This window comes from Salmo salar, chromosome 12 (assembly GCF_965601325.2).
Source record: "Salmo salar chromosome 12, fSalSal1, whole genome shotgun sequence".
Lineage (NCBI taxonomy): Eukaryota > Metazoa > Chordata > Actinopteri > Salmoniformes > Salmonidae > Salmo > Salmo salar.
In genome coordinates, this window is record NC_138302.1 from 13,003,173 (window position 1) to 13,075,084 (window position 71,912).

The 71,912-nt window shown below is 42.5% G+C and overlaps 4 protein-coding genes and 1 long non-coding RNA gene across 9 annotated transcripts in view; 3 read left to right on the plus strand and 2 right to left on the minus strand.

The window, feature by feature from the left end:
- Window positions 1–6,052: 6,052 nt before the first annotated feature.
- On the minus strand, window positions 6,053–15,309 carry LOC123725412 (uncharacterized). Of its 2 annotated transcripts, XM_082958581.1 has the most exons (4): window positions 15,231–15,309; window positions 13,985–14,489; window positions 10,086–10,287; window positions 6,053–8,137 (listed from the first exon to the last, which is right to left on the minus strand). In XM_082958581.1, the coding sequence occupies exons 2-3, from the start codon at window positions 14,481–14,483 to the stop codon at window positions 10,163–10,165; spliced, it is 624 nt and encodes a 207-aa protein (XP_082814707.1). In that variant the 5' UTR covers window positions 14,484–14,489; window positions 15,231–15,309; the 3' UTR covers window positions 6,053–8,137; window positions 10,086–10,162. The 2 variants fall into 2 exon arrangements, with proteins under 2 accessions (XP_082814707.1, XP_045546659.1); XM_045690703.2 differs by lacking the exon at window positions 10,086–10,287.
- An 8,966-nt stretch (window positions 15,310–24,275) lies between these two features.
- LOC106596218 (uncharacterized) lies at window positions 24,276–40,048 on the plus strand. Its single transcript, XM_045690706.2, has 5 exons — window positions 24,276–24,941; window positions 30,696–30,815; window positions 34,452–34,574; window positions 35,341–35,662; window positions 35,755–40,048. The coding sequence occupies exons 2-5, from the start codon at window positions 30,710–30,712 to the stop codon at window positions 36,470–36,472; spliced, it is 1,269 nt and encodes a 422-aa protein (XP_045546662.2). The 5' UTR covers window positions 24,276–24,941; window positions 30,696–30,709; the 3' UTR covers window positions 36,473–40,048.
- A 3,798-nt stretch (window positions 40,049–43,846) lies between these two features.
- Window positions 43,847–50,576, plus strand: LOC145859400 (uncharacterized). Its single transcript, XR_014379599.1, has 2 exons — window positions 43,847–50,054; window positions 50,266–50,576. It is a non-coding gene; the product is annotated as an uncharacterized LOC145859400 (long non-coding RNA).
- A 2,979-nt stretch (window positions 50,577–53,555) lies between these two features.
- On the plus strand, window positions 53,556–58,230 carry LOC123725413 (NACHT, LRR and PYD domains-containing protein 1b allele 3-like). Its single transcript, XM_082958583.1, has 8 exons — window positions 53,556–53,722; window positions 53,830–53,888; window positions 53,996–54,210; window positions 54,397–54,653; window positions 54,805–54,939; window positions 55,063–55,210; window positions 55,738–55,764; window positions 56,006–58,230. The coding sequence occupies exons 1-8, from the start codon at window positions 53,672–53,674 to the stop codon at window positions 56,320–56,322; spliced, it is 1,209 nt and encodes a 402-aa protein (XP_082814709.1). The 5' UTR covers window positions 53,556–53,671; the 3' UTR covers window positions 56,323–58,230.
- A 10,750-nt stretch (window positions 58,231–68,980) lies between these two features.
- LOC106564174 (pre-B-cell leukemia transcription factor 1) overlaps window positions 68,981–71,912 on the minus strand; it is a 36,794-nt gene continuing 33,862 nt past the window's right edge. Inside the window, exons 7-9 of one of the 4 annotated variants that reach the window (XM_082958585.1) lie at window positions 71,627–71,730; window positions 71,058–71,157; window positions 68,981–69,794 (exon numbers count right to left, since the gene is read on the minus strand). In XM_082958585.1, the coding sequence (XP_082814711.1) occupies window positions 69,790–69,794; window positions 71,058–71,157; window positions 71,627–71,730 (209 nt within the window). In that variant the 3' untranslated portion in view covers window positions 68,981–69,789. The remainder of the gene's footprint in view (window positions 69,795–71,057; window positions 71,158–71,626; window positions 71,731–71,912) is intronic. The other 3 variants (XM_082958584.1, XR_014379600.1, XM_082958586.1) reach the window with 3 other exon arrangements.

The window sequence follows — 71,912 nt, forward strand, 5'->3', positions numbered from 1 at the left end:
AATATTTTGTCTGAAATATTGATTATCAATGTCCAACGGGATGCCATTGGCGCCGGAGGAGATGGCTGCCGTTTTACGGTCTCCTAACCAATTGTGCTATTGTGTGTGTTTTTTCACGTTATTTGTAACTTATTTTGTACATAATGTTTCTGCCACCTTCTCTTATGACCGAAAATAGCTTCTAGATATCAGGACAGCAATTACTCACCTCGTACTGGACAAAGATTTTTTTCTTCAACGAGTCGGACGAGAAGGATTTACTTCAGACACCCGACAAGGCCCAAATCCCTGTGATTCGCATGAGAAAGATAGATATTGGAGATATCAGGGACATAGGTTGGGGTGCCTTGTAAGGATCCAACAGCAAGTGGGTAATCTGCCTCTTCCATCAGTCCTATTTGTCAACGTACAATCATTGGATAACAAAAGAGATGATCTACAATCACGTATATCCTACCTACGGGACATTAAAAACTGTTATATCTTATGTTTCACAGAGTTGTGACTGAACAGCGACATGAATAACATACAGCTAGGGGGGGGGTTTAAGCTGCATCGGCAAGATAGAACAGCCTCCTCCGGTAAGACAAGGGGTGGCAGTCTGTGTATATTTGTAAACAACAGCTGGTGCATGAATCTAATAGTAAGGAAGTCTTGAGGTTTTGCTCGCCTGAGGTAGAGTATCTCATGATAAGCTGTAGACCACACTATTCACCAAGAGAGTTCATCTATATTTTTCGTAGCTGTCTATTTACCAACAAAACCGATGCTGGCACTAAGACCGCACTCAACGAGCTGCATAAGGCCATAAGCAAACAGGAAAACGCTCATCCAGAGGCGGCGCAACTAGTGGCCGGGGATTTTAATGCAGGGAAACTTAAATCCATTTTACCTCATTTCTACCAGCATATTAAATGTGCAACCAGAGGGAGAGAAAAAAAACTCTAGACCACCTTTACTCCACACACAGAGATGCATAAAAAGCCCTCCATCGCCCTCCATTTGGAAAATCTGACCATAATTCTATCTTCCTGATTCCTGCTTACAAGCAAAAATTAAAGCAGGAAGCGCCAGCGACTCTGTCAATAAAGAAGTGGTCAGATGATCCAGATGCTAAGCTACAGGACTGTTTTGCTAGCACAGACTGGAATATGTTCCCGGGATTCTTCCCATGGCATTGGGGGGTACACCACATCAGTCATTGGCTTCATCAATAAGTTCATCGACGACGTCGTCCCCAGTGTCTGTGGTGCAGTCAACCTGTTCCGAATGAGTCTGTAATACCAACATGTTTCAAACAGACCACCGTAGTCCCTGTGCCCAAGAACACGAAGGTAATTTGCCTAAATGACTACCAACCCGTAGCACTCACATCTGTAGCCATAAAGTGCTTTGAAAGGCTGATCATGGCTCACATCAACACCATTATCCCAGAAACCCTAGACCCACTCCAATTTCCATACCGCCCCAATGGATCCACAGATGACGCAATCTCTATTGCACTCCACACTGCCCTTTCCCACCTGGACGAAAGGAACACCGACGTGGGAATGCTATTCATTGACTACAGCTCAGCGTTCAACACCATAGTGCCCTCAAAGCTCATCACTAAGCTAAGGACCTTAACAACACATCTGCCATGCTGATCCTCAACACGGGGATCCCTCAGGGGTGCATGCTCAGTCCCCTCCTGTACTCCCTGTTCACTCATGACTACATGGCCAGGCACGACTCCGACACCATTATTAAGTTTGCCGACGACACAACCGACAACGATGAGACAGCCTATAGGGAGGAGGTCACAGACCTGGCCATGTGGTGCCAGGATAACAGCCTTTCCATCAATGTGATCAAGACAAAGGAGATTATTGTGGACTACAGGAAAGGAGGACCGAGCACGCCCCCATTCTCATCGAAGGCTGTAGTGGAGCAGCTTCAAGTTCCTTGGTGTCCACATCATCAACAAACTATCATGGTCCAAACACACCAAGACAGTCGTGAAGAGGGCACGACAAAGCCTATTCCCCCTCAGGAGAGGGGCATGGGTCCTCAGATCCTCAAAAAGTTCTACAGCTGCACCATTGAGAGCATCCTGACTGGTTGCATCACTGCCTGGTATGGCAACTGCTCGGCCTCCGATCGCAAGGCACTACAGATAGTAGTGTGTATGGCCCAGTACATCACTGGGGCCAAGCTTCCTGCCATCCAGGACCTCTATACCAGGCAGTGTCAGAGGAAGGCCCTAAACATTGTCAAAGACTCAAGCCACCCTAGTAATAGACTGTTCTCTCTGCTACCTCACAGCAAGCGATACCGGAGCTCCAAGTCTAGGTCCAAAAGGCTTTTTAACAGCTTCTACACCCAAGCCATAAGACTCCTGAACAGGTAATCAAACGGCTACCCAGACTATTTGCATTGCCCCCCCTCAACCCTCTTTTACGCTGCTGCTACTCTGTTTATTATCTATGCATGGTCACTCCACCTACATGTACATATTACCTCAATTACCTCGACTAACCGGTACCCCCTGTATACAGCCTCGCTACTGTTATTTTACTGCTGCTCTTTAATTATGTTATTTTTAACTTAGCAATTTTTTACTTCAAATGTATTTTTCTTAAAACTGCATTGTTGGTTAGGGGCTTGTAAGTAAGCATTTCACTGTAAGATCTACACCTGTTATATTCGGCACATCTGACAAATAACATTTGATTTGAAAACCTTTTGCCGGTGCCCTGCTTCGAAAATCAAAGCTGTTCACTTCATGCGTCGAGAATTCCCAGAGCCACAATGCACACTCCTTTTGCTCTTTAGATACACACGATGTCAACACCATACCACTCCTGGTTACTATGACTACACGATATCAACACCATACCGTTCCTGGTTACTATGACAACACGATATCAACACCATACCACTCCTGGTTACTATGAATACACAATATCAACGATATCAACACCATACCACTCTTGGTTACTATGAATACACGATATCAACGATATCAACACCATACCACTATAACAGCTGTGCCTTCTTTGGGATAGGGAGCGGTATTTTGACGTCTGGATGAAAAGCGTACCCAAAGTAAACTGCCTGCTACTCAGGCCCAGAAGCTAGGAAATGCATATTATTAGTAGATTTGGATAGAAAACACTCTGAAGATTCTAAAACTGTTTGAATAATGTCTGTGACTATAACAGAACTGATTTGGCAGGCAAAACCCCGAGCACAATACATCCAGGGAAATTTTGTTTTGAGCTCTATCTGTTTTCCATTCGTTTTCTATGGCAATCCCTTTTTAATAGAAATATGCTTGCAGTTCCTATGGCTTCCACTAGATGTCAACAGTCTTTAGAAATTGGTTGATGTTTTTCCTTTGAGAAATGAAGAAGTAGCCCTTTCCTTTCTGAGTGTCAAGCCAAGTGTACTTTTTTGTTTGGTACGCGCGACCTGGAACTCACTCCACTTTCATTTTATCCACTATTGAACACAGTATATTCCGTCTTAAATTTGATTGATTATTTACGTTTTAAAATACCTAAAGTTGGATTAGGAAAGTTTTTTGAAATGTTTGGACCAAGTTTACAGGTAACTTATAAGATACTTTGTAGTCATGTTGGGCGAGTTGGAACCGGTGTATTTTCTGAATTAAACACGCCAAATAAATTGACATTTTGGGGATATAAAGAAGGAATTTATCGAACAAGAGGACCATTTGTGATGTTTCTGGGACATATTGGAGTGCCAACAGAAGATCTTCAAAGGTAAGGCATGAATTATATCGTTATTTCTGACTGTCGTGTCGCACCTCCCTGGTTGAAAAATGTTTGTCATGTTTGTCAGCACCACACATTAAGAAGAAAATAAATTCCATAAATTAATTAAAAACTTGACTGACCTTCATGTCATTTGAGCTGTTCTTGTCATAATATGGACTTGGGTCTTTTACCAAATAGAGTTATCTTCTGTATACCACCACCTACTTTGTCACAACACAACTGATTGGCTCAAATGCATTAAGAAGGAAAGAAATTCCATAAATTAATTAAACTTCTTAGGGATCAAATCCCTTTAGCGGGATCGATTTGACAACATCCAGTGAAACGGCAGCACGCCAAATTCAAATTAAATTACTATAAATATTTAACTTTCACGAAATCAGAAGTGTAATACATAAAAATAAAGCTTAACTTCTTGTTAATCCAGCCACCATGTCAGATTTCAAAAAGGCTTTACGGCGAAAGCAAACCATGCGATTATCTGAGGACAGCACCCCGCATGGTTTGCTTTCGCCGTAAAGCCTTTTTGAAATCTGACATGGTGGCTGGATTAACAAGAAGTTAAGCTTTATTTTTATGTATTACACTTCTGATTTCGTGAAAGATAAAAATATTTATAGTAATTTAATTTGAATTTGGCGCGCTGCCATTTCACCGGATGTTGTCAAATCGATCCCGCTAAAGGGATTTGATCCCTAAGAAGTTGTTAATTAATTTATGGAATTTCTTTGCTCCTTAATGCGTTTGAGCCAATCAGTTGTTTTGTGACAAAGTAGGCGGTGATATACAGAAGATAGTCCTATTTGGTAAAAGACCCAAGTCAATATTATGACAAGAACAGCTCAAATGAAATGAAGGTCAGTCAATATGGACATTTTTAAGAACTTTGAAAGTTTCTTCAAGTGCAGTCGCAAAACCATCAAGTGCTATAATGAATCTGGCTCTCATGAGGACAGCCACAGGAAGGAAAGACCCAGACTTACCTGTGCTACAGAGGATAAGTTCATTAGAGTTAACTGCACCTCAGACTGCAGCCCAATAAATGCTTCACAGAGTTCAAGTAACAGACACATCAACGGTTCAGAGGAGACTGTGTGAAATCAGAATGCTGTGGTAGCCATACTGGTTAAGCGTGCCTTGAATTCTAAATACATCACAGGCAAAGGACCCCACACAATCATCCTCTGTGCTTCACGGTGGGAATCACAGTGGGACTATCATGTTTTTCAACAGGACAATGACCCAAAACACATCTCCAGGCTGTGTAAGGGCTATTTGACCAAGAAGGAGAGTGATAGAGTGCTGCATCACATGACCTGGCCTCCACAATCACCCAACCTCAACCTAATTGAGATGGTTTGGGATGACTTGGACCGCAGAGTGAAGGAAAAGCAGCCAACAAGTGCTTAGCATATGTGGAAACTCCTTCAAGATGGTTGGAAAAGCAGTCCTCATGAAGCTGGTTGAGAGAATACAAAGAGTGTGCAAAGCTGTCGAGGCAAAGTGTGGCTACTTTGAAAAATCTCAAATATATTTGGAGTTGTTTAACACTTTTTTTGGTTACTACATGATTCCATATGTGTTATTTAACCGTTTTGATGTCTTCACTATTATTCTACAATGTATAAAATAGTACAAATAAAGAAATCCTTGAGTAGGTGTGTCTAAACTTTTGACTGGTACTGTATTCAACAAGCAAAGTGATCATGCTGTTTTTATGTGGCTGCTATGAAAGTGAACTGTTTAAGTGTGATCAGTGGTATGTTCATTCCACCCATTCTGTTGAAAAACCTTTCATAAACTTAAGCAAATGGAACAAAACAGGGATAAACTTACCTTTGTCTAACAGAAACTCTAATGTGCAACTGTTGGACTAATGACTAATGATTAAACCCTAGATCAGCTAGATGTAGGCAAGTGTGCAAGGCAGTATTGAATGTGTCACTGTCTGTCACCTTGATTACTCAAAATTATCTCAACCTGTGCACCTATGTTTTAAACTTTAATTCATAGGCCAGGTTGAAGCAACCTCATGTTGGGTATAGGGAAAATGTAAGTATCATGTAGTAGCCTAAACCTATCGATGTTACATTGATCTAGATGAATGGAATATGAATGACAGTCATCCAGTATGCTGTAATAGAAATAAGGCTCATACATTTTTTTAAATACATTCCTTCTCATCTTAAAACAGCACCAACCGCCACTGCCTTACTTACAGTATAGCCTATCTGTAAAGCACCAGAAATAATGACTCTTCAACAAGGATACTTACAATAGTTGTATTTATTTTCTGCCATTTAGAAGTTTTTGTTGTATACATTTTTCGTGACTAAATTCTATTATTGAATTTTTTTAAATAAGCGATTATAGAAATCCAACTAGAATATATGATGTCTGTAATTACTCAGGATTCTCTATGGACAGATATTAGCTATGGATTCCACAATGTCAACTTCACTGAGTTTTCTCTGCAGTGTTGCCTTTTTGGTGATTCCTCAAATAGGGATATGTTCACAATAAAGCGTTATCACACCAGCTTTATTTTAAGAACATCGTAAGGAATCTCTCCAGTGCGAGTTAGCTGGTGTTTCTTTAGGTCGCCTATGGGACTGAATCTTTTCCTCACACTGTGCCAGTGAAATGGTGGGTCTTCAAATTTGTTCACTGACTGGGAGCAGCTGCCACACTCCTTTGCAAGTATTTTTTTAACCCCCTTTAACTAACCAGGTAAGATATTATTAGTCATAATTATCTGGTGTTTTAAAAAAAAAATAAACTGGTGAAACTATCCCCACATTGATAGCAGAGTTAAGGCTTTTCCCCTATGTAAACAAACTGGTGTCTTTAGATCTAATTTACATTTACATTTTAGTCATTTAGCAGACGCTCTTATCCAGAGCGACTTACAGTAGTGAATGCATACATTTTTCTCTGTACTGGCCCCCCCGTGGGAATCGAACCCACAACCCTGGCGTTGCAAACACCTTGCTCTACCAACTGAGCTACATGGGACCATCTAATGACACAGCTTTTGTCCTGTGTGAATTCCAAAATGCTTTTTCAAATTTGCTGATTGACAAACTCTTCCCACACCGAGCAGTGGTATGGTTTCTCTCCTGTGTGAATTAAATGGACTTTAGGTAGTGTAAATGGCTGACACACTTCCCACAATGAGAGCATCGTTAAGGCTTCTCTACGGTGTGGGTTAGCTGGTGTCTCTTCAGGTTTCCTACCAGACTGAAACTCTTTCCACACTGAGAACAGTGGTAAGGTTTCTCCCCTGTGTGAGTTATCTGATGTTTCTTCAGAGTTGATGAATGATTGAAACTCTTACCACACTGGGAGCATTGGAACAGCTTTCCACCCATGTGAATTAGCTGGTGTTTCTTTAGGAAATATAAACTGGTGAAACTATCCCCACATTGAGAGCAGTGGTAAGGTTTCTCTCCTGTGTGAATTAACTGGTGTGTATTTAGGTTGGCTAACTGACTGAAACTCTTCCCACAATGAGAGCAGAGATAAGGCTTCTCTCCGGTGTGAGTTAGGTGGTGTTTCTTTAGGAAATATAAACTGGTGAAACTATCCCCACATTGAGAGCAAAAGTAAGGCTTCTCTCCTGTGTGAGTTAGTTGGTGTCTTTTCAGACTTGATAACTGACTGAAACTCTTTCCACATTGGGAGCAGTGGAATGGCTTCTCTCCTGTGTGAGTTCTCATGTGTGACTTTAATTCTCTTGGAGATCTGAAATCCTTCCCACACTGAGAGCAGTGGTATGGCTTCTCTCCTGTGTGAATTAACTGGTGTGTATTTCAGTTGGCTAACTGACTGAAACTCTTCCCACAATGAGAGCAGCGGTAAGACTTCTGTCCTGTGTGAGTTAGGTGGTGGTTTCTAAAAGTTGTTAACTGACTGAAACTCTTTCCACATTGGGAGCAGTGGTAAGGCTTCTCTCCTGTGAGTTCTCTGGTGCGTCTTTAGATGGTCCGAATGACTGCAACCCTTTCCACAAACAGTGCATTGGTATGGCTACTCTCCTGTGTGAGTTCTCTGGTGCGTCTTTAGTTTGCTTGGTGTTTCACATATCATCCCACATTGACCACACGGGTATGTCGGCAGCATTTTTTGAGTCTGTTTTGATTTGAGTTGAGTTGGGCAAATAAAGCTGCCTCTGCAATCTGAACAGGAGCGGGGCCTACAAGTGTGCCTTCTTAACTCCTCTGGCTCATAGAAACTAGTGAAGCAGTCCATGCAGTGGTGATGTTTCTGTCTTGAGTTCCTCCGTCTGTGTTGTTTATGGTTTCCTGATGCTGTGGAACTGGGCTCACTGTCTGAACCTGGGTTGGAGCTCTCTCCTGTGGGAATATGGACAGATATGGGGTTAGAATCAGGAACAGCATTGAAATGGTCTTTAACAGCCATTTTTATATCAATATCAAACCATTTATTGGGTAACAATTAAGTACTTTACTTGAATACACTGAACAAAAATCTAAACGCAAGAAGCAACAATTTCAAGGGGGCATGGATCAGAAAACCAGTCAGTATCTGGTGTGACCACCATTTGCCTCATGCAGAGCAACATCTCCTTCGCATAGAGTTGATTAGGATGTTGATTGTGGCCTGTGGAACATTGCCCCACTCCTCAATGGCTGTGCGAAGTTGCTGGATATTGGCAGAAACTGGAACACGCTGTTACACACGTCGACCCAGAACATCCCAAACATCTTCAATGGGTAACATGTCTGAGTATGCAGGCCATAGAAGAACTGGGACATTTTCAGTTTACAGGAATTGTGTACAGATCCTTGCGTCATGCATTATCATGCTGAAACATGAGGTGACGGCGGTGGATGAATGGCACGACAACGGGCCTCAGGATCTCGTCACGGTACCTCTGCATTCAAATTGCCATCGATAAAATGAAATCTTATTAATTATCCGTAGCTTACACCTGCCCATAACATAACCCCACCGCCATCATTACCACTTTGTTCACAACGTTATCAGCAAATTGCTCGCCCCCACACGACACCCTACACGCTTTCTGCCATCTGACCGGTCCAGTTGAAACCGGGATTCATCGGTGAAGAGCACACTTCTCCAGCGTGCTTATGGTAGAGAATTGAACATTAAATTATCTAGCAACAGCTCTGGTGGACATTCCTGCAGTCAGCATGACTACTGCTCCCTAAAAACTTGAGACATCTGTGGCATTGTGTTGCGTGACAAAACTGCACATTTTAGAGTGGCCTTTTATTGTCCCCAGTTCCGTGGGCACTAGTGTAATGATCATGCTGTTTAATCAGCTTCTTGATATGCCACACCTGTCAGGTGGATGGATTCTCTTTGCAAAGGAGAAATGCTCACTAACAGGTATATAAACAAATTTGTGCCCCAAATTTAAATAATCTTTTTGTGCATATGGAACATTTCTGGGATCTTTTATTTCAGCTCATGAAATATTGGACCAATACTTTACACGTTGCGTTTACATTTTTGTTCAGTGTAGATTTCCACTGAAACTGGGGGAAAAAAATAGCTTTTTGGCTAAAAAAAACAATTTTTCCGGCAAGACGTTTTCCACAATTTACCACATGGTGATATCACCATAGAAAGCCTAAACTCCCATCCACGCAAGTCTGCTGATTAGAAGGTCCTGTGTAAAACAGCAACTAACCAGAAAAAAAAAAAAATTCAATCACACTTTTACAGTGTTAGTTTCATCAGCTGTCGTACAAAATGATATAAAACACAGGAAAAAATGAATTTTGACTGCACTTGGACTTTAAAAGCTAGATTCCTTAATTAAACCAATAACAAAAACACCCCATCTCTGTTTTGGTAAAACTCTGAGGGATAGGCTTTGAGAAATGTAACCACTCTCAAATTATATAGACAGATCTGAAGATGCAAGGACTGACCATGCATGATATCAAAATTATAGTTTTAACCATGTTTAGAGGCTATAGAGTGTTTGGTTACATTTAACATTGTTTACAAATATTGGAGTAAAACAAGCTTGTATGTTGGGTTCTGATGGGGAGCGACTGTTGAACTACGCTCATGAGCCATTTCTAAGTTACATTCTTCAAGAATCAATGGGTATATATATCATTAATTTCAAAGTCTAAAAATGGATGTAGCAACTAAGGATTCTAGATTTACGAATTTGCCCAATGAAAATGTTAACTTCTGCTTTATCCCTGAAAGACACACACACAGGTTGGAGAGGTTGGAGCAGGGAAACTTCCATACTATGGCGCCCGTGGAGCAGTTGTTGTGGAGGGTTAAGTGCCTTACTCAAGGGCACACCAGTGGGTGATGACATCTAGGATTTGATATCAGATACCAGCAACCTTCCTGTTGCACAGCTCACTTCACGACCGAGTTTTGGAATCCCCTGGGGCTGCCAATGCACCAACTTCTCTGCAGGACCCGGAATTCAAACTGGCAATCCTTGGTCGCTGGCTCACCTCTCTAACCGTTAGGCTACCGGCCACCCCTTTAAACAAACACAACAGGGTTGTTCCAGGAAAAATGTGTCTTTTAAGTAGAAATTGTACACCAATAATGACTTTTTAAAGCTTGTTATATTAAATGACCACAGATAAGTGCAGATATGTAGCATTTTGTCATGTCCCTCCTGTGCACCTCAGTGGCATCTTGGAAGATTTTAACCCATCTAACACCAAAATGTATCAACATTTTCACCATCATTGTAAAGCCCTAGTGGTGATGTTGATGCTTATAGAAAGTCTTTTCTGAACATGATTATTTATTTCATGTGATTAGTGACTCATTTACCGTCCCTCATTTTAAGGTCAACCCTGTTACGCAAACTGAACTCTCGTTTTAAGATGGTGAAACTATTCATTTTGGAAAGAAGAGGAGGTGCAACCTAAAACAAAACGTATCATCATTGCAAAAGGAAAGGCATAACACTGGCACTTCCCATTGTGGGATTATTCTGATGAAGGCCAATGTAGGCTGAAACATTGATCTTTAACCTTGCTTAAATATAAACAAAGACACTATTCCTTCTAAATATTTTTTTTTCAACAGAAACATTGACCATCTAATAGTCGAATCATAGTGTTAAAGCAGGTGAGCTGGTTCTACTCTTTATGTTAAAGCAGGTGAGCTGGTTCTACTCTTTATGTTAAAGCAGGTGAGCTGGTTCTACTGTTTATGTTAAAGCAGGTGAGCTGGTTCTACTCTTTATGTTAAAGCAGGTGAGCTGGTTCTACTCTTTATGTTAAAGCAGGTGAGCTGGTTCTACTCTTTATGTTAAAGCAGGTGAGCTGGTTCTACTCTTTATGTTAAAGCAGGTGAGCTGGTTATACTCTTTATGTTAAAGCAGGTGAGCTGGTTCTACTCTTTATGTTAAAGCAGGTGAGCTGGTTCTACTCTTTATGTTAAAGCAGGTGAGCTGGTTCTACTCTTTATGTTAAAGCAGATGAGCTGGTTCTACTCTTTATGTTAAAGCAGGTGAGCTGGTTCTACTCTTTATGTTAAAGCAGGTGAGCTGGTTCTACTCTTTATGTTAAAGCAGGTGAGCTGGTTCTACTCTTTATGTTAAAGCAGGTGAGCTGGTTCTACTCTTTATGTTAAAGCAGATGAGCTGGTTCTACTCTTTATGTTAAAGCAGGTGAGCTGGTTCTACTCTATATGTTAAAGCAGGTGAGCTGGTTCTACTCTTTATGTTAAAGCAGGTGAGCTGGTTCTACTCTTTATGTTAAAGCAGATGAGCTGGTTCTACTCTTTATGTAAAAGCAGGTGAGCTGGTTCTACTCTTTATGTAAAAGCAGGTGAGCTGGTTCTACTCTTTATGTAAAAGCAGATGAGCTGGTTCTACTCTTTATGTAAAAGCAGGTGAGCTGGTTCTACTCTTTATGTTAAAGCAGGTGAGCTGGTTCTACTCTTTATGTTAAAGCAGGTGAGCTGGTTCTACTCTTTATGTTAAAGCAGGTGAGCTGGTTCTACTCTTTATGTTAAAGCAGGTGAGCTGGTTCTACTCTTTATGTTAAAGCAGATGAGCTGGTTCTACTCTATATGAAAAAGCAGGTGAGCTGGTTCTACTGTTTATGGCCATTTTTGTGGTGTTTTGTGGTGGAAAACAGTGGTTTAGAATAACACGTCAACCCCGTTACCCATACAGTGCCGTGAAAAATCAGAAAGGGGGCAAATAATTTTCTCTATTAATTGGGAGTAGGTCTGGACTTTGAATAGGCCACTCCAGAACTACAAATTTGACAGAGGGCTCTATTTTAACACACCTATTGCAATGGTAAATATTGTGCTATTTTCAGAACCGAAATGATGGACGCAGTAGCTTGTGGTGGCGTGAAAGAGCTGGGTTTTGATGAATAAACAAGTTGTGGGGGTTGGAGACTTGGCCCCTCACTGGCCAATCAGTAAGTGCTCCATGGCTAAATATGTGGTTCCTTCATGTTGTGTATTTACAGTTTTATTTATTGCGTTGTCATCAACTCCAATTCGTATATTAGTCCGTTTATAGCCTAGTTCATTAAATTGCTCGCCCCATATTTGCTAAATACATTGAACATGCTTGCAGTCAACATTATTCTTATTGCATTGTCTCAACATGGAAATACATTATTAAACATAGGCTATAGCATTAACACTGATATAGGGGCTAGGCCTACTGTAAATTCAGTCTGATGATGCCAAACAGTCAATAAGCAAGATTAAATTCACTAGGCTATTGATAAGGCCTAAAAAGACAGTGTATAATTCTAATCTAATTCTAATCAAAATAGGCTGCCTAAATACAGTTACAGGCACCATAAAATGTTCCCCGTGCCTTTAATACAGACAAGGCAACTTAGACTATGGAGGGTTTTACATATAAACTTTTGACAAGAGCTGGATAAAGGTCCAATATAAAGAGACAGGGGGAATGTCCACTCACCGTTATACTGCTGTAATGTTATGTTTTATAAACATCCTTCAACCGTCTAACAGATCAAATTTGCACTTTTCCATAAATAGGAATTGGAACCATGTACAATCTCACCATAAACCCATGGATGCTGAATCTTTCTAATAAGTTTGTTTTTCCGTTTAATTTGATTAAAACCCCATCTATTTGTTAAACCAACAACAATATTTCTAAATAGGATTGGGTCAGAAACATCAAGTCATAAATGGCTTCTCTGTGCACACGCCTAAATGTCTTTACACGCCTTTACACAATACTCGGCTGCTACCAATAGTTCATGGCATTATAGGAGGATGGAATAGTTTGGAGGAGCGCCCATGTCTTTGGTAATCGGAAAATAGGGCTGGATAGCTTTCTCAAAAACAAGGAAAATGAAGTATGCTGGTATGTGAATTGTGAATACTGAAAAAACATTAAGGCAAATATTTCAAGGCTCTCTCAGTAGACCATTTAAAAGCCCTTTATTATTAGGCTACTGGGCTAATGGCCAGGATAAAAAGACACCTATGTGATGCTGCTAAACCAGACAGGACTAAGGAGTAGGGTAGGCTGTGTTTCTATATACGAGATTCACCGACACAAAATGAACATCTCTCTACCATGGGCACTGTGTGTCAAGGTTGGATAGGCTGTGGTTCCACTCTCAAAATCAACTGCATTACCTAGAAGACCTGCTGTTTGTGGGTCTGAAACGTTCCTTTTGGCGCTGCATGAAACTGACATTTTTGCGTGTGTATTTAATGACACGCCTCAAATATTGCCACCCCTCCCACCTCAGCACAAGTGAGCTGATGTTAGACACGTACATTGCTGAACCTGGAGTTAGGGCTGGAAAATGCCAGTGCTCACGTTCTTACATGAGGAAATTCAAAACTAACGCGTGTTTGACACTTGGGCCTCTAATCTCCCGCTGAAAACAGGCCCAGAATGTTAAAGCCCCCATGCAGTATTTTTAAATCATCACTGTGTCTAATAAATCACTGCGTGTTTTTATTTCATGAAAATAACTTGAAATATATTTATTATCATTGATTTCCCTGAGCCTCCATTTGCCATTGAAATGCTCAGTCTGATCTTCTGTGCATGTTGATACATTTACATACACAGCCCTAATTGGCGGATAGAGCCTACTTCAATCCCTATATTAGGGATTGGTGTAAAGACTCAATAAAAGTTCTGGAATCCCCTGTGGCTGTCAATGCACCAACCTCTCTCCATCCTACACAACTGAACATACCTGGGTCAGTGTTACCATCTACTTCTTCCTCCTCTTCCCTGTTCTCCACTTCTGTGACTGCTCTCTCCTCCGCCTCCTCGGTGACTGCTCTCTGCTCCGCTGTGAATGCTCTCTCCTCCGCCTCCTCCACCTCCTCCTCTTTGAATGCGCGCTCCTCCTCCTCCTCTTTGAATGCGCGCTCCTCCTCCTCTTTAATCCCTATCTCCTCCTCCTCCTCCTTAATCCCTATCTCCTCCTCCTTAATCCCTATCTCCTCCTCCTTAATCCCTATCTCCTCCTCTTTGACTTCCCTTTCCTCCTCTTCCTCTTTGACTTCCCTTTCCTCCTCTTCCTCTTTGACTTCCCTTTCCTCCTCTTCCTCTTTGACTATCACATTGAGTTCCAGTGGTTGACTACAGTCCTCCAGCTTCACTAAGACCATCTCTGGACCCCACTGTGAGCTTATCTCTATCTGTCCTGGAAAGCCACAGTAAGAACCCGGGGACTTGGGTTCAGACATGGAAGGCTATAGTAGGATTCAAAAGAGGCACAATCGAAAACGTAAGGTGAGTTTCACAAAATACTGGAACAGCTAAGTTAATAAAGGAATATAACTAAATATTCCATCCACTTGGAATCTACTAATACATGTAGCTAGCTAGCATTGCTTTGGCGATTGTACAGCTTGCGTTAGCAATGTTAAACTAGTTGGTTTAGCTTTAGTACAATTCGTCAGTAAGCTGTCACCTTTCTCACTAGGATGAAACGATCTAGCTAGATAGACAAATTATCAGCAAGAAGTTTGTTTGAAATAATGCCAAACCAAAATTACATTTGATTTGTAATCTCTAAATTACCAGTTAGCTAATGATTAGATACTGAAATTAAATTAACTAGCTTGCTAGCTAGCCAGCCTTAGAAACAGCCTAGCTAACTAGCCATGCTAACTTACTAGCTAAGGGTTGCCAATAGATTTATGCCATCTTGAAGATGGACAATTCACACATCACACAGTTGACATTGCTGTCTTAATAACAAATAACGGTATCATTCACAAGAGCATATTTAAGAATTGCTTGGTATGATCGATCGATAGATAGAAACGTTAGTTAGCTTGAGTAGGCATTTTAATGGCCAGTGAGTACGCTAGCTAACGTTTGCTAAAATAGCTATTGTTTACACATCATTTGGTGGACTTGGACAAATAATCCGACTACTAATGTTTACATATGGAAACGTTACAGAATATTAGAAATCTAGATATTACCTTGGCAGCTGTTGTTGTTCTAGATTAACTCCTTCTTCTTTGGTGTTTAACGGCGGTTGGCATCCAATATAATGTTGCATTACCGCCACCAACTGGACTGGAGAATATAGCTATTATACTTTGTGATAGAAAAATACAAATTACCCTGCGAATTATTGTTCATGTCAATGTTTCGATGTTTTCCGTATCCATAGCCAGAATGATTTTGCAGTGCATGGTGATGGAAGAGGTTTCCTGTTATATTCATCATACCTTGGTTTTTGTGGTGAATGTGAATGAAATTTTTGGGCGGGATAATGGTTTTCATACACATACATTGTCCATAATGTAGAGGCCTATGGGATATTCATTGGCAAGGTAAGGAAGGAGGATGGTAAATTTGATATGCCTAAAATACCAATACCAATTAACATACCTTTTGAATTTTTTGGATTCACAGACTTCAAACTCTCTACACCTCTGAATATAACAGGAAACCTGTTCAATCACCGTGCACTGCAAAATCATTCTGGCTATATACAGAGAACATCAACACATTAACATCAACACGCCAGAGGATATACCCACTGGACTTGGGGCTCTGCTGGGAGTATACCTCATATTTCGATTATTTTTCAACCCTGTGTCCTTCCTATTGATCTCCTTTCTGTTTCCAGCAGTCTGAATAAAATTGTCACGTCTACCTCTCCCCTCCAGCGTCCGACGTCGCCGGAATAGTAACCATCTTCCTCTGTCGGTATTGTTCCTGTGTTCATGCTATATCGCCACTGTTACGCTGTCTTGTTTTCATGTTTGTTGTTTTATTAAACGTTTCACCTGCACCTACTTCTCGACTCACGCTTCATTGTAAAAAAAAAAAGAAAGCTAAACGTAAAACACACACATAAAAGGTTTAACAGAATAATGACAAAAACAGTCAGTCAGTATTAGGTAGATATGTACAGTGCCTTCAGAAAGTATTCATACCCCTTGACTTATTCCATATTTTGTTGTGTTACAGCCTGAATTAAAAATAGGTTAAATCGTTGTATTTCCAACCTATCTACACAATACCCCATAATAACCTACACAATACCCCATAATGACAAAGTGAAAACATGTTTTCAGAAATGTTTGCATATTAATTGGAAATGAAATACAGAAATATCTCATTTCCATAAGTATTTACACCCCTGAGTCAATACATGTTAGAATTACCTTTGATGGCGATTACAGCTTTGCACAACTGGATTGTACAATATTTGCCCATTATGCTTTTCAGAATTTTTCAAGTTTTGTCAAATTGGTTGTTGACCATTGCTAGACAGCCATTTTCAAGTCTTTCCATAGATTTTCAAGCAGAATTTAGTCAAAATTGCATCTAGGCCACTCACGAACATTCACTGTCTTCTTGGTAAACAACTCCAGTGTATATATGGCCTTGTGCTTTAGGTTATTGTCCTGCTGAAAGGTGAATTCATCTCCCAGTGTCTGGTGGAAAGCAGACTGAACCAGGTTTTCCTCTACGATTTTGCCTGTGCTTAGCTCCAACCCATTTCTTTATCCTAAAAAAGTCCTCAGTCCTTAACGATTACAATCACACCCATAACATGATGCAGCCACCACTATGCTTGAAAATTTGGAGTGGTCTTCAGTAACGTGTTGTAGTGGATTTGCCCCAAACGTAACACTTTGTATTCGGGACAAAAAGTGAATTGCTTTTGCCACATTTTTTGCAGTATTACTTTAGTGCTTTGTTGCAAACAGGATGCATGTTTTGGAATATTTTTTTAATTCTGTACAGGCTTCCTTCTTTTCACTTTGTCAGTTAGGTTAGTATTGTGGAGTAACTACAATGTTGTTGATCCATCCTCAGTTTTCTCCTATCATAGCCATTGAACTCAGTCACTGTTTTAAAGTCTACATTGATCTCATGATGAAATCCCTGAGTGGTTTCCTTCCTCTCCAGAAACGTTAGGAAGGACACCTGTATCTTAGTAGTGACTGGATGTATTGTTACACCTTCCAAAGTGTAGTTTATAACTTCACCATGTCAAATGGATATTCAATGTATGCTTTTTGTTTTGTTTTACCCATCTACCAATAGGAGACCTTCTTTGAGAAAACCTGGAAAACCTCCCTGATCTATGTGGTTGAATCTATGTTTGAAATTCACTGCTCGACTAAGGGACCTTACAGATAATTACTATATTAACTACAGTGGCTATAGTTTTTATTACTTAAATACAAAAAGTAATTTGTTATGGTACCTCCTTAAGGACTACTGTAATATTTATAGTATTGATTTATGCAGCTACAAACTGAACTGATTGTCTGGAAGAAAATACACTAATTCAAATGTGACACTCTTGGCATAATTAATACTCTTTAGTACATTTTCATATTAGAATACTGAAAAAGAACATCAGGTTTCACAGAATAATGTGCAGAGCCCGTGGTCTAGCCTTAACGCCCACATTGAGTCACGTGTACTCTACTCCCCACCTGAGACCGGGGATCAATCCCTGTGTCCTTCCTATTGATCTCCCACTTGCCTGTCTCCCCCTCTGTTTCCAGCTGTCTGAATAAAATGTTAAACTTAAAACATTTATAAAAAACATTTTTTTAAATAGAATAATGAAAAAAAACTGGCAGTCAATATTAGTTAGATATAAGGTTGACCAGTTTGGTAACGCCATTGTAAGATCAGTATTGGGCACTGCTGTCCTTTGCCTTTGATGTTCTTTCAGGCCTCTGTCCCATTTAAAACAATTCCCACACTAATCACAGCAGTATGCCTTGTCTCCTGTGTGTATTCTCAGATGACTCAAGAGTTCTCATTCCCACAATGAGAGCAGTGGTAAGGCTTCTCTCAGCGGTGTATTCTATCATGTTTCTTTAGGTCTCCTACCCGACTGAAACGTTTCCCACACTGGGAGCAGTGGTAAGGCTTCACTCCACTGTGTATTTTCTGATGTTGCTTTAGACTTCCTTCAACACTGAAGCTCTTCCCACATTGGGAGCAGTGGTAAAGCTTCTCTCCTGTGTGCATTTTCTGGTGTTTCTTCAGAAAATATAAACTAGTCAAACTATCCCCACATTGAGAGCAGTGGTAAGTCCTCTTAACTGTGTGAGTTAGCTGGTGTGTCTTCAGATTTGATGACTGACTGAAACTCTTCCCACACTGAGAGCAGTGGAAAGGCTTCTCTCCTGTGTGAGTTCTATGGTGTTTCTTCAGATCTGATGATTGAGTGAAAGCCTTGCCACACTGGGAGCAGTGGTAAGGCTTCACTCCACTGTGTATTCGCTGATGTTTCTTTAGATCTCCTTCCTGACTGAAACTCTTCCCACACTGAGAGCAGTAGTAATGTTTTTCTCCTGTGTGCGTTAGCTGGTGTGTCTTTAGTTTGCTTGGTGCCTGAAAACTCTTTCCACATTGACCACACGGGTAAGTTTTCTTTCTATTGAGAGTCTGTTCGTGTAATTTCAGGTGAGTTGGACAAATAAAACTGCCTCTGCAATCTGGGCAGGAGCGGGGCCTACAAGTGTGTCTTCTCAACTCCTCTGGCTCATAGAAACTAGTGAAGCAGTCCATGCAGTGGTGATGTTTCTGTCTTGAGTTCCTCTGTCTGTGTTGTTTATTGTTTCCTGATGCTTTGGAACTGGGCTCACTGTCTGAACCTGGGTTGGAGATCTCTCCTGTGGGAATATGAACAGATATGGGGTTAGAATCAGGAACAGAGCACTGAAAACTTGACTGGATGCAAGCAGAAGCACTACAATAGTTTTGGAATCCCCTTTGGCCGCCAAGGCACCAACCTCTCTCCATACTCCACACCTGAACTTACCTGGGTCAGTGATACTATCTACTTCCTCCTCTTCCTCTAGATCTGGAGCAGACACTTCCCTGTTCTCCTCTTCTTCTTTGACTAGTCTCTCCTCCTCCTCCTCCTCCTCCTCTTTAATGCTTATATCCTCCTCTTCTTTGATCTCTTCCTCCTGCTTTTCTCTCATTCCTCTCTCCTCCACCTCCTCTTTGACTGCTCTCTCCTCCACCTCCTCTTTGACTGCTCTCTCCTCCACCTCCTCTTTGACTGCTACTGCTCTCTCCTCCACCTCCTCTTTGACTGCTCTCTCCTCCACCTCCTCTTTGACTGCTCTCCCCTCCTCTTCTTTAACTTCCATCTTCTCCTCTTCTTTAACTTCCATCTTCTCCTCCTCTTCAGACGTGTTAGACCATGAGGTGGATCCGTAGCTAGTATGATCAAGAGGCCCAAACAGCAGAAGGTGAATCCCACATAGCTACATAGTACAAGCTACATTACAGAGTGGTTTTCTAAAGTCGCTTGCTAGTAGATAATGGGTAGAACCTACCGCACAACCAGAGCACATTTGTGAAGGTGCTGGAGGCAAAAGGCAAAACTGGAGAAACAGAAAAAAGTCTCGGCACAATTTAAAGTTGTTTGCTACCTCGCTATGTCGCGCAGCGGTCTAAGGCACTGCATTTCAGTGCTAAAGGTGTCATTACAGACCTTGGTTCAATTCCAGGCTGTATCACAACCGGCTGTGATTGGGAGATCCATGGGGCGGCGCACCATTGGCCCAGCATCGTCCGGGTTAGGGTTTGGCCGGGGTAGACCTTCATTGTAAATAAGAATTTGTTCTTAACTGACTTGCCTAGAGGTAACAGTTAAAGGTAACATTTCAAATGTGGTAGCTACCAGTACAAGCCACATTCCATGGAGTGGTTTGCTATGTGGTGGCTAGCTGATATATACACTCAGGGGCCAGTTTATTAGGTACACCGCCCAGTTCACAAAAAATGGTTAGCTCCTACAGACAGTGAGACACGTGGCCGTGGCTTGCTATATAAAGCAAGCTGACAGGTAAGGCAGCATTCAGTTACTGCTCAATTGAACGTTGCAATTGGCAAAATGAGTGACCTAAGCAACTTTGAGCGTGGTATGATCGCCAGTTCCAGTATCTCAGAAACGGCCGGCCTCCACGCTTTTCACGTACGACAGTATCATAATGGAGCAGTACAACGGTGTTGTCGCGATTCTAGTAAGTAAGTGTAACCGATGTGAAATTGCTAGTTAGTTAGCGGTGGTGCGCGCTAATAGCTTTTCAATCAGTAACGTCACTCGGTCTGAGATGTGAAGTAGGGTTTCCCCTTACGTTGCAAAAGCCGCGGATCTTGTGGAACGATGAGTAACGATGCTTCGTGGGTGTCAGTTGTTGATGTGTGCAAAGGTCACTGGTTCGAGCCCAGGTTGGGGCGAAGAGAGGGACGCAACCTACAATGTTACATAAGGAAGCCAAGGAAACAATACTAGATGACCCGGTACTAGATGGATGTACCTAATAAACTGTATATTGCATTAGTTATTGTTTGCTACCCAGCTATGTGATAGCTAGCTAGTACACGCTGCATTCCATAGTGTTTGCAAGCTATGTGGTAGCTAGCTAGTACAGTCGTAGCCAAAACTTTTGAGAATGACACAAATATTCATTTTCACAAATATTCATTTTCAAAGTCTGCTGCCTCAGTTTGTATGATGGCAATTTGCATATACTCCAGAATGTTATTAAGAGTGATCAGATGAATTGCAATTAATTGCAAAGTCCCTATTTGCCATGCAAATGAACTGAATCCCCCAAAAATATTTCCACTGCATTTCAGCCCTGCCACAAAAGGACCAGCTGACATCATGTCAGTGATTCTCTCGTTAACACAGGTGTGAGTGTTGACGAGGACAAGGCTGGAGATCACTCTGTCATGCTGATTGAGTTCGAATAACAGACTGGAAGCTTCAAAAGGAGGGTGGTGCTTGGAATCATTGTTCTTCCTCTGTCAGCCATGGTTACCTGCAAGGAAACACGTGCCGTCTTCTTTGCTTTGCACAAAAAGGGCTTCACAGGCAAGGATATTGCTGCCAGTAAGATTGCACCTAAATCAACCATTTATCGGATCATCAAGAACTTCAAGGTGAGCGGTTCAATTGTTGTGAAGAAGGCTTCAGGGTGCCCAAGAAAGTCCAGCAAGTGCCAGGACCGTCTCCTAAAGTTGATTCAGCTGCAGGATCGGGTCACCACCAGTACAGAGCTTGCTCAGGAATGGCAGCAGGCAGGTGTTAGTGCATCTGCATGCACAGTGAGGCGAAGACTTTTGGAGGATGGCCTGTCGTCAAGAAGGGCAGCAAAGAAGCCACTTCTCTCCAGGAAAAACATCAGGGACAGACTGATATTCTGCAAAAAGTACAGGGATTGGACTGCTGAGGACTGGGGTAAAGTCATTTCTGATGAATCCCCTTTCCGATTGTTTGGGGCATCTGGAAAAAAGCTTGTCCGGAGAAGACAAGGTGAGCGCTACCATCAGTCCTGTGTCATGCCAACAGTAAAGCATCCTGAGACCATTCATGTGTGGGGTTGGTTCTCAGCCAAGGGAGTGGGCTCACTCACAATTTTGCCTAAGAACACAGCCATGAATAAAGAATCGTACCAACACATCCTCCGAGAACAACTTCTCCCAACCATCCAGGAACAGTTTGGTGACGAACATTGCCTTTTCCAGCATGATGGAGCACCTCGCCATAAGGCAAAAGTGATAACTAAGTGGCTCGGGGAACAAAACATTGATATTTTGGGTCCATGGCCAGGAAACTCCCCAGACCTCAATCCCATTGAGAACTTGTGGTCAATCCTCAAGAGGCAGGTGGACAAACAAAAACCCACAAACTCTGACAAACTCCAAGCATTGATTATGCAAGAATTGGCTGCCATCTGTCAGAGTTTGTGGCCTAGGCTGCCATCTGTGGCCTAGAAGTTAATTGACAGCATGCCAGGGCGGATTGCAGAGGTCTTGAAAAAGAAGGGTCCACACTGCAAATATTGACTCTTTGCATGAACTTCATGTAATTGTCAATAAAAGCCTTTGACACTTATGAAATGCTTGTAATTATACTTCAGTATTCCATAGTAACATCTGACAAAAATGTCTAAAGACACTGAAGCAGCAAACTTTGTGGAAATTAATATTTGTGTCATTCTCAAAACTTTTGGCCACGGCTGTACACACTGCATTCCATAGTGTTTGCTAGCTATGTGATAGGCAGGGGTGAATGTATATTTCATTTATTTCCAGTATGGGACCTCCTATATGTACACACACTTGTGCATGCGCCAAAATAATGAATGGGACTAATCATATAATTACATATAGAATCCCTTTAATTCAATAGCATCTCTGTGGGCCTAGTCATATAATTACATATAGAATCCCTTTTTATTCAATAGCATCTCTCTGAGTCATAAAGATTTGTCATTTGACTTTATAAATGTATTACCTTTTATTGTGGCATAAACACAACCAGTCATGATGTTTTCATCTAATTGTCAAACAATCACTTCAAAAGGTCTGCTTTATTAGGCTACAGTCATGAATGGAAAGAGACTTCTGTTACACAAAACACCAGAAAGTGTAATGACATTTGACGATTGTCATTATGCCAGAATTTATGCGTCCACTGCTGTCCGCATGAGTCTCGTGTCGACCACTCATCTCTGCCTTGGTTAAATGTGATGAGGTCAGACGAGAACACTGACATTATGGAGTGTAGGCTACACCACCCGTTTAAGGCCATTGGCTCGTTGTTCATGCCTCTTTCAGGCAGTAGTGATAAATAGTGGTCTACTAGCCTACAGTTTGACATTTTGTTTTAGTTATTGTGAAAGGCTCATGTTTTACCGGTACGGCGTTACCCCACTATTTATTTTGCCGGGGACGTCGTACTGCCTTACTTCCCCCCCCTGGTGGTAGCTCAAGCTACGTTACATCGTTGTTTTCTAAATTTTTCTTTAGACCTTTGACAGCAAGGTGGCGATGCTCGACAGGGGACCTTGACAGCTGCATGGAATACTGGCTGGAGCAGTTCCGTCCTCTCAGGTCCCCAGATCTGTGTTTGGCTCTGAGTGAATTTGAATGACTGAGGATTACTTTTTTACTTTTTTGTTTTGTATGTTGTTTTTCAGATGTTTGAGGGGGTTAGTTTTAGTTTTTTTCCCTTTTCTATTTTGGATTTCCACCCTTTGTTTTCTGAGTCCAGTAGAGGGCAGGAATACAACTTTTCAGGTTGTAGTCCGCCTTAAAACCCCACCGAAGAAGAAGACAAAGATGAAGAAGACAAAGAATTGAGCAAGTATGGGTAGCTGCAGCCCAATCTGGGCAGATTTGTTGCCACTCAAGACCGTTTTGCGTGGCTGATTGGGCTGCACAACGAGTCAATAAGCCGTAGACTAGTGCACCGGTGCTCTATGGGACTCCCAATCACGGCCAGATGTGATACAGCCTGGATTCGAACCAGGGACTGTAGTGACACCTCTTGCACTGAGATCCTGCGCCACTCGGGAGCCCAAAAGGTCTGGGGGTAGAAGCTATTTGCCAGTCTGTTAGTTTTTGCCTTGACACTCCTGTAGCGCCAGTCTAGATAGTTAATATTGATAACCATCTTGTTGTCACCTTGATACATGTACATACATTCGACTCAATGATGAGGCCATGAATGGCAACAACACCGGGACACAGTGGCCTTCTCTCCTGCTTGACAAACACTACTGTCCGGCAATGGCGTGGGAAGTAGCTACCTAGTTTCAGGGTCATAGTCTGCACATGCATACAACTCGTGAAGCAGAGGGGTTGGATTAAATGCATTAGACACATTTCAGTTGTACAACTGACTAGGTATCCCCCTTTCCCTTTCCCTTACACCCATCATCAGTACAACATTTTTTTTTTTATAATTGCACATTTGCAATTGTTTGTATAAAAATAACAGTGACATGCGACTCGGACTCATCCTCTGGCTTCAAAACAGAAGTCTAAACTCTCGCTGTATATTAGGTCAATGTACAGTATTGCGTGGTAAGAAACGGAAGGGGAAAAAAACCGCTCAATCAAAACCGGAGCGCTTTCGACACACCCACTCGCCATATTGAGCGGCAGCTACCCCTTCTCGTATGTCGACCTTTTTTTTTGGAAGCATTGGTGCTTTCAGGACAACTGGGGGGGAAACGAGGTTAAATAATGACGTTAGTGAACTTCAGGTCGGAGCTCTAGAAAGATGCCCTAGTGTCCGACTTGGAATTCCGAATTGGATGACTGTTCAAAACGATTTTCCAAATCGGAGCGAATGTATTTTGACATTATAACGGTTATAACAAGATACTGGTGCAGCTCGCTAAAGTTAACTAGTTACAAAAAAAGCTACCTTTGGCTAGCAGCTAGCTAACTGCAGTAGGCCTAATGTTTACTGTGCGCCATGCAAGCTTTAGTCGCACATTATTCATCAACTCCTGAACTCACATTTAACGTTGAAAAGTCCTTGCTATTAATCGTTTGGGGGAGAAAAGGTTGAGCTCCAGTAGGACTGTAAACTTTCGTTCCGTACTAAAACCGGAAGTGACGTAATATTTGTGCTGCCATCAGGTAGGTGGCTAGCAACTCCGCATTTTCCAAGTTATAATAAATATATTTATATATGAGACGTGACTTGATACGTTGCTGATTTAAGGATTACTGCCACTACTAGAATGCGAGAATTTAAATAGCTAGAACTCTATGAAAAGGACAGTCACAGAGAGCGCAAGCTAACAGCAGTAATAGCATCGTTAGCATAGGTGGGTGGCTGTTTTGTTTGCTGCAGTGCTGTTAACGTCAGAAGCTGGCCTTTATTGGTGAGTGCTGAAATAGTGGCAACATGTTCACAGAAATAAACCGTGATATTTCCACCGTTGTCATCATGTCATTGCTAATTGTAGCCCTCTGTCTTGTATGTCTGTAAACATCAGATCTGTAATAACGTTAAACATTATGCCTCTGCCTACCAGCTATATTCTGTGAGTAACTGTTATCTCCTTTCTGTCACTAGTTATGTTTCCATGAACTTGTCCAGTGATTTGTCGACATTTTACAAAGTTCGCATAGAAAATAGATGCGACAGTTGCCTGGAAACCCGACATTGAATTCCCTAGAATTCTACGTCCATCCGAAATGAGCGTTTGAATCAGGAAAGTTTACTCTCACGAATGTTGAATACAATTATACACTGCTCAAAAAAATAAAGGGAACACTTAAACAACACAATGTAACTCCAAGTCAATCCAGGGGCGAAAATCTGATATCAACTTTGGAGGGGACAATTACATGAAATTTTCTCAAGAGCAATTCCTGACGGGGACACCAAAAGTAGTGCTGTAACACATAGCCTACATTGTAATATGGTAAATGTATATTGAGGAACCAAAGAAATAAGGTGTTTGCTGTACTCCTAACTACCGGTACCCAAAACTACACAACTAATCACAACACCATTGCCTTTAACAAATCTTAGTTAAGTCACCAGTTTAAGTTGAGAGTGGGGGTATCCATGGCATTTTCCAATTATGTTCCTATTTTACATGTCCAAAAAATTGAGAACCTTTCATAATGTTGCCAAACAAAGACTCAACAAACTTACCTGAGACTCCTTGTCTCTGCCAGTCTGTCCCTGCATATCTGTCCCCAACTCTGCTGTCTGTGTGCCATCTGTTGCCTGCTCTGCCTAATGACATCATTGTGAAACATTTCCATTAGAATTTCATTTCTTTATTATGAACATTTTATCAACTAGTCTTTGAGATATTAGGCTACTAGGGTTCTTACTATGCGTTTTGGTGTACTGAAATACTCTGATGTCCGTTTATTTTTCTGCCATTTTTCTACCTGGCTGGCTGGCTACACAGTGTGTAGGTTATTTACAGTAAGAGATGGGCTTCTATCATCTTATCTTTTATCATTCTATTTGGGCTTCGATCTAAAAGGTAGCTAGCAAATGTGAAACGGATTAAAATGACAAGAGTTGACAGCTGTATGAGTTCACCATTTACACAACATATGCTGCAACCTTTTGTAATTTTAATAGTTTGTTTCATATTGGCTGGCTTCCAACAATAGCTGAATTTGCAAAGCTAGCGAGCACCAATTCCGTTTCAGTGGTGTTTGCTATAATCTTTGCTACCCGGGTTAAATAAAGGTGAAATAAAATAAATAAATAAAAGTTCCCTTGCGACAATTTAGCTTTTGTAACGAGACCATTAAATATATTTAAGACAATGGTAGAAGAGAGTGTAGTTCTGTTCAGTTTGGACATCAGTTTATCGCTAACCTTATCACAGGAACTTTGAAGCACTAATTTACATCATCTGCATGCTGATCTTGGAATAAATTGACGATAGCAAAGATTCCATCTTTGACGAGGCCACATAAATGGAATAGGTACTTGCTAGCTTAATAGTTAATATTTGCGCGCTAGCTCTGCATATTCAGCTAGTGTGTGTGCGCGATTGACTGGATTAACCTCACGTCAGTTACGTTCATTGAGTGCCTTTCAGACAGTAGATACGACCCCTCTGTTACCTTGCCAACTAAGGAACTGGCAGTGGATCAAACCATTGAGGCAAAGGGTGGGGGGGGGTCGCAATCTTTTGAAACTTAAACGCGCTATTAAGTGTCTATAATCAGCACAATTGCTTTCATTGCGTATTATTAATATTATTTAAATTACATAGTTATGTTTCAGTGATATATTGGGGGGGACAAATCATATTTTCCCCAGGATGGGGGGGTCGTGTCCCCCCCGGGATTTCCGCCCCTGAGTCAATCACACTTCTGTGAAATCAAACTGTCCACTTAGGAAGCAACACTGATTGACAATACATTTCACATGCTGTTGTGCAAATGGAATAGACAACTGGTTGAAATTATAGGCAATTAGCAAGACACCCCCAATAAAGGACTGGTTCTGCAGGTGGGGACCACAGACCACTTCTCAGTTCCTATGCTTCCTGGCTGATGTTTTGGTCACTTTTGAATGCTGGCGGTGCTTTCACTCTAGTGGTAGCATGAGACGGAGTCTACAACCCACACAAGTGGCTCAGGTAGTGCAGCTCATCCAGGATGGCACATCAATGTGAGCTGTGGCAAGAAGGTTTGCTGTGTCTGTCAGCGTAGTGTCCAGAGCATGGAGGCGCTACCAGGAGACAGGCCAGTACATCAGGAGACGTGGAGGAGGCCGTAGGAGGGAAACAACCCAGCAGCAGGACCGCTACCTCCGCCTTTGTGCAAGGAAGAGCAGTAGAAGCACTGCCAGAGCCCTGCAAAATGACCTCCAGCAGGCCACAAATGTGCATGTGTCTGCTCAAACGGTCAGAAACAGACTCCATGAGGGCCCGACGTCCACAGGTGGGGGTTGTGCTTACAGCCCAACACCGTGCAGGACGTTTGGCATTTGCCAGAGAACACCAAGATTGGCAAATTCGCCACTGGCGCCCTGTGCTCTTCACAGATGAAAGCAGGTTCACACTGAGCACATGTGACAGAGTCTGGAGACTCCGTGGAGAACGTTCTGCTGCCTGCAACATCCTCCAGCATGACCGGTTCGGCGGTGGGTCAGTCATGGTGTTGGGTGGCATTTCTTTGGGGGGCCGCACAGCCCTCCGTGTGCTCGCCAGAGGTAGCCTGACTGCCATTAGGTACCGAGATGAGATCCTCAGACCCCTTGTGAGACCATATGCTGGTGCGGTTGGCCCTGGGTTCTTCCTAATGCAAGACAATGCTAGACCTCATGTGGCTGGAGTGTGTCAGCAGTTCCTGCAAGAGGAAGGCATTGATGCTATGGACTGGCCCGCCCGTTCCCCAGACCTGAATCCAATTCCGCACATCTGGGACATCATGTCTCGCTCCATCCACCAACGCCACGTTGCACCACAGACTGTCCAGGAGTTGGCGGATGCGTTAGTCCAGGTCTGGGAGGAAATCCCTCAGGAGACCATCCGCCACCTCATCAGGAGCATGCCCAGGTGTTGTAGGGAGGTCATACAGGCACGTGGAGGCCACACACACTACTGAGCCTCATTTTGACTTGTTTTAAGGACATTACATCAAAGTTGGATCAGCCTGTAGTGTGGTTTTCCACTTTAATTTTGAGTGTGACTCCAAATCCAGACCTCCATGTGTTGATAAATTGGATTTCCATAGATTATTTTTGTGTGATTTTGTTGTCAGCACATTCAACTATGTAAAGAAAAAAGTATTTAAGATGTAGGATGTGTTGTTTAAGTGTTCCCTTTATTTTTTTGAGCAGTATATTTTAAGGTAGGTCTACCGGTTGTCCGTGCAGTTGGTCCTATTGGCGGTAGGAATGTGAGACATATCGATAGGAAAGTATAATTACATAAAATATAATTGTATTCAACATTCTGGTCTATAGCGGGGCGGCAGGTAGCATAGCGTTTGACTAGTAACCGGAAGGTTGCAAGATCGAATCCCCGAGCTGACAAAGTAAAAATCTGTCGTTCTGCTCCTGAACAAGGCAGTTAATCCATTGTTCCTAGGCCGTCATTGAAAATAATAATTGGTTTTTAACTGACTTCCCTAGTAAAATAAAATGGAGGTCGTGAGAGGAAACGTTCCTGATTCAAAGGCTAATTTCTTGCTGACATAGAATTCTAACTAATTCAATGTTGGGTTTCCAGGCAAATGCGACAATTGCCTGTTATGGTGCGTTTCCATTCAACTATCTTGTCGAGAAAAACAGCTGGACATAATGACTAAACACTTTTTAACACTTTAGCTAAAACCTACAGTGTCGAATAAAAATGAAGTGGTTTAAGTGTTTCCATTTAAGCAAGTTGCGCATTAATAAGTTGTCGACAGCCCGTATACCCACCTATATGTTTCATGTCTCAGGTAGCCCGTGAAAGCCTGCATGGATAGAATGCAAGAATTGACTAATATTTGCCATATTCTAATAATTAATGTGCCAACATATCGCTATGGTCCATGCAGCTCTCTCTAACTCTAGGTAGCATTCTGCCTTCTCCCTACATGTTCCAGTGATTAGCTTCTCTAACAACTGGTTCGTGTGAACTACAGTCTCGACACTGTTTTAACGTTTAGAAACAACAACCACTGCTACTCTGTCATCTATGCATTGTCACTTTAGTAACTCTACATGTACTTACTACCTCAAATAACCACGCCCCTGCACATTGACTCTGTATCGGTACCGCCCTGTTTAGTCTTCCTGTTATTTCATGCTGCTCTTTAATTGTTACTTTTCTCTTATTCTTATCAGTATTTTTTTAAACTGCATTGTTGGTTACGGGCTTGTAAGTAAGCATTTCACCTGTTGTATTCGGTGCATGTGATTAATACGATTCGATAATCATCGCTCTCGAAACATATGGCCCTTTCATTAGCGAGAAAAACATACTTTAAATAAAAAGAATTTGCACAGATTCATACATATGGGTGCCTCCATCTGACGAAACTACACTTTCGCTACACTTCCCGAGTTACGCTTACAAGTGTTTGAAGTACGCTAGATACGCTTCGAACACACCGACCGTGTCATTGCGCAAAATAGCATGCAGCATCATCTGGATATGTATGCAACCAAAGTTCAACATTCACCTTCTGCTACCATTTCTGTCAAGCCGTCTACACTTAGTTTGACGCATACGTTCAACGTATGCACCACACCGAACGCACTGCAACTGCCTCCGCAACACGATGCTGCAAGGCAAACGCAACGTTTCATTGTGTCGGTGTGTTCGAAGCATAGCAATGTAGCACATGTGGTCACCTCTGTTTTCTGTAAACAAACGCTGTAACATGGATATAATATGGCCATGTGGGACCACTAACCCTATGAATTTTTTTTTTAAATAAGTTATTTATGTTTCCAAAATGGTACCTTAAGCTAGGCTCTTAACAAAACTCCCTCGGTCAGAAGATACTATCATAAATAGGAGCAAAAGCAGTTGGCGTCTATGAATGGGGTAAGTGCAATGATGTGTATGTAAACTCTGGATTGCTGATGCTATGTATGGGCCTCTATTGTCATCTAGTGTGTGTGTAAAAATATATACTGCAGATCATTGGGTAACTTGCTCTCCTGTAGATCCTAAATAATTGGATGGCGAAACTTGCCAGCCAACCAGAAAAGCAAGGCAAAGTAATTCAGGCATTCTTGAACTGTTAGGAAAATCAGTCCTAAAAATAAATGTAATTTTTAGTTGAAAAAATGGTTTTTGCAGGCAGTAGGGATTTACAATTAAATGTGGAGTTTTATATATAGTTACGTGATGACATCACGTGCCCCGCATACCTTCAACATTATCCTGCTGTAATTTCGTAGGAAAAAAAAACACTTTCCTTCATCATGTCTCGTAGTAAAGAAAGTTTGTCAAAAGACAAATCTACCCATGTCAAACAGATATAAATGTTGTTGATGTTTAGAAAAGTTCTCCTAGATCTGCCGTTTCCATTACACGTCGCAATGGTATTTTTTGCGACATTGCTGGGTCAATGGAAACCTGCCAACTTTCGCCAAAACTAAACATTTCACTTCATTTTGTGTGTGTGTGTACGTGCCATCCCACCTACAGATAAAGCACCATATATGGATCCTCACATCAGTGTTAAAGACGAACCCACTAGTGATGATGATGTTACACACAGCTGGTGCAACCCTGTCCAGCCCTCACAAATGGACTACAGTCATGAAGGTAAACTAGGATATATAACATTTTTCCTACTTTAAAAGTGTTTAAGAAGTGGGGCAGTGCTACTCCTCTCATATGTTCTGTTTCCATTGGGTAGGAGAGAGTAGAGAGGAAAGAGTTCTGAAATAGAAGTGGACCGCAGCCGTACACATGCTACTGGAGTACACGGTAGTGGGACGTTACTGCCTGAAAACATGCCAACATGTCAGATCTCACAACGGCTGGATGGGTGTTTAACATACCAGATAACCACATCATGTGATATAGCAATTTGATGCCAGACTGAGCAGTCGATGATGTGGCACGAAACCATTGGTTGTCGCAACGCCTGCGCAGCTAGTCGGGCCGGAACACCACCGACGGTATATTTGTTCTGGAGCCAGCGACTTAGACCGCTAGACCACCCTAGACTACATGTCTCATTTCCATGTAGAAGGACCCATGAGCACCAACATGTAAAGGTCATAGGAGAATGTGAAATCTGGTGTCAAATGAAAGCTGAGTATATTTTAGAGAAATGAAGGCATATACAGTTGAACTCAGAAGTTTACATACACTTAGGTTGGAGTCATTAAAACTCATTTTTCAACCATTCCACAAATTTCTTGTTAACAAACTGTAGTTTTTGCAAGTTGGTTAGGACATCTACTTTGTGCTTGACACAAGTAATTTTTCCAACAATCGTTTACAGACAGATTCTTTTACTTATAATTCAGTGGGTCAGAAGTTTACATACAAAGTTGACTGTGCCTTTTAACAGCTTGGAAAATTCCAGAAAATGATGTCATAGATTTAGAAACTTCTGATAGGCTAATTTACATAATTTGAGTCAATTGGAGGTGTACCTGTGGATGTATTTCAAGGCCTACCTTCAAACTCAATGCCTCTTTGCTTGACATCATGGGGAAATCAAAAGAAATCATCCAAGACCTAAGTTTACAAAATTGTAGACCTCCACAAGTCTGGTCATCCTTGGGAGCAATTTCCAAATGCCTGAAGATACCATGTTCATCTGTACAAACAATAGTACGCAAGTATAAACACCATGGGACCATGCAGCCATCATACCGCTCAGGAAGGAGAAGCGTTTGGTCTCCTAGAGATGAATACTTTGGTGCGAAAAGTGCAAATCAATCCCAGAACAACAGCAAAGGACCTTGTGAAGATGTTGGAGGAAACAGGTACAGAGGTATCTATATCCACAGTGAAACGAGTCCTATATCGACATAACCTGAAAGGCCACTCAGCAAGGAAGAAGCCACTGCTCCAAAACCACCATAAAAAAGCCCAACTACGGGTTACAACTGCACATGGGGACAAAGATCGTACAGGGGTGGCAGCATCATATTGTGGGGGTGCTTTGCTGCAGGAGGGTCTGGTGCACTTCACAAAATAGATGGCATCATGAGGGAGGAAAATTATGTGGATATATTGAAGCAACATCTCAAGACATCAGTCAGGAAGTTAAAGCTTGGTCACAAATGGGTCTTCCAAATGGACAATGACCCCAATCATACTTCCAACGTTGTGGAAAAATGGCTTAAGGACAACAAAGTCAAGGTATTGGAGTGGCCAACACAAAGTCCTGACCTCAATCCTATAGAAAATTTGTGGGCAGAACTGAAAAAGCGTGTGCAAGCAAGGAGGTCTACAAACCTGACTCCGTTACACCAGCTCTGTCAGGAGGAATGGGCCAAAATTCACCCAACTTATTGTGGGAAGCTTGTTGAAGGCTACCTGAAAGTTTGACCCAAGTTAAACAATTTAAAGGCAATGCTACCAAATACTTATTGAGTGTATGTAAACTTCTGACCCACTGGGAATGTGATGAAAGAAATAAAAGCTGAAATAAATCATTCTCTCTACTATAATTTTGACATTTCACATTCTTAAAATAAAATGTGATCCTAACTGACCTAAGACAGGGAATTCTTACTAGGATTAAATGTCAGGAATTGTGAAAAACTGAGTTTTAAATGTATTTAGCTAAGGTGTATGTAAACTTCCGACTTCAACTGTATACTTTCCCCAACCATTTTATATCCTTAATATTAGGAATAAGCAAAGTTTTGATTTCTGCTCAAACCACAGATGGAGAACTCTAGATGTATATCACCCGTTTTAGCATGGACGTTGCCATTGAGGGCTTCCACCATTTTTTTAAATAGTCAACTGGGTGGGGATTCCTGTGGGTTGGGAGAGAGATGAAGGATGCACCTTTGCATGGGCAATCTCCCTTTTGTGACGTAGTCAATTTTTCTTCTTCACGATTGGCTGATCCCTCCTGATGACCCGGTTGGACATGACTTCAACAGGAGGGATTAGCCAATTAAGTTGGAAGTCCCACCCAGTTGACTATATTCAAATGGTGGAAGCCCTCAATGGTGCTGCCCATGCTAATAAAGCCTTTTGGCCACTAGAGGCCTCTATGATTGCGAGCTTTCAGCCAATGCACAGAGCATTGTCTTCTTCAAATTGGGTTGCCTATAGTTAGTAAATGGGTTTAAGCTCTATCGCCGCCATCTAGTGGCTACAGTAAATAAATGACAAGACTGCAGCGCTGCAGGTGGCGGGAAATCACCAATATAGCTTTACACTTTTTTTTTCTTTTTTTTATATACATCTCCCATTTGGTATGTCTCTTGTGATGCGGTTCACAGCAGCACTGACGAATGTGTTGACATGACAACTGTGTCAGAGGTTGGAACGACCCCCCCCCCCTCCCCTCCCCCCCTTTGTTCCATGCTGGCTGAATACCTAGTTAGCATCGAGCTGACAGATGAAAGGGGAAACGTATAAGTATCTTTGCCATAGATGAACAGGGTGACACCCTACAGTCACATTTTGGCACCAGTAGAGTAGCTATCTAGCTCACAGGAGGTTGGTGGTACCTTAATTAGGGAGAACGGGCTCGTGGTAATGACTGGAGCGGAATCAGTGGAATGGTATCAAATCTCCAGGTGTTTGATGCCATTCCATTTGCTCTGTTCCTGCCATTATTATGAGCCCTTCTCCCCTCAGCAGCCTCCTGTGATCTAGCTACATAAACCACGCCCCTCTGAAAACATGCCTTCTCCGATGTTGGTTACAAGGCGGTACTTATTTAAATTGGGTAAGAGAATATCATGTTACCATTGGTGTATTAAAATGAGAGTTATGGTGATGGCCCCTTAATAATGAATCCAAGTGGGGAAGGGGAACAGTAACTTTATGATCAAACTTTATCTTGGTTACATAAAAAAAACGGAGTGAGATTTTACCGAAGTTCTGTTACCCAACTTTGGATCTGAACAGTTCTTCTAGTAAATGTGTTTTATAGTAAAATGTTCAGTGTTAATTGTTAAAATAGAGTGGTATGGTTTGTTAAACTTTGAAATCAATGGTGTTTGTTAGACTCAGATTTTTCACTTAAATGTATGCCTATGTCATTCCATTACCATGGAAATACCCTATTATAACAAACCTAGCTAGTGTTGACAATAAGGCTGGTTAGGCACAATTCCCATAACTCCAAAAATTCCCAGAAATCTTAGTTGGAGGATTCACAGATTTCCTGCTTCTCACCTGATTCTGAGATTCTTCCAACTGGGATTTTGTTAAGGGGATTTAGAAATGAACCTAATTCTATTCCATCCCCAGGTGCTGTTGATAAGTCTGAGTTGGAACCAGAGGACCTTCCAGGGCTCAGTGAAGCAAGAAAACCAACATTCAATGTGATTGTCAAAGAGGAGGAGGAGGAGGATGAGGACATGGTTGACCGAGGTTGGGTTTGGGGAGAACATTAGCAGTTTCATAGTAATGTCGGTAGCATTGTGTTAAAGGCCCAGTTGCGGTCAAAATTCAGTTTCTTTGTTTTGTGTCATAGTTATACAACAGCTGATGAAACTAACACTGTAAAAGTGTAAAAAATATATATATGATCAGTGTTATTTCTTGATAGTTGCTGGTTGAAAATGCCATCGACACCAGGGGTGGGCAATTCCAGTCCTCAATGGCCTGATTGGTGTCACAGGACTGGAGTTGTCCACCCCTGATATACACCTAATCAGCAGGTTTTGTATGGGTGGAGTTAATAGACCAATAAGAGTCCCAAACCTCTCTGCCAATAACAGATCGTTTTCAGGTGACATTTCCCTCCCATTCGACACCTCCAATTAGGACCCTCACTCGGACCACTCCCAGACAGAACTAGCAAAATTCTTGCATTACATTTTTTTTAATGCTAAAAAGCTATTTTTTCTTTTTGACAACTTTAATGGGAAACTATTACAGTAAGGTACTTAATTGTTACCTGGAAATAATTTGATATTCAGTCAAAAATGTCTGCATTGGGCCTTTTAATAGTATATGTCACTTACATTGTGTAATATGCCCGACATTGAGTGACCGCCCTCCCGTCCAATGACTACCTGTGTCTTGTCTCACACTCACACTTTTTGTTTACTCTAAACTGAATAATTCTAGCCTGGTTAATCCAGACACTAACCAATGTTTTAACCAGGCTAAATCTATTCCTTTGTCTGTCTAGGTTCAGACTCCGACTACACACCTAGTCCCACTGTGGTAGTGAAGGTGGGAGAACCCAAACCACCAACGAAGAATAAGACCACAGGAAAGAAACTTCACCAGTGCCCCGACTGTGGTAAAACCTTTGAGAGGCTGTCGCGTCTGAAGAGGCACGAGCCATCACACTTGAGGAAGAGCAAGCACCCGTGCCCTGACTGCAACCAGTCTTTTGGCAACCTCTCAGTCCTGAAGAAACACAGTGCAACACACAAGAGCACCGAGAAGCTGACTCACCAGTGTCAACAATGTGGCAAGACGTTTGAGAAGCTATCGCGCCTCAGAAGGTAAGCCAGAACACCAAAGACCCATTTCTGTTCTGTAAAAAGTTCATGGACAATTAACTGTGTAGACAATAACAATCGTGTTCTAATCTAAGGCACCAGCCCGTACACCAGAGGAGAAAGAGGATGGACCACCCGTGTCCTAAATGTGGCAAGACCTTCAAGAAGTTATCCGGCCTGGTTCGGCACGAGCGAGGACACACCGGAGAGAAACCGTTCCCTTGCTCCCAGTGCGGGAAGAGCTTTGCCGACGACCGTCACCGGAAAGTGCACGAGCAGGCTCACCAAGGGAAGATGGAGAGACCCCACCGCTGCGCTGACTGCGGGATCTGCTTCCCCAAACCATCCGAGCTTCGACGGCACCAACGCGCGCATACGGGAGAGAAACCGCACCGCTGCCCTGACTGTGGGAAGGCCTATTCCCGGTCAGAGACTCTGAAGAGGCACCTTCTCATCCACACTGGGGAGAGACCTCACCTCTGCACCGATTGTGGGAAAAGCTTCATCGACTTGCAGCAGTTGAAATCCCACCAGCGGATTCACACGGGAGAGAAACCATTCCACTGTCCCGTGTGTGGGAAGGGTTTCTCACAGAGGGGTAACATGAGGGCACACCATCGGACTCACACAGGGGAGAAACTTCACCACTGTGCCGACTGCGGGGCCAGTCTCTCCACATCTTCTAGTTTAAAAGAGCATCAGCTCATTCACACAGGAGAGAGGCCCTTCCAGTGTCTGGTCTGTGGCAAACGCTTTCTGCACATCTGGAGACTCAGAAAACACCAGAAGACACACACACACACACCGGACTAACAGACACCGGACTAATACATGCCGGACACGCTGGACGTCTCTGTATGCTTTGAAAGAGCAGCAACTGTAGTGTTCTACTACTGCTACTAATACTAGAATTCTGTGTTCAATTCCTGGGACCACCCATACGTGAATGTGTGCATGCATGACTGACTAAGTTGCTTTGGATAAAAGCATCTGCTAAATGGCTATTATTATTAATCTCAGCAACCTAGAACCAACAAAAATAATTTAATTCACTTTAATAGCTTGTAGTAGGGATCTGCTTTTGAGTATTCTAATTACATATGTGTACAGAGGGGGTATACTACAAAGCAGGATCAATTAGTTATCCAGCTAACTTTGATAAGCAACCAGAAATATCTATTGATTTTCTGACTAATTAATAAATTCAAAATTAGATATGCGTTTTTGGTTGACTCGGTTAAACAATTTGTATTTTTATTTCACCTTTATTTAACCAGGTAGGCTAGTTGAGAACAAGTTCTCATTTACAACTGCGACCTGGCCAAGATAAAGCAAAGCAGTTCGACACATACAACAACACAGAGTTACACATGGAATAAACAAGCATACAGTCAATAACACAATTAAAAAAATAATCTATATACAGTGTGTGCAAATGTCATGAGGAGGTAAGGGAATAAATAGGCCATAGTAATTACAATTTGGCAAATTAACTCTGGAGTGATAGATGAGCAGCTGGTGATGTGCAAGTAAAAATACTGGTGTGCAAAAGAGCAGAAAAGTAAATAAAAACAATATGGGGATGAGGTAGGTAGATTGGGTGGGCTATTTACAGATGGACTATGTACAGCTGTAGCGATCGGTTAGCTGCTCAGATAGCTGATGTTTAAAGTTAGTGGAGGAAATAAGTCTCCAGCTTCAGCGATTTTTGGAATTTGTTCCAGTCATTGGCAGCAGAGAACTGGAAGGAAAGGCGGCCAAAGGAGGTGTTGGCTTTGGGGATGACCAGTGAGATATACCTGCTGGAACGTGTGCTACGGGTGGGTGTTGTTATCGTGACCAGTGAGCTGAGGTAAGGCGGAGCTTTACCAAGCATAGACTTATAGATGACCTGGAGCCAGTGGGTCTGGCGACGAATATGTAGCCAGTGCCAGCCGATTAGAGCATACAGGTCGCAGTAGTGGGTGGTATAAGGGGCTCTGGTGACAAAACTGATGGCACTGTGATAGACTGCATCCAGTTGGCTGAGTAGAGTGTTGCCAATGCCAATTCCAAGCTTATCTTTCTAAATTAAGAAAAGGTCATATCAGAATATTTAGACAAGCTGGCTAGCTAACTCATTGAATCTGCTTTGTAGTAAAACCCCTCTGGTCTACGCCTTGTCCCATTTTAATGAACACTGAACAGTGCTCTTTATACGTATGACATAACAATTGTAATGGTACATTTAATAGTCTTATGTTTTGTATGTGTGTGTACACATTTTACTATACTTGTGAGTACCAGAAGTTCTCATGAATAGTAAACCAACTAAAATTCAGAGAAGTAAGGACTTTTTGGCAGTCTTCACTTGTAAAAAGGTTATTTTAGGCTCAGGGGTTAGTTTACAGTTATTGTTTAGGGGTTAGTTTACAGTTAGGGGTTATTGTTTAGGGGTTATTTTACAGTTAGGGTTAGGGGTTAGTTTACAGTTAGGGGTTATTGTTTAGGGGTTAGTTTACAGTTAGGGTTAGGGGTTATTGTTTAGGGGTTATTGTTTAGGGGTTAGTTTACAGTTAGGGTTAGGGGTTATTGTTTAGGGGTTAGGAAAAATAGGATTTTGAATGGGAATCATTTGTTGGTCCCCAAAAAGTCCTGCAATGAAGCCCATTATATGTAGTCTGGGTACCAGTCTCTTCAGCTAACATGCCACTCCTTGTCATTGCCAAAGAGACTGGCTTTTCAGCCATAGAAATAAGAATGAATAGAAAGGTGTCTCAATTCAAGTCAATGATGGCATAATGGGTGGACTGGCAGCCATTTTGAGTGTATCCATGCCAGGAAGTAAAAGCAGGAAGTGTACCCTTTAATCTGTGCTGTGATTTGAGTGAACTAAACTGACGTAAAAAGAAATGCATTCCATTGCATGAGCCACATCAGTTAGTATCATTTGAATTAACATTTTACATTACCATTGCAACCCAGCATCAGTTGATAGAACATTCCAAAATACCATGAACATTATTGCATTACAATAGAAGGCAGCCATTATTTGCGAGTGTACCCATGAGTTTGCCAGGGTTAGAGCTTCCAAGCCCATTCTATTCATTCTTATTTCTATGCTTTCAGCATTCTCAGTGTTCAATATGCACTGGATTTACGGTGCAGTTGCTCCTTGGTTGTTGGAAATAACATTCATATTTTCCATGACAACATGTGGAGCCTCGAAATTAGAATAGAAAGTAAAAACCACATTTAGCTGTTTGCTAGGCATGTTATTTTTAGGCTTCAAAATCTAAACGGAGGTTTTAAAGATGGACTAGACCATCACTGTTGCCAATCGACCCTATATTATAGGCTACCCTTGCCTTGCCCCAGTCATTCTGTAAGTATACAATGATATACTTTGTATGGTAGGGTATACTTTATTCTGTAGACACTAGGATATACTCTGATAGGTTACATTATGATTACAGTATGCTGGATTCTAGTATATACTCTGATAGTTTATATTATTATTCTACTAGATTCTAGGATATACTCTGATAGGTTACATTATGATTCTAGAATGTATTCTGATAGGTTATGATTCTAGGATATACTCTGATAGGTTACATTATGATTCTAGGATATATTCTGATGGGTAACATGATTCTACTGGATTCTATACTCTGATAGTTTACTGCCTAGAAGGCCAGCACCCCGGAATCGCCTCTTCACTGTTGACGTTGAGACTGGGGTTTTGCGGGTACCAGTTAATGAAGCTGTCAGTTGGGGACTTGTGAGGCGTCTGTTTATCAAACTAGACACTCTAATGTACTTGTCCTCTTGCTCAGTTGTGCACCGGGGTCTCCCACTCCTCTTTCTATTCTGGTTAGAGACAGTTTGCGCTGTTCTGTGAAGGGAGTAGTACACAGCGTTGTACGAGATCTTCAGTTTCTTGGCAATTTCTCGAATGGAATAGCCTTCATTTCTCAGAACAAGAATATACTGATGAGTTTCACAAGAAAGTTTTTTGTTTCTGGCCATTTTGAGCCTGTAATCGAACCCACAAATGCTGATGCTCCAGATACTCAACTAGTCTTAAGAAGGCCGGTTTTATTGCAGCTTTAATCAGAACAACAGTTTTCAGCGGTGCTAACATAATTGCAAATGATCAATTAGCCTTTTTTAATGATCAATTAGCCTTTTTTAATGATCAATTAGCCTTTTTTTTTATTATTATGCTGTTACTTGGTGGGTAAATTATAGGGCCCTTTGTGTTTTGGTTGACCTGTATTTTAACCTTTCATTTTGAGCTTTTTCCAGAAATTTGAATTAGACCATATTGTCTGAGAATGGGTCTGGACCATCTGACATAAAAAGAAAAGGGGACAGTTTGATAAAGCTTTAAATAAAAGTAAAAATCTGGGTCATGTGACATGATTAACTAAAACACAGGTCCCTCTTATGTTTCATATTTCAACAAAGGGAAGTGGGAGAAGTAACAGGATGTCTTTTTTCTCCTTTCTCTCCAAAACTCTTGAACGCGCCGTGCTTGGCCAGCTCTCTTGCTATCTCTCTCAGAATGACCTTCTTGATCCTAATCAGTCAGGTTTCAAGACTGGGCATTCAACTGAGACTGCTCTTCTCTGTGTCACGGAGGCTCTCCGCACTGCTAAAGCTAACTCTCTCTCCTCTGCTCTCATCCTTCTAGACCTATCTGCTGCCTTTGATACCGTGAACCATCAGATCCTCCTCTCCACCCTCTCCGAGCTGGGCATCTCTGGCACCGCGCACGCTTGGATTGCGTCCTACCTGACAGGTCGCTCCTACCAGGTGGCGTGGCGAGAATCTGTCTCCGCACCACGTGCTCTCACCACTGGTGTCCCCCAGGGCTCTGTCCTTGGCCCACTCCTATTCTCGCTATACACCAAGTCACTTGGCTCTGTCATATCCTCACATGGTCTCTCATATCATTGCTATGCAGATGACACACAATTAATCTTCTCCTTTCCCCCTTCTGACAACCAGGTGGCGAATCGCATCTCTGCATGTCTGGCAGACATATCAGTGTGGATGACGGATCACCACCTCAAGCTGAACCTCGGCAAGACGGAGCTGCTCTTCCTCCCGGGGAAGGACTGCCCGTTCCATGATCTCGCCATCACGGTTGACAACTCCCTTGTGTCCTCCTCCCAGAGTGCTAAGAGCCTTGGCGTGACCCTGGACAACACCCTGTCGTTCTCCACCAACATCAAGGCGGTGACCCGATCCTGCAGGTTCATGCTCTACAACATTCGCAGAGTACGACCCTGCCTCACACAGGAAGCGGCGCAGGTCCTAATCCAGGCACTTGTCATCTCCCGTCTGGATTACTGCAACTCGCTGTTGGCTGGGCTCCCTGCCTGTGCCATTAAACCCCTACAACTCATCCAGAACGCCGCAGCCCGTCTGGTGTTCAACCTTCCCAAGTTCTCTCACGCCACCCCGCTCCTCCGCTCTCTCCACTGGCTTCCAGTCGAAGCTCGCATCCGCTACAAGACCATGGTGCTTGCCTACGGAGCTGTTAGGGGAACGGCACCTCCGTACCTTCAGGCTCTGATCAGGCCCTACACCCAAACAAGGGCACTCCGTTCATCCACCTCTGGCCTGCTCGCCTCCCTACCTCTGAGGAAGCACAGTTCCCGCTCAGCCCAGTCAAAACTGTTCGCTGCTCTGGCACCCCAATGGTGGAACAAGCTCCCTCACGACGCCAGGACAGCGGAGTCAATCACCACCTTCCGGAGACACCTGAAACCCCACCTCTTCAAGGAATACCTGGGTTAGGATAAGGTAATCCTTCGGAACCCCCCCTTAAAAGATTTAGATGCACTATTGTAAAGTGGTTGTTCCACTGGATATTATAGGTGAATGCACCAATTTGTAAGTCGCTCTGGATAAGAGCGTCTGCTAAATGGCTAAAATGTAAAATGTAAAAAAAATAATAACATGCATGATGAAATAAATAAGGACGTTATTGTTTATAAGCCTCCATAACATGTCTAGGTTATAATCTTGCTATGAATTCATAACATTGTAATAGCTATAGCTGCTAGCACTTAACTCATCCATAACGTTTTGTTACCGGCTTAGACACCGATATGTAAGCAGTGCCAAATGTGTGTGGGCTGCTTCTGACAGGAAACAGAAGCGAATTCGTATGTGAGTGGAAATTGAGTATAAAAAACAATGTAGTCACTGGTGAGTTTGGATATATGTCTAATGGTATGGTGCTGGATAGATAATGATACATTTTAAAAGTAGTGAATTGCCCCTTTAAAGGACAAGTTAACATTTTCATCACCCAAATATGACCTTTTTATAAATGGCAATGCTCTCGGTATAGTGATGCGGGTCTTTAGGTGTTGTAGGCCTATACATGAAATTGTGTCATTCTTAACTTTATCTACAAGGTTGTACTTGACTTGAGCGATACTTCCCCGTGTATCCCGCTCAGAGTTGCCGTTTCAAAAACGACATATTTGGGTGTTTTTGGAGCATTTGTTCGTGTTTTATCTGTGCCCCCTGCAACTGCAGAATGAGCATGAGGAAGTCTATCACTGATGGGGGTTATGAGAAACGTACAAGTGAAATAAAAAATGTAAAAGTAATCAGTTTACATGTAATTTACATCCAAGTACAGGTTTGGTAAAAAAAAAGTGAACTTGTCCTTTTAACATTTTATTCTATAGCATCATTTTCATGACCTGTGAAATTAATGTAGAACGGTGAAGTGACCACAGCATGTGGTGGTGGTGTAGGGGAACAGAACAGTGTAGTGAACAAAGCATGTGGTGGTGGTGTAGGGGAACAGAACAGTGTAGTGAACAAAGCATGTGGTGGTGGTGTAGGGGAACAGAACAGTGTAGTGACCACAGCATGTGGTGGTGGTGTAGGGGAACAGAACAGTGTAGTGAACAAAGCATGTGGTGGTGGTGTAGGGGAACAGAACAGTGTAGTGACCACAGCATGTGGTGGTGTAGGGGAACAGAGCAGTGTAGTGACCACAGCATGTGGTGGTGGTGGTGGTGTAGGGGAACAGAACAGTGTAGTGACCACAGCATGTGGTGGTGGTGTAGGGGAACAGAACAGTGTAGTGACCACAGCATGTGGCGGTGGTGGTGGTGTAGGGGAACAGAACAGTGTAGTGACCACAGCATGTGGTGGTGCTGTAGGGGAACAGAACAGTGTAGTGACCACAGCATGTGGCGGTGGTGGTGGTGTAGGGGAACAGAACAGTGTAGTGACCACAGCATGTGGTGGTGCTGTAGGGGAACAGAACAGTGTAGTGACCACAGCATGTGGCGGTGGTGGTGGTGTAGGGGAACAGAACAGTGTAGTGACCACAGCATGTGGTGGTGGTGTAGGGGAACAGAACAGTGTAGTGACCACAGCATGTGGTGGTGGTGGTGTAGGGGAACAGAACAGTGTAATGACCACAGCATGTGGTGGTGGTGTAGGGGAACAGAACAGTGAAGTGACCACAGCATGTGGTGGTGGTGTAGGGGAACAGAACAGTGAAGTGACCACAGCATGTGGTGGTGGTGGTGTAGGGGAACAGAACAGTGTAGTGACCACAGCATGTGGTGGTGCTGTAGGGGAACAGAACAGTGTAGTGACCACAGCATGTGGCGGTGGTGGTGGTGTAGGGGAACAGAACAGTGAAGTGACCACAGCATGTGGTGGTGGTGGTGTAGGGGAACAGAACAGTGTAGTGACCACAGCATGTGGCGGTGGTGGTGTAGGGGAACAGAACAGTGAAGTGACCACAGCATGTGGTGGTGGTGTAGGGGAACAGAACAGTGAAGTGACCACAGCATGTGGTGGTGGTGGTGTAGGGGAACAGAACAGTGTAGTGACCACAGCATGTGGTGGTGGTGTAGGAGAACAGAACAGTGAAGTGACCACAGCATGTGGTGTAGGGGAACAGAACAGTGTGTGACTGTTTCCTGTGTCCAGGTTGACCGAGTCTGAGGAGAATGCTGATGAGATGCTGAGAAAGATCAGACCAATGAAGAGCAGTAAGTGTGTGTGCAAGATATGAGAATGAGATATTGAGAGGCCAGTGGGAAGATTCTAGTATTTCCTACCAATATGAATATATTCATGTTCTTTGTTTTATATCAGTAGTCAGTATTTCTATTCTCTTATATCTCATCATCTTTGTTATTTTAGAGACCCAAATATTTGGCTGGTTCAACTCTGCTGCTGACCACTCTGGAGGAGCTCACTGAAGAACAGCTGAAGACATTTCAGTCTTACCTGACTGCTTTCCTCCCATCCCAGAGAGTCAGCTGGAGAACACTGACAGACAGGACACAGTGGATCAGATGGTGAAGAGACATGACCCCGAGGAAGCTGTGGAGATCACAGTGGAGATCCTGAGGGAAATGAATCAGCATATTCTGTAGGTGGTAACACAGCAAGACGATCGGGTCCATGATGGTATAGTTAAGCAATAAGGCCAGAGGAGGTGTGGTATATGGCCAATATACCACAGCTAAGGACTGTTCATATGCATGATGCAACTCGGAGTGCCTGGATACAGCCCTTGGCAATATATTGGCAATATACCACAAACCTCCGAGGTGGCTTATTGCTATTATAAACTGGTTACCAACGTAATTAGAGCAGTAAAAATACATGTTTTGTCATACCCATGGTATACGGTCTCATATACCACAGCTGTCAGCCAATCGGCATTCAGGGCTCGAACCACCCAGTTTATAATGAGAGATAGAGATTATATTCACACAAAGATCACCCATCTTGATCACTGTTTCTGAGCTAAAGATGTCAAGTAGAATTTGACAGATGACACATGATCCTGTATAAATCATACTTCCATACGTCTGTAATAATACTTCTGATCAGGTCCACCGGTTCCAGAGCTGTCTAAATGTGAATCAGTCAACAGCAAAGTCAGTTAAGTTAGTAATGGGTAAGCATATTGGCAATACATAAACTCTGCTGCTGGCCTCTCTGGAGGGGCTCACGCTCGCTGAAGACGTTTCAGACATACCCGACTAGTGTCCAGCTGCCTGACTGAGAGACAGTTGGAGAACGCTGACAGACAGGTCACAGTAGATCATATGGTCGAGAACTACAGCCCTGAGAGAGCTATGGGGATCACACTGATGATCCTGAGAAGGATGAACCAACATGATGTAGCAGGGAAGTTAGAGAGAGATTACAGACACAGAAGAAGTACAACTGTTCAGAAAATGTGTCAAATGTTCCTTCAAACAAAGACATGATTTAAAAAGTTGATTGTAGAGGAACGGGACAAAGTAATATGAAACATATACCGTTATCTCTCTTCACTTCTATAGCAGTATCTATCACAGCAAAAAGATGGTGGAGAGACTCATCAGACACTGGTAATGATGAAGAGTGAGAGAAGAAACCGGAAGTTCTAGAGTCTGGGACTGACCGGCATCGGGCAGGAAAGACACTGGAATCACAAAGGAGGAAGATTTACTGGTCCCGATGAGGAGGAGAGAGGATGATTGGGTTCACACTATCCACATACTGCTCTTGACATTTGCATTAGCCTGCACAATCATTGCCGTCCCCAAAGTCCTCTGAAAAGTCTGAATATTGTATAAACTCTCCAAAAACATTCCTTACCTCAGGATACTTTAACTGGTGACTATCCAGGAGATTAAAGAAAAAGGAGCTTTCTGTTGCTGGATAGATCTGAGAGATTTATTGATGGGACATACAAACAGGATGCATGTTTTTTGGATTTCAAGTCCTTCGGTCAGCACCTGATTCCCTTTTTAGTTTAAGCTGGGCTGAAACGCGTTTTGGTATACTATTTTCCTTTGTATAAACTCTCATCTCTGCTAGTTGTCCAGACAAAATATCCACAGGAAATGTATCGTTATACAGACTTCATCATTTCACCTAACGTCAGAGTAGAAGTCCTGCATATGTGTGTACAAGCAAGACATGCAGAATAGGCATATGTGAGATACTTTTGACATGAGGTAAAGCAATGAAGAAAGATACCTGCAGACTCATTGTGTGTGTCTGTCTGTCTTCTGTAGTCTACTCACCCTGTGTGTGTTTGTAGTCAAAAAGAAGTTTTTCCGGAGTGAAAGGTCAAGCACTCTCCTGCTGCCTTCATCGTCCTCATCATTCCAGCCTGTTGACGACTCCATGGATCATCTCACCATCAGGACACCTCTCCGTCTCTCACCTTCACGTCTCTCCTCTCCACGTCTCACATTCACGTGAGTCTCCTCTCCACGTCTCACATTCACGCGAGTCGCCTCTCCACGTCTCACATTCACGCGAGTCGCCTCTCCACGTCTCACATTCACGCGAGTCTCCTCTCCACGTCTCACATTCACGCGAGTCTCCTCTCCACGTCTCACATTCACGCGAGTCTCCTCTCCACGTCTCACATTCACGCGAGTCTCCTCTCCACATCTCACATTCACGCGAGTCTCCTCTCCACGTCTCTCCTCTCCAGTCAGTTAAGAACACATTTTTATTTGCCAACATGTATGAATTGATGTCTTATTATAATATGAGTTTACTCTACTGTATTAATTTCCATCTAACATGCATTACATATTTTAGGCTGACTCTCTCTCGCTCTTTCTCTCTCTCATTCCTCCCTCACAGCATCACATGCCCATGGCTCCACATCTTCCCCATCATCACACATTACATTGTAATTTCCTGCTGAACAACCAGGGTGCCCTAGAGACGAGGATAGGGTTGCAAAACTCCTGGAACTTTCAATAAATTCCCTGGTTTTCACGAAATCCTATTGGAGTATTCCCGGAATCAGGAGGGAAAAAGCAGGAAATCCAGAATCGTCTGGAAAACCAGGGAATTTATTGAAAGTTTCAGGAATTTTGCAACACTACTCCTACATCCCGTACCAGACAGACAGGCATACAATTATTAACATAGGGTATATTTTCATGTTTTCTTAATATCTTAAATAAATCCCACAAAGGCAATGAAGGAGTCCGAATGTTATTTAATAACAAATATAACCTGCGATTCAACTGGAATCATTAAGAACAAGATAATATCAGAAAAGTATTGACTTTATTGCTGGATGAAGACAAGAACGGCTTCTCTCTCTCTCACCTATTTTGGTTTTGTGTCAGTTTGTCCACAAGAGGGCGACGCACTACCTGATAACTGACTGCTCGTGTACACTTGCCGTCAGTTAGGAATGGCTTACATGCTGTCAAAACGAATCGTTTCTAATCTTCTCTCCTCCTTCCAGGCTTTTTCTTCTTTAGACTTTATATTGCGATTGGCATCTAACCAATGAGGAGATGGGAGAGGCAGAACTTGCAGCGCTATAAACGTCACAAATAGAACGGACTTCTATTTTATCACTTGGCAACGCAGACGGTCGTTGGCATGCATGAGCAGTGTGCGTGCAATAATTGAATAACATGTCTAAATATATTTTGCGACCCTCGCGGTGTTGACCGTTTTATGTGTGGATTAATTGTCAGAGTAGAGGACCTTGTGCATTTCAGGTAAAATAACAACTCAACACAAATGACAAATTAGCTAGCTAGCTAAATAGGACAAATTAGCTAGCAACTGCAAGCTATCTAGCTAAATTGCCATATATGTTTAATGCTTTTCGACCTGTCCCCAAATTAATATCATTGGTTCAGAGTTTGTTTTTATATTTTAACCTGCGTGTTGTGGTTTGGTGTGGGGGGCCAAAATCTATTTGTGCACGATGTTAGGCCGCCCAGAATGGCTCGCTTGTGGGCGTGCTGGCAGCATATAACAGCACGTTCGATTGTGCGTCAAGAATTCAGCATAGCATTTTGTATGAAGGTCTGGTTATTAAATAGTTGAATCCATTCTCCATTTCATGAATGTATACACATGTAAATAGTAATATGCTCTAAAACGCGCTGGTGACAAACACTTTGCTGCCCTTTTTCCAATCATCCACATGACTGGGAGAAGCTATTGAAGTGAATACATTATAAAAATGTAAAGGAAACGATGTAGTATTAGCTAGGCTAATAAAATGAGCTGCTAATGTGGCTAGCTATCTAGCCAACTTATACTGTATAGATAGCTAACTAAGTGAATTAAATATCACCAGCTACCTAACTTCATATTAGCTAGCTATCTTGATGTATTTATCACTGTAAAAAAACTAACTCCAAATGCATTTGTAGGTAGGTAGCTAACAGTCATGGAGGAGGGTGAAAGTATGGCAGCCTCAACTGTCAAAGTGAGAAAGTAGGCTATTCTGGATAGGGCAGGTATTTTTGTGTAGTTCCTGTCCCTAGAAGTGAGGACGGAGATAATAGTAACATAATATTCAGTGTGGTCTAATTTGAGTATAATGAAGTCTGTTTCTTATGATGTTTTCAGTCCTCAGATACAGAGAGCTGTGAAAGCCTGTCTGCAGATGAAAAGGTCCCAATAAAGAGCAGTGGTTCTCAGTCCTGGGGACTCAAAGGGGTGCACATTTTAGTTTTCGCCTTAGCACTACACAGCTGATTCAAATGATCAACTCATCATCAAGCTTCAAGTGGTATTTATATATTAATTTGTGATGCTATCCTTGATATGATCCTGCTGTTGTCACATGCTACACATGAACATGTGTGTGTGCACATGCATCTATCTATCCAATGCTATCATGATTTGTTATCAGGGATATTATACTCTAGTAATCCACAATGACCTGGTGATGTAAAAGTCTAATAATGACATGATCTTCCATATTCCTACAGATACCTTGTAACTGGAGATTCCATCAAAACAATTGCCTAGTTACCGTGTCGGGCACTGTAAGGTTGGGTGACCAGGGCCATCTGGGACTGCCTCCTGGAGGAATTCAGGTGTGTGAAGGCTACCTGTGTCCTGCATAACTTCATGAGAGTGGAGACGAGGACCAGGAGGGGATCTGCAGCTCGCCGCCGTGTGCCAGAGGAGAAGTCTGCTGCTCTGCAGGATGTTTCAAGGATGGGGTCCAACAACGCAGCAAGAGGCAATCCGTGTGCGGGAGATCTTCACCTACCTCTTCGAAGAGGGTGCTGTTCCCTGGCAACACCATAGACTACACTATGCACAACCTAAGGCTCTTTTAAGAGCCATCCACATTGCAATAAGAGTATTCTTCCATTTACTTAGTTATGTCAACTGCAGTTTCAATTCCCAGTTTCTCTCCCTTTGATTTCTACTTCTCAGGTGAGGGTGCTATTTAGGTAAGGGTGTGATGTCTGTAAAAAACGGGCTATTTTAAGTCACCCATATTGGAAAAATGTAAACAATTAGACACTCTATAATCCACACCTACACACTCATGTATCAATCTGATTGATGGATTGTGTTGTGCAGTAAGGAGGCTCAGTTGTATAACTGTGGCTCCTTCAACCTTCAAAGAATAGGCAAGATGGCCAACCATGGAGAATTCTAATACCCTGACTACACTGCTCGCGTTGCAAAATAAATGTAGGAATCTGTTATTAAATTATTGCACCCACATTGCACCCATTATTGCACCCACACGTGCTAACAAGCGTCTGCGTTGCCAAGGGCTAAAATAGAAGTAATTCCTATTTCTGACGCAGATCGCGCTGCAAGTCCTGCCTCTCCCATCTCCTCATTGGTTATACCCACGTGGGTGATTGAAAGACGAACTGTGTTGCCGGTTGTCGTGGTAATACTATGAAAGTGTAGATGCCAATCACCATATAAGTTCAAAGATGAAAAAGCCTGGAAGGAGGAGAGATGACTAGAAACAATTCGGTTGACCGTTTTATGTGTGGATTAATTGTCGGAGTAGAGGACCTTGTGCATTTCAGGTAAAATAACAACTCAATGTTTATATCCCAAGTCAAATTAGCTAGCAACAGCAAGCTAGCTAAATAGGACAAATTAGCTAGCAACAGCAAGCTAGCAAGTGCAGGCTAACTAGCTAAATTGCCATAAATTTGTAATGCTTTTCAACCTGTCCCCAAATTAATGTCATTGGTTCAGAGTTTGTTTTGATATTTTAACCTGCATGTTGTGATCGCGTTTGGTGTAGGGGGACAAAATAAATTAATGCACGATAGCGCACGCGCGCAGCCGGTTTGGGTTCCGTGTAAGACTTCATTATTTCTATAACTACACTGTATTGTTTGTCCTCGTCTGTCTGTGCATGTTTTTCAGGAGAGTACTCTGCAGCCACTTAGTGTAGACACCAGGTGAGGCCACACACACACAGATTCCTGTTGAACACTGTCTCTTTAACTACCTTGTTTTCTCAATAACAGTCTCTCTCCTTCACTTCATCCATCTCTCCCCTTCTCCCTAAATCCTCTAGGTTACATCAGCTGTGTCGGTGAACCCCTCCCTCATCTGAACTGGCTACATAGAGGGCACAGCATGATCTGAGGTGAGAGGTCACTTGGTCAGGTCAACAGGAAGTATTATTAAAGAGATGCTTTACATTGAAATACAGACAGAGATGTAGTAGTCCCAGAGTTAATGATCCAAGGTCAGTTTTGCATTTCACCTCTTATTATGATGACTAACAATGTTAGAATAAAAAAATAAAAACACAAGGCTTAAAATGCTATTTCTCTCCATCTGTCTCTCATCTGCAGATATGTTTATGTGAGAGGATGCCAACCCCCAGTCCCATCATCGCCACCTCACCCGCTTTTAAGATAACCTTCAGGCTGACTAGAGACACTTATGTAATTGTGATGAACTGAGAGAATATTTGGGTAGCACTGTGATTCATTAATCATATGCTGTCTTCCCTACTCCTCTGTTCTTACCTCTTTCCCTTTTACACCTCTCTCGGCCACCTCTTTTTATTATAATGCACACCATATGTGCATTGAAGTACAGATTGAACTTGTATTTATAACACTTGGATAATGAACTTCTTTCAATAAAGCCTTAAACATTGCCTACTTGTTGAAATTAAGTCTCATTTGATGAAATACTCCAGCTATCCTGTGTTTATCAGATCAATGCAGATGAAGGGCATTAGATATTGAGATGAACCCGTTTTAGATTATTTACATGATGCATAGGAAGTGTAGTGTACTGTTTTTATTCTATTTCTGTAAATATGAATTACAGATCAGCCTTTTACTAGTTAAATCCAGTTTCTAGTATATTAGTTAGTGTGTAACCATTGTCATACTCCTGGTATTGGATATGACTGAAAAATAATCTGACATTCATACCTGAAATGCACCTTTATTTGCCAAGGTAGAGTACACGATCAGTGAATATATTAAATGTACAGTCTACAATGTGGGGATCTCATGCATGGTAATAACTACATGTACAGTATCTCACAAAAGTGAGTACACCCCTCACATTTTTGTAAATTTGAGTATATCTTTTCATGTGACAACACTGAAGAAATGACACTTTGCTACAATGTAAAGTAGTGAGTGTACAGCTTGTATAACAGTGTAAATTTGCTGTCCCCTCAAAATAAACTCAACACACAGCCATTAATGTCTAAACCGCTGGCAACAAAAGTGAGTATACCCCTAAGTGAAAATGTCCAAATTGGGCCCAATTAGCCATTTTCCCTCCCCGGTGTCATGTGACTCATTAGTGTTACAAGGTCTCAGGTGTGAATGGGGAGCAGGTGTGTTAAATGTAGTGTCATTGCTCTCACACTCCCTCATACTGACTGGTCACTGGAAGTTCAACATGGCACCTCAACATGGCACCTCATGGCAAAGAACTCTCTGAGGATCTAAAAAAAAGAATTGTTGCTCTACATAAAGATGGCCTGGGCTGTAAGAAGATTGCCAAGACCCTGAAACTGAGCTGCAGCACGGTGGCCAAGACCATACAGCGGTTTAACAGGACAGGTTCCACTCAGAACAGGCCTCGCCATGGTCGACCAAAGAAGTTGAGTGCACATGCTCAGCGTCATATCCAGAGGTTGTCTTTTGGAAATAGACGTATGAGTGCTGCCAGCATTGCTGCAGAGGTTGAAGGGGTGGGGGGGTCAGCCTGTCAGTGCTCAGACCATATGCCGCACACTGCATCAAATTGGTCTGCATGGCTGTCGTCCCAGGAGGCCTCTTCTAAAGATGATGCACAAGAAAGCCCGCAAACAGTTTGCTTTAGACAAGCAGACTAAGTACATGGATTACTGGAACCATGTCCTATGGTCTGATAAGACCAAGAAACTTATTTGGTTCATATGGTGTCAAGCGTGTGTGGCGGCAACCAGGTGAGGAGTAAAGACAAGTGTGTCTTGCCTACAGTCTAGCATGGTGGTGGGAGTGTCATGGTCTGGGGCTGCATGAGTGCTGCCGGCACTGGGGAGCTACAGTTCATTGAGGGAACCATGAATGCCAACATGTACTGTGACATACTGAAGCTGAGCATGATCCCCCTCCCTTCGGAGACTGGGCCGCAGGGCAGTATTCCAACATGATAACGACCCCAAACACACCTCCAAGACGACCACTGCCTTGCTAAAGAAGCTGAGGGTAAAGGTGATGGACTGGCCAAGCATGTCTCCAGACCTAAACCCTATTGAGCATCTGTGGGGCGTCCTCAAACGGAAGGTGGAGGAGTGCAAGGTCTCTAACATCCACCAGCTCCGTGATGTCGTCATGGAGGAGGACTCCAGTGGCAACCTGTGAAGCTCTGGTGAACTCCATGCCCAAGAGGGTTAAGGCAGTGCTGGAAAATGATGGTGGCCACACAAAATATTGACACTTTGGGCCCAATTTGGATATTTTCACTTAGGGGTGTACTCACTTTTGTTGCTGTGTGTTGAGTTATTTTGAGGAGACAGCACATTTACACTGTTAACCTCTCTTGGGTATGTGGGACGTGACCGTCCCACCTGCGGGACACACTATTCAACAGCCAGCAGGGGCGAAAATCTGATATCAACTTTGGAGGGGACAATTACATTACATTTTCTCAAGAGCAATTCCTGAGGGGGACACCAAAAGTAGTGCTGTAACACATAGCCTACATTGTAATATGGTAAATGTAAATTGAGGAACCAAAGAAATAAGGTGTTTGCCGTACTCCTAACTACCGGTACCCAAAACTACACAACTAATCACAACAGCAATACCATTGCCTTTAACAAATCTTAGTTCAGTCACCAGTTTAAGTTGAGAGTGGGGGTATCCATGGCATTTTCCAATTATGTTCCTATTTTACAAGTCAAAAAAATTGAGAACCTTTCATAATGTTGCCAAACAAAGACTCAACAAACTTACCTGAGACTCCCTGTCTCTGCCAGTCTGTCCCTGCATATCTGTCCCCAACTCTAGGAAGCACAGTTCCCGCTCAGCCCAGTCAAAACTGTTCGCTGCTCTGGCACCCCAATGGTGGAACAAGCTCCCTCACGACGCCAGGACAGCGGAGTCAATCACCACCTTCCGGAGACACCTGAAACCCCACCTCTTTAAGGAATACCTAGGATAGGATAAAGTAATCCTTCTAACCCCCCCCCCTTAAAAGATTTAGATGCACTATTGTAAAGTGGTTGTTCCACTGGATTACTCTTTGGGATGGGAGGACAGTCCGTCTCCAGGGGTCTCTCTGGGATGGGAGGACAGTCCGTCTCCGGTGGTCTCGCTGGGATGGGAGGACAGTCCGTCTCCGGTGGTCTCTCTAGGATGGGAGGACAGTCTGTCTCCAGTGGTCTCGCTGGGATGGGAGGACAGTCTGTCTCCAGGGGTCTCTTTGGGATGGGAGGACAGTCTGTCTCCAGTGGTCTCGCTGGGATGGGAGGACAGTCCGTCTCCGGTGGTCTCGCTGGGATGGGAGGACAGTCCGTCTCCCTAGAGAAATCACTGGAGACGGACTGTCCTCCCATCCTAGAGAGACCACTGGAGGTGGCTAACAGTCTCAACAGAGAGGTATCTGTGAACACCCAGGAGAACATCCAGGAGAACACCCAGAGGATGGATGAGGAGTTGGGAAGAGAAAGGGGTAACAGCTATACAGCAAACATCTTAATCTGGAACGATGATGAAGTTGTATAGAAAAACATGATGATTGATGTTTATCTGGTTCTCTTTAGATTGTCCTCTCCTGGAACACCATCACATGGTAAGACCCTCACTGTAAAGAAAGACTGAAAGAGGGAACATTTTAATTTAAAAACTATTCTTCACACTATTGGTTGAATTACAGTTTCTATTGTTTCTACATTTTAGAGTTCTCCAGATGAATTTACACCTGAAATCCATGATCAGGAGAACAAGGGAGAATACCGGTAACTTGATACATTTAATGTTTCTTATTGTTAGTTTGTATGAAAGAATGACAATACCTTACATCCAGGAAATCTCACAAAATGAAATTCTTCATTGTTTGCTCTAGTTTCCAGTGCCCCAGTGCAGGTCTGTTCCAGTGCAGTATAACAGGCTTGGTGTTTAGGATGGAGGGAGAGGGAGAGGTGCTCTATAGGACAGTCCACTGGGACAGGAGGCTTCTATCCCAGAATGGCAAGAGGCCTGCAGGACCCCTGTTCAAGTTTACATGCCTTAAGGGGTCTGTCTGTCAACTACACCTCCCACACTGTGAGATCTACAGTAGTGAGTAATCATATCATGAAGGGTTAATTTCACCTTTCATGTTTCAGGACTCTTCTGAAAGATCATATTCTCATTATTTGCTTATTCATTTACTAATTATTGTGTATTTTATTTTCTGCTTTTGTCTCAGCATTATTATGTTTGTCTTGTTCAGAGAAAGCTCTAAATGTTATCTTTCTTTACCAGGTGGTGGATGTGACTTCCTGTCTGTAGCCCATGTGACTGATGACAACATAGAGTTTATCCCTCCCCGTGAGATAACAGAAACACACATCATAATAAACATCAGTGGATTCTCTGCTTATGGTGACGTCAAGGATGAAGACTCACCCATCGTTCCTATAAGAGCACTTGTCTTGTTGTTCTACAAACCCCCAGTTGTTCCTAAAACGAGGTCCATCCTGAATGTGTTGTTGCTTCCCAGAAATGTTGTGATCAGGGAGGTAAGACTATCTGAAATGTCAACTCTACTTTGGCTGAATTCAATCAAGCACACAGGACATTAAACCATGAATTAATGTTTTGTTCATGTTATTGCTTGGACAATGTTTTCTGATTTAAACAAATAATAACATGTGATTTTGTGAAAACAAGGTGCAGGAGGAGTGGAAAAGAAGGAATGGAGACAAATACAGCTATATTGAAACAAATCCTCGCTGCCAACTAACTCCAAATAAAGAATACGAGCTCTCCACAGATCTTACAGATGAATATATAATACAACCAAAGGTGATATCTGAGCTAGAGAGAGAAGAATCATTGCTTGCACATAAACATGATCTTATGATGTTGTTCCATTTATATATTTAATTATTATATCATTGATAGACTAACACTTTATCTTTCTACCAGGATGCAGAATTTGTGGATTTTGAATCCTATGAAAACTACTTCCCAACATTTCAGTTGTTCATACAAACTGTTGTTGAGCAAGTTCATCTTCTTCTGAAAGACAATGGTGGTGAAGAATCTGTCTGGGACAGACTTGTCTGGCTTCCAGGTAAGAAGAAGAAGAAGAAGTAAAAGTGGTGGTAGCGGTAGCAGCAGCAGCGGTAAAAGTGGTGGTAGCGGTAGCAGCAGCAGCGGTAAAAGTGGTGGTAGCGGTAGCAGCAGCAGCGGTAAAAGTGGTGGTAGCGGTGGTAGTAGTAGTTGTGGTAGTAGTGGTTCCCACGGGGGACCAGTACGGAGAGAAAAATGTATGAAATGTATGCATTCACTACTGTAAGTCGCTCTGGATAAGAGTATCTGCTGAAATGACTAAAATGTAAAAATGTAGCAGTAGCAGTAGTGGTAGTAGTGGTGGTGGTAGCAGTGGTAGTAGTGGTGGTGGTAGCGGTAGTGGTGGTGGTCGTTTTTGTCATTTTTGAATTATTGTTATTTAATTTTTTTTACCTTTTTATTTTATCAGGGAGTCATACTGAGACCAAGGTCTCTTTTTACAGATGAGCCCTGAATTATATCATATGATTGTGGTTGGTTATAATGAACGTACCTTTTATCAGATAGTAAAACACCTCCTCTTTTCAGCCTCACCAACAGATGTCACCTCTACAGGTACTGTTGACCTTCCACTGACATTCACCACCATTATAAACCTCTCACTAACACACTAGATATTCACCACCATTATAAACCTCTCACTAACACACTAGATATTCACCACCATTATAAACCTCTCACTAACACACTAGATATTCACCACCATTATAAACCTCTCACTAACACACTAAAGTTAATCCTAGACAGTATCTTGTCATCTTAGACAGGATTTTAATAAATAATTTCCCCCTCCCAGTTTCAGCTGTTTCCCCTGCAGCCCCTCCTGCCAACCCCTTTACCCCCCCTGGTAGAGACTTCATCAGAAGACACAGGATGGCTCTAGAGACTCGCATGGCACTCTTACCGTCCTTATTCCGCAGTCTCCAGGATTGTAGGGTTCTGAATGACGAGGAGAGGGAGGAGGTGGACAGCAAATCCACCAAGACCCTACAGAAACAAGCCCTGCTGGACATGGTGGTAAGGAAGGGGGCTCGCGCCCAGAAACACTTCTACCAGGTCCTGAAGGAAGTAGATCCCTGGCTGGTCGAAGACCTGGAAGAGCAGTCAGACTGAGACGGGTGCCACGGATACAACATCATCAGGATATATTATATCACTATACTAATACATGCTCTGAAAGAGACAGACAGACGGAGGTAGCCATGGATACCACCTCACAACCTGAGAAGATATCAACATTTATCAGAGACAGAGAGCAGTAATTTGAGGAGGAGCCATCCTGACCAGAAGTGGTTGGTGTTACGTGATTGGACACCATTCTCACCAGCACTCCCATCAGTCTGTAGTTTACTATACAAGCCCCAGGTCTCAGGCAAGGTGACATCACTGAGGCTACTGTCTACCAGACATCCTACCTGTGTTACGCTGGTACCCTGGCTACAGACTACAAGATCAGGGTTACTGTCTACCAGACAACCTACCTGTGTTACTCTGGTACACTGGCTACAGACTACAAGATCAGGGTTACTGTCTACCAGACAACCTACCTATGTTACACTGGCTGCAGACTACAAGATCAGGGCTACTGTCTACCAGACAACCTACCTGTGTTACTCTGGTACACTGGCTACAGACTACAAGATCAGGTCTACTGTCTACCAGACAACCTACCTATGTTACACTGGCTACAGACTACAAGATCAGGGCTACTGTCTACCAGACAACCTACCTGTGTTACTCTGGTACACTGGCTACAGACTACAAGATCAGGGCTACTGTCTACCAGATAACCTACCTATGTTACACTGGCTACAGACTACAAGATCAGGGCTACTGTCTACCAGACAACCTACCTATGTTACACTGGCTACAGACTACAAGATCAGGGCTACTGTCTACCAGACATCCTACCTGTGTTACTCTGGTACCCTGGCTACAGACTACAAGATCAGGGCTACTGTCTACCAGACAACCTACCTGTGTTACTCTGGCACACTGGTTGCAGACTACAAGATGATTGAATTTCTATCTGGAACATGGTGAATGTTGAATCATCTTGGACAGGTCTCAGGAAACAACATGTGAGACAACATCTACCAGACAACTGACTTGTACTGGACAGCTGTACTGGCTGAACACCAGATCAAGATATATCTCTGCTTAGATATATTGTATACGTTTATATAATGGTATTTTTAAGAGCATCCAACTTTTTATATTTTCATGTCATTATTTTCCAACAATAGGGACAAGTGGTCTCCTTTTGTGATTGTTCAGGAAAAATAGACGCAACTCGCTCTTGAGATTACAAATACTGTATATCCTTTATCTAAAAATCTGTACCCGATTAGGGGCTGGCTGTTTGGCAACTGAGGAACGCTGACAGTCAGGTCACAGTGGATCAGATGGTGGAGAGATACAGTCCTGAGGGAGCTGTTGGAGATCACACTGAAGACCCTGAGGAGGAGGAACCAGAATGATCTGGCTAAATTAGAGAGGTGAAACAGTAGGGAACAATTAGTCTGTTCTTTAGAAGTTCAGTTCCTTGTTTATATGTTGACTGTCATCATCTTTCCTTCACACAACTAGAACCACAACTTGTCACCAAACTGAGAACCATCCTTGATACCGTAGCCCTTGAAATGATGTAGACAGTTAAATAATGATCATTTCTCGACAAAACAATAATCCTAATGTAGGTTTATTTTTTTTATGGGCTAATTATTCCTCAACCTGCTCACTTGATCCCATCCCCACAATGTTTTTGTTTGTTTGTTAAACGATGTCTTAGAAATTGTATATTGCTCTTTATTTTGAAGCTGGTTGAGGGAATGCCAAGAGTGTGCAAAGCTGTCATCAAGGCAAAGGGTGGCTGCTTTGAAGAATCTCATATAAAATGTATTTTATGTTTAACACTTTTTTGGTTACTACATGATTCCATGTTTTATTTCATAGTTTTTATGTCTTCACTATTATTCTACAATGTAGAAAATAGTAAAAATAAAGAAACCCTGGAATGAGTAGGTGTGTCAACTTTGACTGGTACTGTATATGACATGAGCTTCAGAGATGGTGACTGTTAAATTTAGGAACTGTCATCATAATAGTATGGCAGTAGTAGTGCTGCTGTTGTTGATTTAATAGAATTATGATACAATTGATTATTTCACCATAGTACATCACCCTCTTTTAATACACAGCCTCACCAACAGAAGTCTACAGGTAACTGGTCTCATCAAACCTTATACTTGTCTTAGTCTCATCAACTCAAAATCATAAGCAATGATAATATGAGGAATTCAATTTTGAAGAACTCATTCTCCCAATGGTTCTGTGTTGTAAAATAATTTGTGTGTGATCCATGTTGATTCTACCTGCAGTTTAACCTAGCTCATAAATTGCACCATAAACTGTAACTACTATATTCTTTATGGTCTGGCACTTTATCAAGTGACTTCTTTTGTTCAAGGTCCTGCACAGTCAAAATCATGTTTTTCATGAAATGTGATAATATTTGGATTAAATCAGATCAAAGTATGAAAAATTACTGTTGCTTCTGCATTGATAAAGTTTTATCATAAAGTCCCCTCCCCTTGTCCACCACTTGGATTCAGGAGCTGGGGATATTAAGGGCTTTTTGTGACGTCACAAAATCCTCAAATTTGAATACAACAATGGTAACATCTAATTATGCAAAACTTTTTGGAGGACTGTAATCTTCCTGCCCTGAACCAGGAAGACTCTAACTTCCTGAATAAGGAAATATCTCTTGAAGAAATTAGTGAAACAATAAAATCTCTAAAGAGTGGCAAGACCCCGGGCCCAGATGGATACCCGAGTGAATTCTACAAAACATTCAGCAACATGCTCTCTCCCTACCTACACAAAATGTTGGTTCAGGCCAACGAGGATGGAGTGCTCCCATCCACTTTGGATGAGGCGTTTATTACAGTTATACATAAGAAGGGTAAGGATCCGGAAGAGGTAGGGTCATACAGACCAATATCCCTCCTTAATACAGACCAAAAGATTTTAGCAAAAACTTTGGCTAACAGGCTGAGCACTTTAATTGGCAAATTGGTCCATTCAGACCAGACCGGCTTTATCCCTAACAGAAACTCATTCTTCAATCTCAGGCGCCTATTCAACATTATGTATTCTCAGAGGTTACCTAACGTGGACCTAGCCGTTATATCTCTTGATGCTGAAAAGGCCTTTGACCAAGTTGAGTGGCCCTATCTATTCAAGGTCCTACAGAAATGTAATATTGGAGATGGGTTCATAAAGTGGATCCAGCTTTTATATAGGAACCCCTGTGCGAGAATACTCACTAACCAATCATTGTCGCCCCGATTTAACCTTTACAGAGGGACAAGGCAGGGTTGTGCGCTGTCGCCTATGCTCTTCGCCCTAATTATTGAACCTCTCGCTCAAGCGATCAGATCTCATCCAGCAATACACGGCTATAATACTAAAGATACTCTAAATAAGATCTCGCTATACGCAGATGACATTCTCCTCTATGTAACAGAACCCCAAGATAGTATTCCAGCTATTCTGGAGGTGATTAATTTGTTTGGTACCTTCTCGGGATACAGAATAAATTGGAACAAGAGTGAATTAATGCCCATTCGGTTGCAAAACACCTCCTGGCTAGAACATCTTCCAGTTAAGCTATCTTCAGATAAATTTACCTACCTTGGAATTGTAGTTACCAAACAATACTCCTTACTATTTAAAGAGAATTTCCCCTCTCTGATGCAAAAACTTAAGGCAAACATACAATTTTGGAGAACTCTCCCAATTTCTCTGCTTGGAAGAATTAATGCCATTAAAATGGTCTTCCTCCCACAACTGCTCTACCTATACCAGAACATCCCAATATTCATACCTAAATCCTTTCATAAACAACTGGACTCTATTATCAATCCTTTCATCTGGGATTATAAAACACACAGGATAGGTAAAAAACACCTCTGTAAATCCAAGATGGAAGGAGGATTGTCTCTCCCAAACTTTATATTTTACTACTGGGCCGCCAACCTCCGCGCTGTTACGTTTCTGCTGGATGACGCACTCCCGCCATCCAGCTGGCTTAGTATGGAGCGAGAGGAGTGCCACCCCTTCTCTATTGGTGCTGTGATTTTGTCACCTGTCAATCTGGAGATGTCACTTTACCGTAACAATCCTATTATACATAGCACAGTCTGAATCTGGAAGCAAATTAAAGTCCACTTTGAGTTTAGACCAATATCATTCATGCTTCCTGTTGCCAGGAATCCCTCCTTTGCCCCATCTAACCTTGATAACACCTTTGAGCGGTGGGGAGAGTTGGGGATAAGTACCATAGGGGATTTATATATAGGGGGAACCTTTGCTTCCTTTGAATCGCTGAGCGAAACTTATAATCTTCCCAGAAGTAACTTTTTCAGATACCTACAGATTAGAGACTATGTTAGAAAACACCTCCCAACATTTGGGAATGCTAAACCTTCCACGTTTGACAGATGCATAAAATTATGCCCCACCTCAGACAAACTGATATCTCGTATTTTTGATGCTTTTCAATCTGTTAGCGCACACTCTACTGATGCCATTAAGGCAAAATGGGAGGAAGAACTAGGGACTGACATTTCGGTGGCAGACTGGGAAGATAGCTTGGTGTATATCCACACCTGCTCCATTAACTCCAGACATCGTCTCATACAATTCAAGGTATTACACAGATTACACTATTCCAAAACCAAACTGCATAGGATATTTCCTGGTACATCCCCTATGTGTGATAAATGTCAGGCTGAGCAGGGTACACTACTCCACTGCTTTGCCCTATGCTCTAACTTGTATGGGTATTGGTGTGGAATTTTTAGGATCCTCTCTGAAGTTCTGGAGACTTCAATAGACCCAGACCCGCTTCTGATAATCCTGGGAGTGTCCGATTCCCTAAACGGATTAACCAACTCCCAAAAACAACTCATCTCTTACAGTCTCATTTCGGCAAAAAAATGTATCTTGTTGTTTTGGAAAAAGAGGGAAGCGCCCTCTACCAAATTATGGCTCAGCGAATTGGCAAACACTGCACACTTAGAAAGAATTAGATATACACTGCTCAAAAAAATAAAGGGAACACTTAAATAACACAATGTAACTCCAAGTCAATCACACTTCTGTGAAATCAAACTGTCCACTTAGGAAGCAACACTGATTGACAATAAATTTCACATGCTGTTGTGCAAATGGAATAGACAACAGGTGGAAATTATAGGCAATTAGCAAGACACCCCCAATAAAGGAGTGGTTGTGCAGGTGGTGACCACAGACCACTTCTCAGTTCCTATGCTTCCTGGCTGATGTTTTGGTCACTTTTGAATGCTGGCGGTGCTTTCACTCTAGTGGTAGCATGAGACGGAGTCTACAACCCACACAAGTGGCTCAGGTAGTGCAGCTCATCCAGGATGGCACATCAATGCGAGCTGTGGCAAGAAGGTTTGCTGTGTCTGTCAGCGTAGTGTCCAGAGCATGGAGGCGCTACCAGGAGACAGGCCAGTACATCAGGAGATGTGGAGGAGGGCATAGGAGGGCAACAACCCAGCAGCAGGACCGCTACCTTCGCCTTTGTGCAAGGAGGAGCAGGAGGAGCACTGCCAGAGCCCTGCAAAATGACCTCCAGCAGGCCACAAATGTGCATGTGTCTGCTCAAACGGTCAGAAACAGACTCCATGATGGTGGTATGAGGGCCCGACGTCCACAGGTGGAGGTTGTGCTTACAGCCCAACACCGTGCAGGACGTTTGGCATTTGCCAGAGAACACCAAGGTTGGCAAATTCGCCACTGGCACCCTGTGCTCTTCACAGATGAAAGCAGGTTCACACTGAGCACGTGACAGACGTGACAGAGTCTGGAGACGCCGTGGAGAACGTTCTGCTGCCTGCAACATCCTCCAGCATGACCGGTTTGGCGGTGGGTCAGTCATGGTGTGGGGTGGCATTTCTTTGGGGAGCCGCACAGCCCTCCATGTGCTCGCCAGAGGTAGCCTGACTGCCATTAGGTACCGAGATGAGATCCTCAGACCCCTTGTGAGACCATATGCTGGTGCGGTTGGCCCTGGGTTCTTCCTAATGCAAGACAATGCTAGACCTCATGTGGCTGGAGTGTGTCAGCAGTTCCTGCAAGAGGAAGGCATTGATGCTATGGACTGGCCCGCCCGTTCCCCAGACCTGAATCCAATTGAGCACATCTGGGACATCATGTCTCGCTCCATCCACCAACGCCACGTTGCACCACAGACTGTCCAGTAGTTGGCGGATGCTTTAGTCCAGGTCTGGGAGGAGATTCCTCAGGAGACCATCCGCCACCTCATCAGGAGCATGCCCAGGCGTTGTAGGGAGGTCATACAGGCACGTGGAGGCCACACACACTACTGAGCCTCATTTTGACTTGTTTTAACCTGTTGGGGCTACAGGTTAGCAATGAACCCCGAGTCGGGATTGCTAACAAGGCTGGAAATTCAAAACATCAAAAATCTAATAATTTCAATTTCTCAAACAATCAACTATTTTACACAATTTAAAAGATAAACATCTCCTTAATCTAACCACATTGTTCGATTTTCAAAGAGGCTTTACGGCAAAAGCATAAAGTTAGATTATGTTAGGACAGTACATAGCCACAAAAGTACAAACATCCATTTTCAATTCAAGGTCAGGCGTCACCAAAAGCAGAAACCAGCTAGAATTATGCACTAACCTTTGTCAATCTCCATCAGATGACACTCCTAGGACATTATGTTATACAAAACATGCATTTTTTGTTCCATCAAGTTCATATTTATATCCAAAAACAGCATTTTACAGTAGCGTGAAATTCAGATTTTTTTCTTCTCTGAAATGCTTCCGGTGAACATAACAAAATTACTATTCGAAAACATTGGTAAATTATAATATTGTCATTCAAAGAATAATATATTATCATCTCGTAATTGCTACCGAATGGCCAGATCTCAAAATAACTTTACTGGGAAATCACATTTTGCAATAAACGGGGTGCTATGCTAAGAACAATAAGCTATGCTATACAGTTAGCATCATCTAATATCGATAATAACATTGTAAATATCCCCTTACCTTTGATTATCTCCATCAGAAGGCACTGCCAGGAATCCCAGGTCCGGAACAAATGTGGTTTCTTTTGACAAAGTTCATAATTTATGTCCAAATAACACCAAGTAGTTAGCGTTCATTATGCTCCCACAAAACGTGGTGGGGGGGTGTAAAATCACGCCGAAAAGCTAAAAAAACCTAGTAAATAATCTATTTACGTTCGTTCAAACATGTCAAATGTTGTTTAGCATTAATCTTTTGGTCCATTTTTAACGTTAAACATCAGTAATATTTTCACACAACCTATCCTATGTCTAGATAAACAATAATGACAAACTCACGCTTCTCAGATTTATGCGCAGGCGCAAAGAAATGAAGTGACGACATGTCAACTTCCTTGCATTCTAATTTGCTCTCTGTTTATCATAGACGCTTCAAACAACTTTATAAAGATCGTTGACATCTAGTGGAAGCCGTAGGTGTTGCGAAATGAATCCTTTCTCACTATGGTATCTATAAAACAATGACACTAAATAGTACAGTCACAAAATTCACATTTTTTTAAATCTATTTTTCACAGGTTTTTGCCTGCAATATGAGTTTTGTTATACTTACAGACACCATTCAAACTGTTTTAGAAAATTCTGAGTGTTTTCTATCCGAATGTGTTAATAATATGCATATCCTAGCTTCTGAGTTGGTGTAGGAGGCAGTTAAAAATGGGCACATACTTTTTTCAACATTTCTCAATACTGCCCCCGAGCCCCAACAGGTTGGACATTACATCAAAGTTGGATCAGCCTGTAGTGTGTTTTTCCACTTTCATTTTGAGTGTGACTCCAATTCCAGACCTCCATGGGTTGATAAATTGGATTTCCATTGATTATTTTTGTGTGATTTTGTTGTCAGCACATTCAACTATGTAAAGAAAAAAGTATTTAATAAGATTATTTCTTTCATTCAGATCTAGGATGTGTTGTTTAAGTGTTCCCTTTATTTTTTTGAGCAGTATATTTTGAACAATAAATTATCAACATTTGATCAAATCTGGCAGCCTTTCCTCTCTTACTTGGACCAGGCGGCGCTGTGAATTTGCACTTAACGCACTCTCAATTGTCATACGGTAATCTACCTTTGGGCAGCGTGTGCTGGCCCCGCCACCCGAGCAGTTGGGAGGGGAATAGGGTGGAATAAGGGGGGATAAAGTGGGGTATAAGTGGGGGGGCTACATCGACCCTTTTTTTTCTACCTGTCCTTGTTTTGTATGTCTTGTTTTGTAATATTTGTTTTGTGCCCAGAACTATGGGTCTTTTGGTTAATGTCTGTTCTCTTATGTTTAGATAAGAACTGTAAACTTGTCTTTTATACCTATACACCACTCTTATGTATGTGTTCAATAAAAAATATTTGAACAAAAACAATGGTAACATCTCATTTTCTTACCTAATTTAAATAACTACCATCGCAGAATGGTGTGGTTTACATAGCATCGTGTTCGCTGAATAGGGGAAACCTGTAAATATACTTTCTAAGGCAAATATACTTATAGGTTTCCACTTTCATCTGTGTCTGGTGTTAGCTAGTTACTGGCTAGCTAGGTTTTTCACCAGCATGAAACAAAGTGGGGGAAGGGCTAGCCCAAAACTGAGACTAATTGCCAGGTCATTACATCAAGAGACATGCCAAACATGAGATTCATACAAACTTCTTGACATCATTGGTGGTCATGATATATGAACGTTGTCTGACAGTCAATATACACTGAGTGGACAAAACATTATGAACACCTGCTCTTTCCATGACAGACTGACCAGGTGAAAGCTATGATCCCTTATTGTCACTTGTTAAATCAACTTAAAACAGTGTAGATGAAGAGGAGGAGACGGGTTAAAGAAGGATTTTTAAGGCTTGAGACATTTGAGACATGGATTGTGTGTGTGTGTGCCATTCAGAGGGTGTTTTCCATGTGTATCAACAGTGGTCCACCACCCAAAGGACATCCAGGCAACTTGACACAACTGTGGGAAGCATTAGAGTCAACATGGACCAGCATCCCTGTGGAACACTTTCGACACCTTGTAGAGTCCATGCCCCCAACGAATTGACACTGTTCTGAGGGCAAAAAGGGGTTGCTACTCAATATTAGGAAGGTGTTCTTAAATGTTTTCTACACTCAGTGTGTTTATATGTAACGTACCCAGACCTCACCCTGTAAAGTTTCAACAAAAATTGTCCAAGATGATCTAGCTAGCTAAATTCCATTTGGGCTAGCTAGCTAAATTATATAGCCACCATTATTTCTATATCGATGCTGTTACAATAACCAAACCATTTGTGAAACCATGCTATGAGTTGCTTTGTCTATCAGCAAATCTGCTTGATATAATCTCAATGCAACACTGCCTCCATGTTGCTTGACATTGGCGGTTTCAAAGGTGAGCACCCCAGCTATTAGCTCCCCCCCACTCAGTCTGTATTTTCAGACTTCCTGGTAGTTTGACATGAGAGAAAATGTTTATCGGGGCAAAATATTATGGGTGATGATTTAGTCTCATGTGAATATTTAAAAAATCCGCACAAAATACATTTTTCCCACCAGAGATGTGTTTCCATCAAACTGATTTATAGAGAGAAATATGAATCCCGTCTTTTTGTAGGAACTAACTCCACCATGGTTCGTTGGTCAAAGCCCATGGAAAAATGAATGGTGTTTTGATAATTGCAGAAAATAAGGTCTGCGGTAAACACAGGCTTAGGAGAGTTTATACATTTTGTTCTGGGATAAATATTATCAGCTAATGTCACTTTTTGTAAATTTGTGGACATTTATGTAATAATAAAAAACACATAAAGCATAAAGGCTTCATAATTCCTAAAGTTAATGTTGACTAACTGATATTACGTCATAGAACAAAACGTATAAGATCTCCTAAGCCTGTGTTAACCTCGGACTTATTTTGGACATTTATATCAAAACCCTATTCTTTCCCCGTAGGGATAGCTGAAAGAATTAGAGGTAACTCATTTCCGGGTTTTTGGACTACAAGCTGGCGAGCTCTATTGTGGATAAAATGCTGTGCCTGGTGACGTAGGGCCCATATAAATAACTTGGCGTAGTGCACATAAAAATAAATTCCCATGTACTGAATGAAAAAGCTAAATTAATTAAATGGGTTTCCATAGCATTTTCAGCTCTACTGATAAATGTGCCCACTCTGGTCTTGGCAAGTGCGCTCTCGTCAACAGATCACAAATAAAGTGCGGGTAGGCTACCTACATTATGAGATCATTTGTATTAGCCAAACGGCAGCCAAGCATAGATCAACATATCCCCAGAATAAGGCCCTCGATATTTATTGGAAATGAGCATAAAGCTCATCCCCATGCACTACCCTGTAAAGTTTATCATTTATTTAATCTGAAGCCTAATAAACTGCATGCTTTCCCGAGTCATAATGGGAGGACCACACAATATCGCGTGACTACAAGTTTACCTTGATAAGATGGTTACTGTATCAATATTTGCGCATACAGCGTTTTCACCGCCAATTCTCGCATAATTATTTTTTTCCGACACAAAAAGAGCCCGCCATGTCGAATGAACGTATTGTCTATCGGCATTTATACAAGTGTACAAGCGTTTCCTGTTTCCATCAGCCCGGTCGTGACTTTCTTTCATGCATCAGGTAATTAATCCGCATGAAATGGTTGGATGGAAACCTGGTTACTCAAAATGCTATTTTACAGACTCAGGATGACTGTTCGGGACCTTTAACAAGTGTAAACAAGTTGTTTTTATCCACAGCTACACCACAAGATGGCGCTACAGCGGGTAAATATAATTTATTGTCTTCCCCAGGAGTTCCATAATGTCTGATTATTGCCGCGAACACAATCTTGGCTTTTTTTATTTTTATCCTAAACACGATAAATAAAACATTAGTTACTAGAGATAGTGTACATAACCAAGTGCTCTGATATAGCAATAGAAATACATTCATGTAGATATATTCACTTCAATAAGGTGCAGTCTCCCACTACAGACACCCATACTCACCACCTCGACAAAGCCATGGCACAAACTGCGAACAGGAAGTCAGTGTATTGGCACAATCTACAAAAGCATAAACATTTTGAATGTCTTGAACTACAAGTATTTCATGTAGACTCAGCAAGATGGCATCATCACACACAACAGGGAACTTGCTGTTTACATATGTCAACATACAAGGTGACATCACTGTGAGAATATCTTCTATCAAACAACTTGACTGTGCTACTCTGGTACACTGGCAGCTGACTACAAGGGACTATTTTAATGTTGTGACACAAACATTTTTATATCTGTACATAGTGCAGAAGCTTATTTAATGGTATTTCTACGCTTTTTAAAAATGTAAATGTCATTTTTTTTTTACATAACTGTTGATCAATGGTACCAATGCATTTATGTTTGTAGATTACAAGATCAACGAGTGATATTTGAATGGTCTTCTACTGTGACATGATACTTCTACTGTGACATACAGCATAGAGTAGCGTTTTGTATTGTTAATATATTGGCAGTAATTAAACAAAATGTTCTTATTTTGTACACTAGATGAGCAAAAGTATGTGGACACCTGCTTGTCCAACATCTCATCGCAAAATCATGGGCATTAATATGGAGTTGGTCCCCCCTTCGCTGCTATAACAGTCTCTGCTCTTCTGGGAAGGCTGTCCACTAGATGTTGGAACATTGCTGCGGTGACTTACTTACATTCAGCCATAAGAGCATTAGTGAGGTCGGGTACTGATGTTGGGCGATTAGGCCCGCCTCGCAGTCGGCATTCCAATTCATCCCAAAGGTGTATCATGTTCTTCCACACCGATCTCAACAAACCATTTCTGTATGGGCCTCGCTTTGTGCACGGGGGCATTGTTATGCTGAAACAGGAAAGAGCTTTCCCCAAACTGTTGCCACAAAGTCGAAGCACAGAATCATCTAGAACGTAATTTTAGCATTAAGATTTCCCTTCACTGGAACTAAGGGGCCTAGCCCCGAACCATGAAAAACATCTTCAGACCATTTTTCCTCCTCCACCAAACTTTACAGTTGGCGCTATGCATTGTGGCAGGTAGCGTTCTCCAAACCCAGATTTGTCCATCGGACTGCCAGATGGTGAAGCGTGATTCATCACAGTTCTTATGCTAACGTTGCTTCCAGAGGCAGTTTGGAACTCGGTAGAGTGTTGCAACTGAGGACAAAGGATTTATACGCGCTACGCACTTCAGCGGTCCCATTCTGTGAGCTTGTGTGGCCTACCACTTCACAGCTGAGCCGTTGTTGCTCCTAGACGTTTCCACTTCACAATAACATCACTTACAGTTGACCAGGGCAGCTCTAGCAGGGAAGAAATTTGTTGAACTGATTTGTTGGAAAGGTGGCATCCTATGACGGTGCCGCGTTGAAAGTCACTGAGCTCTTCAGTAAGGCCATTCTACTGCCAATGTTTGTCTATGAAGATTGCATGGCTGTCTGCTCGATTTTATACACCTGTCAGCAACAGGTGTGGTTGAAATAGCCAAATCCACTCATTTTATGGGTTGTCCACATACTTTTGTATATATAGTGTATGTAATGTATATTGATCGTCCAACCCTCCATAATAAAATGAGACAGCAGACAGAGCTTAATAATTGACATACAATGTATTTATTCATTTTTGGTTATTTTCTGCCATTTAGAACTTTCCGTTGTGTACATTATGTCTCTGTAGCAACTGTTTTTTTTTTAAAAAGTCTAAAAAGTAAAAGGAAAAATACAATCGTTGCTAAACACCTAAAAGGGACTACATGCATGGAAGACGAGAAACATTAGATTTTTTTTCTTTATTTTTCTTGTTATGCATTTTTTTATTATTATTCTTCTTCTTCTTTTTGAGTAACATGATGCGTCCACGTCAGGCTCCAACACACGCGGCTGGTGCGTCTTTGTGAAACAGTATTAGAAAAAAAAAAAACTACATGTGACTAAATTATCTTTTTTTAAACGAGAGAAAAATAAGTGGTTATAAAAATAAAGAAAAAGAGGGAAGGAGAGGAGGGAGAAAGAGGGGGGGGGGGGAGAGAGGAGGCGGGAGAGGGGGGGAGAGAGAGGGAGGGAGGGAAGAGCTAGGGGGTTATGGTGCAACGGGAGTGGAGGGGGAGACTGATGCTCAAGTACAGGTAAAACAGGGGGAAGTTGTCTCAGCTTGAGGTATGACTGATATGTGGGGGGGGGCATATTTGGGACTTGGGTTAGTTTGAGATACAGGTGAGGGATTGGGTGGGTAGAGGGGTGGCTGTGTGAGGGTGGAGGAAGTGGAATTTGAAGGGTAGAGGGGTGGGGGGCATTTGGGGTGAGTGTGTGTCTCAGTTTGAGGTGTCGGAGTGCACGCTGCCCGGTGCCCCGTGAGGGGGGGTGAGGGAGGGGGGGTCGGTGCTGTCCTGCCATCCACTATCAACCTAGAGAGAGAGAGAGGAGGGAGAGAGAGAAAGAGAGGGAGATGAAAACAGGGAGGGAAATACATTTTATAGTGGTGGTGGGAAACAGAGTGTTACCATAGACACTGACATGGAGACGGGGGGGAGGAAACAGAGTGTTACCATAGATACTGACATGGAGACGGGGGGGAGGAAACAGAGTGTTACCATAGATACTGACATGGAGACAGTGGGGAGGAAACAGAGTGTTACCATAGATACTGACATGGAGACAGTGGGGAGGAAACAGAGTGTTACCATAGATACTGACATGGAGACAGTGGGGAGGAAACAGAGTGTTACCATAGATACTGACATGGAGACGGGGGGAGGAAACAGAGTGTTACCATAGATACTGACATGGAGACGGGGGGGAGGAAACAGAGTGTTACCATAGATACTGACATGGAGACAGTGGGGAGGAAACAGAGTGTTACCATAGATACTGACATGGAGACAGTGGGGAGGAAACAGAGTGTTACCATAGATACTGACATGGAGACAGTGGGGAGGAAACAGAGTGTTACCATAGATACTGACATGGAGACGGGGGGAGGAAACAGAGTGTTACCATAGATACTGACATGGAGACAGTGGGGAGGAAACAGAGTGTTACCATAGATACTGACATGGAGACAGTGGGGAGGAAACAGAGTGTTACCATAGATACTGACATGGAGACAGTGGGGAGGAAACAGAGTGTTACCATAGATACTGACATGGAGACAGGGGGGAGGAAACAGAGTGTTACCATAGATACTGACATGGAGACAGTGGGGAGGAAACAGAGTGTTACCATAGATACTGACATGGAGACAGTGGGGAGGAAACAGAGTGTTACCATAGATACTGACATGGAGACAGGGGGGAGGAAACAGAGTGTTACCATAGATACTGACATGGAGACAGTGGGGAGGAAACAGAGTGTTACCATAGATACTGACATGGAGACAGGGGGGAGGAAACAGAGTGTTACCATAGATACTGACATGGAGACAGTGGGGAGGAAACAGAGTGTTACCATAGATACTGACATGGAGACGGGGGGAGGAAACAGAGTGTTACCATAGATACTGACATGGAGACAGTGGGGAGGAAACAGAGTGTTACCATAGATACTGACATGGAGACAGGGGGGAGGAAACAGAGTGTTACCATAGATACTGACATGGAGACGGGGGGGAGGAAACAGAGTGTTACCATAGATACTGACATGGAGACAGTGGGGAGGAAACAGAGTGTTACCATAGATACTGACATGGAGACAGTGGGGAGGAAACAGAGTTCCTCCAGGCAGCTCCTCATAACATCCCGTCAGGAGTGTAGCATGGTGCTGGGTATCCACCTGGAGGAACAGACCAGCAGGGGGCGCTTTACACAATGGTACAGACTAATACTATATCTATACACACACTAATACTACATTTATACACACATTTATACACACACTAATACATTTATACACACACTAATACATTTATACACACACTAATACATTTATACACACACACACACACACACACACACACACACACACACACACACACACACACACACACACACACAGAGAGAGAGGGTTCCAAGAGAGGAACACAAAGTTCCAACAGGGGGCTAAAAGGTACACCTGAACAGGGGTAAGAGGGGCTCTATAGGGGCTGAGGGGCTGGTAGCTGATACTAAGGGGCATCAATGATACCACCGGGAACACAGGTGGCAGTTTGGGGGGACTGAGGGGGGGCAGGAGAGAGGAACAAGCACCTATAACAGGGGAACCATTTTGAGGAGGGGGATGGGGGGTCTTACTGCAGGCCTACCTGAGGCTGCAGAGGAGGGCTGAGAAATAACCCCTCCCCATTGGTCGGGTGTAAACCGGGGTGGGCGTGGCCTGTGTTGGGCCGACTGTACGACCCTGGCGAGCCTGCGGAATGTCATAACCAGCCAATCAGGAGAGAGGCTTTTGTGGCAGGGAGCGGGTGATTGGTGGGGCGGGTAATAAGAGGCGGGTTTAAACTTTGTTAGAAGGGAGACTATGGAAGAAGTAATTGTGTGAAAAAGATGTGGCTGGTCTTGGTGGTGCCGGTGTGTGTGTTTTTATGTGAG

Coding starts and splice junctions, on each gene's coding strand:
- LOC123725412 (XM_045690703.2), bottom strand. CDS start 14,483: ATGTCTGAACCCAAGTCCCCGGGTTCTTACTGTGGCTTTCCAGGACAG. Junction 8,138..13,984: donor AGATGGTAACACTGACCCAG/GTATGTTCAGTT, acceptor ATATTCCCACAG/GAGAGAGCTCCAACCCAGGT.
- LOC106596218 (XM_045690706.2), top strand. CDS start 30,710: ATGGATCCTCACATCAGTGTTAAAGACGAACCCACTAGTGATGATGAT. Junction 30,816..34,451: donor AATGGACTACAGTCATGAAG/GTAAACTAGGAT, acceptor TTCCATCCCCAG/GTGCTGTTGATAAGTCTGAG. Junction 34,575..35,340: donor TGAGGACATGGTTGACCGAG/GTTGGGTTTGGG, acceptor TTGTCTGTCTAG/GTTCAGACTCCGACTACACA.
- LOC123725413 (XM_082958583.1), top strand. CDS start 53,672: ATGTTTATCTGGTTCTCTTTAGATTGTCCTCTCCTGGAACACCATCAC. Junction 53,723..53,829: donor TCCTGGAACACCATCACATG/GTAAGACCCTCA, acceptor TCTACATTTTAG/AGTTCTCCAGATGAATTTAC. Junction 55,765..56,005: donor AACAGATGTCACCTCTACAG/GTACTGTTGACC, acceptor TCCCCCTCCCAG/TTTCAGCTGTTTCCCCTGCA.